Source organism: Chanos chanos, chromosome 10 (assembly GCF_902362185.1).
Source record: "Chanos chanos chromosome 10, fChaCha1.1, whole genome shotgun sequence".
In the NCBI taxonomy this organism is placed as follows: domain Eukaryota; kingdom Metazoa; phylum Chordata; class Actinopteri; order Gonorynchiformes; family Chanidae; genus Chanos; species Chanos chanos.
In genome coordinates this window covers 32,451,206-32,522,188 of record NC_044504.1, presented here as the reverse complement: position 1 = coordinate 32,522,188, position 70,983 = coordinate 32,451,206, and the positions used below count along the sequence as shown (strand labels likewise).

Genomic DNA, 70,983 nt, shown 5'->3' with positions numbered 1-70,983 from the left:
CCTTGGCACCTCGTCTCCAGAGGTCCCAATGGAGAAACAGACCTCTCCCGGGGGCGGGCGGGGTGAACGCGACCTCACGGCCCTCCCGTCTTTACTGGTCGGCTCATTAATTGCCGGCTGGAGTTTCAGTGTACAGACAGATCATTTCAAACAATAACATAATCATGTTTTATTCAATACCAAAATGTCATCCCTTGATCTATGCTCTGAAAAACAAAAGTAAATTTGATATCAAAAAAATAAAAAAGAGGGACACATGAAAATGAAATGAACCCTAAAAAAAAAAAAATACTTTCACCACCAGCATGGCCAAAAATTTCTTTCTTGTTTTTTCTCCTCAGATTCGTTTCATAGATTTGTTATTTTAGTCTTCACGAGAGACCAATTCCTGTGTACATCATGAAGACAGAATGGTTTAACTAAACTGAAAGTGAACATGTACATGGGCCAAAATGTATATTAAACACCCACTGATGGTCGCCTAAGTTCACAAAGTCAGAATCAGCTGTACCGTACCTGATCAACCTGGACATATTCTCCATGCAGTTCACAGCCGATGTCAAACACATACTTCCCTGGACCTAAGGGCTGAGGAAAAAGCAAGCTGCTTTACTGGTAAATGAAAAAATGAAACATATACAATACATAGTGATTGATCACAATTAGGGAGTACTCAAGTGATATACCATAACGTTGCAGTATTCTCTTTGCAAGCACACCGAAATTGCTGACATAATTTAGGGTCATTAAGCACTTCCGTGGGTACAGTACACTCCTAATTCAATCCAAAACATGTTTGTTTTATAGGATGGTACACAACGGAATTCACTTTCATTGTCATGGACACTGTTGTATGCTAAGTGGGGGATAAAATATATATGTATATGGAGAAAAATTTAAAAACACATTTTAACATTTTTACAAAAATGTCCTTGTCAGAGCAAGTGAAAGCTAAAGTGAGAACAACATCTTTATGTATGTAAATGGGCCAATCAGAGATGGAAAAGTAGTTTACAAAAACATTTTAAAACCAATCTCCTCAAATATACCAGTAAATTTTGAAGCATTGAAGCTATGTATCCAGAATGTCTCCATTTTGGAGAAGGGGCTGCAATCTATTGCTGCCTCATATAAAAGCTTTGATAAATTCAACACCTCTACATGTAAAAGCCAGTCATCACTGGCATGCATCTCTGCAAGGGAGGTGTCTTGCTAATGGATAGTCCAAATTTCTCTTTCTGATGGCATACTTGTGTTCATCCAAGCACTCCCTGACATGTCATTTAGAACATCCAGAATAAAAAGAGGCAAGAGCAGGGGCATGTCAATAGAAAAACAACATTAAAAATATTGTGCACACAGCTGAAAGGTCCACCAGTTCACATAAGTGTTGTGCTGTACTTGCTGACATGCACAGAGATGTAATGTAAAAAGACATGTAAAAGATGTTTATGATGTTCATTCAAAAGCAAGTGTCCTTGTAAACAACAATGATTAAAGGATGAGGTGCAGAGAAAGCCTGGGCTCACAAGGTTATTCTTGAAGTTGCCCTGATATCTGTGGTTCTGATAAACGAATTCCCCAGCAGACTCCATCTTGCCCATGGCCCAAGTGCCTTTATATTGGGTTCCTGAGGCATGGTAGGTGTATATGCCTTGACCATGTCTGAAACAGAGGGAAGGAGAAATGAAAGTAAGTAAATGACACGACATTTGGTGGGTTTTATAATCAAAACTAATTTAAAACAATTTTACTCCAATCAGTACAGCACAGTACTGATGCGTTTTCATATTAGGAGTTAATTATTACTGCACCTCTGGTGCTGCTGCCATTCTCCATCATAAGTGTCTCCATTACGATAGGTATAAACACCATGGCCCTGACGCTGGTCATCCACCCAACTCCCTTGTAAACAAGAGAAAGTAAGGGAGCGAGAGAGAGAGCAAGAGAGAGAGAGAGAGAGAGAGAGAGAGAGAGAGAGAGACTCAACCCTCTGACAATGTCATGCACCATCCACAATATATTATTTCTGATGTCTCTCCCCTTTGTACCTTCGTACTTGGATCCATCTGGATACTCGAAAATGCCTTGTCCGTGCTTGAGGTTCATGTAATATTCACCTGTGTATCTGGCCCCATTCTTGAACCTGTATGTGCCCTACCGCAAAGTAGGGTTAGTATAAAAATCGGTATAAGTGAGACAACGGTCGAACCCAGCAATAGACTAAAAATACATCTTGTAAATCAACTTACTTGACCACATCTTTTGCCGTTTTCATACATTCCTTCGTATGTGTCTCCGTTGGGGAGCACAGCTCTCCCCAAACCATGTCTCTGCCTGTCTTCATTCCGCCCGCCCTCATACTCCTGTGTGATTTAAATATTTATTTTGATGTTTACTTCAAACTCAGAGAGAATGTTAAGATATTAAAAACTCACAGCAACATATCCTCCAAAATCCTCTGATCCTTCATCTGACATGGTAAAAGTCCGCGAAGAAACCGTTGACAAAGGGGGTGCTTGTTTACTGTTTCCATAACAACATGTGAACTTGGTCATTGCACATGCGCAGCAGCATTTGTCTGTTCGATGACAAGACCTACCTGAGTTTTTATTTTCACACCTGGGGAGGGATGTTTATGTACCAGCAGTATGAAAGGTTTCACGTTAAAACGTGATAACTTATATTGTTATAACAAGAAAAGTTTCTTATTATGATTTGATGAGTTTGTATGTCGTAATAACGTGAAAATATCTTGTTAAAACGTGAAAACATCTTGTTTCAACATCTTGGTATATATCTTATATATATCTTATATATGTTATATATATCACAATAAACCTGTCACGTTATTGCGTGATTATGATCCGTTGTTCTTTTTCTGGCGTGGTAGCAATACGCTGCCGTATTTATGTGTACGCGTGTAGGACTTTTTTTATTGTTTTATTGTTGTTGTTTGTTTGTTTGTTTGTTTGTTCTCAATAATTATATTTGCACCTCTTACAAACGAAATGAAAACTGTAAGTGGTTCTTTAATTTAGCTTTAAGCATAATTTCCATACCAAATTAATTATTCATCCGTGCGTGGACCTCATTTTCAAATTTTTAGACGACTGATTAGTAAAGCCCAGAAATTAAAAGGCATGAAGATACGTGAGAGGTTGAACATTTCACCATAAATTTGACTTTTTCCCGACTAGTTGTTTATTAACCATTTACAGGAATTCAGGGACAGACATGCATCCCATATGCACACTCCCTTCATTGTAAACCATTTGAATATGGAATTTTAAAACGCCAAATAAATGATAGTTATGCACTTAAATCTGTCGAGTGATAGCAAATTTATCTTGCACCCCCTTGACAGGTGCTCGCGCCCTCGGGGCCCGCACGTTGAAAATCCCTGATTTAGAGGGTCAGCTTCGAATTGGATTGCACTTTGATTCACTCACTATCTAAACCGTTTATCGTAATCAGGGTCGCGGGATTGCACTTTGACTTGGTGCTCAAATTCTGCATACAGTGTCACTGGTCCTTCTACTGTATTCATGCCTTGGGACTTTTATTTGGAAAGCAATGTTGCCTAGCAAAACGTTGTTACTATCACCGCCTTCACACTGGATTCGACAAGCTGAAATGTTAATTATGAAGACTTCCGCATAAACAGACTGCCCATGAAGTATGAGGGCTGAGATCAATATCGAGCCCAGATGTTGATCTGTAAGGTAAGACTGAGTTTGCTTGATCGCTAATATTTAACCCGGTGTTTTACACAGATAGTCGTAAAAGCAGCAAGCTAAACGCGACCTCGTAAGTAGCAGAAACCTTTACGGACAGCGTCAGCTAAGGTACGTATGACAGTGGCTTAACTGGTTTAACATTTACGCTGTTCCTAAATTCTCTCCTGTTTTTCCGTGTTTGATCTACGTTGGTTATACAGCTAACCACTTGCTTTTTCACGTCTCAAGTAGTGTGAAGTTAATTTAGATATGTATCGCTTGCAACTTATGGTGATACTCAGTTGAGACAGCCGCGTTGAAGTTAGACTCAGTGGAACGCAGTTTGCTATGGCTGTCTTGGGAGATAATCAAATAAATATATCAGTGAGACACATGGGGGATCGGGGAATTTAGTCAGCATTACTTAAATGTTCTTGCTAATGTAGAGGCGTGAATGAAAAAACGAACTATCAGTTTGACATTTCGTTAATGAAGAGGTCAAGTTGCTAGTTAAATAAATTGTATTCCATTAGGATATTGATATAACCCACTCTGTTTGTTTCTTTTTTTTATTATTATTATTCTCCCTCAATGAGAGAGTAACTGCAGTAAGCAATGTCTTTGCGCTTTGTTCTGTAGGTATTTTGATGGCTGAGGTTGAAAACCGCCTAGAGGGACAGGTAACTGTTTACTCAGTTCCAGGCTGTCCGCATTGTCAGCATGCAAAGAACACTTTGAAGAAGTTGGGATTACCTGTATGTGATGTGAATGTGAATCAGCACCCTGATATCCGAGGCCGAATCAAGGAACTGACCGGCCGCAGTACCGTGCCACAGATATTTTTCAACGGCGTTCATGTGGGGGGTAATGACGACCTCCAAAACCTGGTGAGAACCATGACTGCTGATAAGCAAACTAAACAACTGACTGTGTAGTGGAGGCATTCCAAGTTATAGGGTGATATACCCTGTGTGCACTTGGAGACAGCACTGTAGCGTGTTGTGATTCCTTTTGGCCTGTGAATAGGCAACACTAATGAGAAAACTGCATTTGTCATCCTCAGGCTCCTGATGAACTTGAACGCCTGATTCATATGGTACAATCACAGCCTCTGCCCTCAGATGCACTGCCTCTGCCTAAAGAAGATGACACAGACATAACCGCGAAGGAGGAAGGAGGTTAGAGCAACATTTTTTCCTATTGCTTAAGTGATTTGCCCTTACATTTCTTTCCTGGTTCCTCATACTTCACAGCTGAATAAGGCAGCAAGTTAATTATCAAAGAGAGCAGATGACAGAAGCCTTGAGAAATTGAGGACAATTAGTAGTAGTAGTGGTAGTGGTAGTACAGAAATGTCTTTACCCATATAGCAGTTCTACTGTAATATGTTGTTTGCTGTATGGAACAGTTGACCATCATCATAAGCACTGATTATTTTGAGGAACTTGGTAAGAATTAATCCCTGGAATGTTTACGACGGGTGCATGTTAAACTGTCTTTCTCTACATCACCAGTTGTTTCTCCAAGTATGCTCTGTCCTTCCTTTCCACTAGGCTGATTAAGCGAGTAAGGGAAACAGTGAAATGTAATATTGAGTGCAGCACCTGTAACGCCTGACCAGATCTCCTTGGTGCCCTTTCCACCCCAACCCAGTGTTTATCCCTCACATTACTGGCCTGCATGAAATTCATAGCTGGACAAATTGAATTTGTTTAGTTTTACACATCATGACCTATTTCTCAGAAATACAGCTTGGGTGTCGCTCCCTGGAAGAAAAGAAAACTGTTGTCGTGTTTTGTCAAGTCTTGTGTTCTGAACTGGAGACTCGTGAGGTGGTTAAGATATATATAAGTTGGGTTTGACTCCCTAAATTTCTCTTTGGATGAAGGCAGATCAACAGCATTCAGAGGAAAGTCGCGTATGCTGACTCTGTGTTGTTTTAATCCTGATAGCACTTTGTAAAAGTTAAAAAGAAAAAGTTTAAAAAAAAAAAAAATCTCAAGTAAATGTCTACATGGGCATAGTCTTCCACTACCTGTGAAAGCATGGCTTTCTCTGCCTCTTTCACAGAGTTTAAGTGTGAGAGGGATGCTTTTGCGGACATAGTTGAGGAGTTCAAGAGCAGCGGGCAGATTGGCACCCACTGGAGGGGATTGAAAGTATACAGAAACAGCTTCACAGGAGAGCAGCTGCTGAATTGGCTTGTCAAAGAGAAGGGTGTGGGTAAGTTTTTGCCTCTCTCTTCAATCAGCCATTGGAGAGAAACATAATCAACTAAAACATCTCCTAAAACAAAGCAGTTGAGTTTAGAAGCCTGTCATGGCCTGATTATTTGAGGTTACGAAAACATTGCGGTTTCCCCCTGTCTCCATGATCTAGTGTAGTAAGCATTATAATGACACAACTAAGTGGTAATGTTTTCATCACTCACAGGAACATCCTTTTAGACTGTTTATGGATTAGAGCAAATTTGTGTGTAATGGCCTAGTTTGATTCAGCAGTATTTTATACAGTCTTCTGGTCCATTTGTGATGCGTCTTAACTCATGACCAGGGCTCAGACCATAGTCTTCCTCAGTCTTTTGTCTTGATGTGTTTGGCGGTTGCATTGACCCACAGAACAGGCTAACTCCTCTCCCGTGCACTTTATAGACACAGAGAAAGCTGGTGAGATTGCTCAGGGCTTAAAGGACAGGAAGCATTTTAACTGTATAGTGGGTAAAGGGCTGGAGAGTAGCACCTTGCTCAGGCTGCTGGAACACGAGCCTTGCGCAGCACTCAACACGGGACAAATGGCAGCATGCAGCCCAATTAAGGGTACGTATGGTCAAAAGACTGACACTTGCCGTTAGCTTTGCTAGGAGAAACGAGCTAACACCCTTTCTTTAGAGTTTCTAATAAATGCTGTGGGTCTCGATGGTCGTTGTTCCTTTTCTGCAAAGCTTTTGCTTTATGCCATTCTCCATATAGTGTTTTCCTACCATGTGGTCCCTTCCCTCAACCCCCTCCCTCCTCCCCAAGTTTTTGCTACACCTTCTACCTTTAAACCTGCTTGGCTCTGCATGTAACCACCTAGGTTGTGTCTCCTCTCACCCTTGGGACTTCTTGGTACAACCAAGCCTGTGACCTCTCAATGAAGCACTCAGTATTTTTCTTCACAGCTTGAAATGTAAATAAGCTGTTTGCGATATTGCAGCTTATCTTTAAGCGCTGTTCTTAAAATATATACTTCAATTATGTGTGTTTACTTTTTTTTTTTTTTTTTTTTTTAACAGCCTCTGAACTATCAGAGCTCCTGCGGAACCTAATACTGAAACTCTACTCAGACCACCTTTCTGCTGATGGCAAGGTAATGTAGAACTGAATCATTTTCAGTATTTCATGTCTATCACATGTGAAGCCGTACTGAAATTCATTCAGCACCATTTAGTGCTCTTTGCATTGACAAATGCACACCAGTGGAATGGGCTTGAAAAATAGTAGGCAGAGTTTGAAATGTGAGGGGGTTGCACGTTCAGACTCAAAGGGGCGTGTCTGGTGTCTGATGAGTTTCTGTTTCCGGCAGACGGTGGATTACAAAGCCATGTCTCGGAGTCCGAGTTTTGAGCATTACTGCGAGTTGGCTGTTCAGCTGCAAAGAGTGGAGCTGCTGTCTCTTAGCCGTGAGGAAAAACTGGCCTTCTTCATTAACATCTACAATGCTCTGGTCATCCACGGAAACCTGCGCATTGGCTTCCCCAAGAACGTGTGGCAGAGGTACAGGGTAAGAGCATGTGACAGTCACTGAACTGTATATGTATGATTCTGCTTAGGAGGAGTTTCATATTACTTCTAGATTTCCAGTTTATACAATAATCATACTAGGCTAGAGACCCCACTCTGAGAAGTAGGCTTTCAAGGTTGCATTAGTCAGTTACAAATGTTGCATTACAATCATCTAAAAAAAACGCTGCATTTCTTTTTTTCTTTCTATTTTTTCTTTTCTTTTCTTTTTTTTTTTGTTGTCCACAGACAGAAAGGTCATGTTTTTCCATAAGTCTGTAATGTAGTAGACCCAAGGTACATATTTTCTGTTATTTCTGTACATTCATGTGGACCTTGAGGGCAGTATTAGTCATTTGCATGCTTATGGTTTGTATGTCTTTGTTGCAGTTTTTCAACTATGTGAGCTACATGATTGGAGGGGAGGTGTTCACACTACAAGATATCGAGAACGGAGTGTTGCGAGGAAACAGAAAGGGCGTAGCACAACTGTTGAGGCCCTTCTCAAAGAGTGATCCTCGATTGCAGGTATTTGTCAGTCTCTCAGTGTTGTCCCCTCCTTCTCAAACCTGTGAAAAGCTGCTGTGGACATCTGAGTGCAAGTCTGTGTTTTGTTTCACCGTCCACCAGGTGGCACTACCTGACGCCGAACCTCTTATCCATTTTGCTTTGAACTGCGGTGCAAAGAGCTGCCCACCGATCAAAACCTACACGCCGGAGGTACGGTTTACTCTTCTTCAAGAAAAGCATTCACAGATAGTTTATTGTTATACAAGCAGAATGTCTTTTGTGGTGCGCTGTGCCGATTGAAATTGAATGATTTGAAACTATGGGGCCTGTAATAGGGGATAGACGGCCAGCTGCGCACTGCTGCCGAGGCCTTTTTGGAGAATGATGATGGCTGCATGGTGGACACTGAGAAAGGAGAGGTGAAGCTAAGTCAGATCTTCAAGTGGTACAAAGCTGACTTTGGTGGCACGGATGAAACGGTTTGTGAAGAATGAAAATCCCATAACACAACTATTTTAAAAACCTCACCTTAAAATGACTTAAAACACACACACACACATACACACACCTTTATGGACTCAAATAGGCAGAAGTAATAAGTCATTTGGATTTTTTTGTTGTTGTTGTTGTTCTTGCAGCTACTGAACTGGGTTTTAAACCACATGGGCGAGTCACCAAAGAAATCAAGTCTTCAGAGGATCCTGTCTGCAGGGAATGTGAAAGTCGGCTACATACCCTATGACTGGACCAACAACGGCACAGAATAAGGCCGCATTTCAACACTTCTCTCTGCTGTTGCACTACTTCAGGGTTGCCATCTGTCACGCTTCATAGATTCTGCGGTAGAGGAAGTTTCCCATTGACCAAGTGTGGCAGGAAACTGTGAAATCCTCTGCTTCTCTACTAAGATCACAAGCAGCTTCTCAGTCCCGGAATTAAATAGAAACTTAAAATGACAAGGTCTCCCGCTCCTCTTGAAGGAGATGGCTATGCATTCACCGCTCACCCCGGCTCCCTCACATCCCAAAGAGCGACTCGATCTAGAACTTTCTCATGCTCAACGTGTTTACCGTATTTTTCGTTGCGCTTGTTTATGAAATTGTAATGCATTATCATTTCAGGCGAGTGTAATTGTCAGAGTTTGCTGTGTGTCACTAACTTAAGTCATTTATTTATTTATTTATTTAACTGATTATGTCCTAATGATTGCAGAGCTCGTACTGTTTTATCAATGGGAAAATAATTTGTTGATCGTTTGTTCGTCGCTACGGAGACGCAAATGAAATTTCTCAATGTTTTTCGTGAGAACGGTCTGCGAAGTTTCTCTGATCATGACTTTTATCTTATCTGTGTGTGAAACTACGTCAGGCACCCACCGCTCTTTTGCTCTGTCTTTGTTTTTTTGTTAACCCTTCTGTGAAAGCCATATTGTAAAAGACAGAAAGACTTTGTTGCACAAAACCGTCTGCAATTAGAAGCCTGTCTTTCTCTTCTAGTCACAGAACACTGCTTTGAGAAAAAAAAAAAAAGTCATAGATATGTTCACTTGTTAATTTTTTTTTTTTTTTTCAGAGTTTCAGACATGAATGATTCTGTGTTAGTGCAACACTAAGAATTTTTTTGGTTTGTAGTGCCACTTCATCCACTCGAAATTAGAATAAGCTTTTTATTCAAGGTCATTTTGATATGAAATATGTAAGTTAAGGGTGTTTTGTTGTAGTGATTCTAAGGCCTAGACTGTGTCACTACGCTTTGATACTTGACGGTTTGTTGATTGCATGCATCTACTTTGTCTGTAATACAGAAAGTTCTTGAAGCCTCATATCCTGCCTTTGAGGTTGACAGTCAGACTGTACACCCTTATGATGAATTTCTCAAGCTTATTCTGTGGCCAGACAGATACAGATCGATAGTAGGATATCATGTTTGTCTTAATCTCCATTCTAATCGTGCATGTTTTTAAGAGTAGTTTCTGCATGTAATCTGGTCAAGCTTGATTTTTGTTTTTCTAGCCAGTGCCTTCAAACCTAGCATGGAAGTCTGAATCTCAGTGACCCCACCCCCCCAACCTTGTTTAATATGGAAAACCCCAAACTCTTCTCATTTTACTAACCCTTTTTAATTAGGTAGGTAATTTTTAAACTTAATAAAACACTGAGTTCCTGGTTTATCATGGCCGACCGGTTATCGTTGCTGCAATAGGCATGTGAACGTACAATGATTTGAAATTTAAAAGGTCTGACACTTTCCTATAAAACTCAAACTTACCTCGTGTATTTGTACCTATCAGGAAAAAAGTGACGCAAATATTAGTCATTACTGTGCTCATGCTCTTGCATGGACTGAATTTGTATATATCTCCTAAGCAATACATGATGGATGGAAGATGAATATGCAATATTTTAAATAAAGTATATCAATGAAATCAAGGTGTTTTTTCCCCATGTGTGATCGCCTCATTAAACAGTTACTTTTGGTATATATGATGAACACGACAATCTTTCTCTGTTTTCTAAATCTTTGCTTCGCATTACTAGATGTTGAATTAGTTCAAGTCAAGTCTTGGATCTTAATAATTTTTCTCCAACACTTCTCCTTTCTCTTCCCATGCTTTAAGTTCTTTTGAAAGCAAAATGGTTTTAGGTGTCATTTATGACCATCTGCAAAAAGCTGTAGAATGCGCATTAAACTCTAAATATCATTTGTAACAATTATAAACCAGCAAATTATACCAATGACAGTAGCACTCATACTGTAACACATTTTCTAATGGTGGTTATTATTATTTTCTGTCAAATACTTGACATCAGCTATAGGCATCATTTTGGTAGAGAAAACCCCCTTTGTCCATATGTCACAGCCTGCACCTTGGTTTGGACTTTTGTTTTGAAATGTCTCGTGCTCCTGTTCTGTGTCTGTCTCTGCCCCTCACCTGATCCTGTTTTGTTGTATTTATTAAGCTCGTTTCAACCTTGTTAATTTCCACCAATTAGGTTTCTCCAGTTTAGTTCTCCTCTTGTATTTAAGCCCTTGTGTTTGACCTGTCCCCTGTCTATTGTTTTCATTTGAAGACACTGTTTGGCTGCACTGGTTTTGTTCATGTTTGCACCTGTTTGTTTATCTGCGTTTTGTAAGTAAAGTCCTCCCTTTTTGTTACCACCATCACTGTGTCTTGTGTTTGGGTCCAGCTCCACTGCACGCCTGACACCATACTATGAATACATGGCTCACAAAAAGTGAGATTTAAGTGAGCAAAAGACCAAGATCAAACTGCACATCTGTAAATCGAAAATGATTAAGGCAGTGCCTTCCAAATCTAAGAGAGTGAATAAAAGGTGACTGAATAACTCCAAAAAGAAAGGTGTAAAGAGAGAAGAAGGTAGAAGTTAAAACCAAGACAGCTGAATATGGATCTTGTAATCCACTGATGAGAATGAATGTGGTTGTACCATGACTTCTGAAAGTTAGCAAGATTTTAATCTGGTTCTTATCTGTCTAGTCTTCAAAAAACAACCTCTACTGTGCCATTTGTTATGCGACCTACTGCTTTGATCAGAACTGCACCACCTCATATCGTCTTAAACATCTGAACCATTTTCAAGTACTGGTATATGACATCATTTGCAGATGTATCTTTCTTGTAATACATACATCTAGGATAAAATACAAAATGTACTGCTAAAATACACTCCATGTTCAGCCAGCTGGATGACTCCCTGCCTTGACACCTTTTCGCAGTGAAGTAAAACTGCCTTTGTTCCTGCTCTGTTGTTTTATTGTTCAACTGCCAAATGTAAAATGACATTAACTTTTTCGCCAACATTCAAATGGTTTCTTTTCAGCACATTCTAAGGTCTATTAGAACGAACATAGGAAACAGTCTACCGTGTTTCCCTTTGGAGGACCACCAGAATCTGGAGCAGGGTAGTTCCTGTATGTTTTAATGAGTTTTGAATGTCTTTTGTTTGTTTATTTATCTGTTTTTGTTTGCTTGATTTTGGAACATTTGGATTTTCATTCATTTTTAGGCTTTCAAATATTTATCTTGTGTATTTATGTTCAAGCACCTTTTATATGTCCATACTATACATTAATTCCAATGGTTGTCCCCCCCTCCCATTTTTCAATGGTCTGTGAAATATGTAGTAGGGTAAGATACTGTTGTGATTCCAACTATTGAAACCGTTTATTAATTTACTGAACTCTTGGGGCAAATGGATGTTTATTTAAGAACTCAGTGAACAACTGAGAAAAACTGTAAAAGGTTGCCACTGAATAACACAACCAACTAAAATGTTCTGAGCATGTTAAGTGGCCATTCGTTATAACAAGTGACAGAGGACTATTCAGGGACTTTTTCCCTGCTTTTGTTGTTGGGTTCAAGTGAATTTGCTTATCAAATGAGTTAAAGAGAACCTGTTTTTGAATCTACTGATAAACCTACTTAGAAGTGTGCCCACATTTGCTTAGGAGTGGTGACTAATATTACATCAAAGAGCATTTCACAGTTCACCAGCATGTACTAAACCAATAGTACTCATTTACAATGATGTATCTCATCACCGTTAATATTTCAACTAAAACTCTGTTCCTGTTATGTTGTTACTGTAAGAGTACTGTGTTATAGAGACAACTACTTCTATACACCAAATGGGGCTTCTAAAGAATATTTTGGCACAAAGTGGACACATTGACTTTTTATTCCATACACTCATGAATAATAAGAACTCTTTTTTGCAGAAAATACAATATCATATTTGATGTAAATTGTGATCTGTTCAGTTTTGGAAGGTAAATTCAAAGTAATGTAAAGCAAATTATAAGAGTAAGCTTGCTATACAGACATAAAAGCACGCAGCAAAGATGAGTTCTTGTCCTAGACTTGCAAGAATCTACTACTGGCAGATAAACATCTATAGCACTGATCTCACATGTAAAATACTGGCAAGACATGATCTACAAGGAAAAACTTTGAAAAAAGTATCCCTTGGGTGTCCTTGAACCACCTACCTCTGAAAAACTTTTAGTTCAATTACATTACATTCTCTTGGAAGATTTTTTTTAGTCTCAGAGCATCATGTCAATAGTTTCGACACAAGGTAATTCCGTTCTTTCGGTCAGTGTCTGCACTTAACCAGCTTTTGAAAGGCTTTTTTGAAATCCTCATTGAATATGGTGTATATGAGTGGATTGACCAGTGAGTTGAAGTACCCCAACCAGGTCAGAAAGTTTCCCAATTTCCTGGAGGGTGTACATGAGGAACAGGTGTTGGTAATCACCTCCTGAATGAAGAAGGGCAGCCAGCAGATGACAAAACCTCCCAGAATAAGACCTAAGGTGGTAGCTGCCTTCCTCTCCCGTCTTTCCCGTGTCCCCGAAATACGATGTCTGTGAAGGGACTTGTCCCGGCGCCAGTCGAACGGAGAACTCTTGGCAGTGATACGCACATTGTCCCCCTCAGTAGATGGCTCAGACCCGGACCTCTCAGGAGGGCTGAGTGTATCAGGGCTCTGGAGCTCCTGGTCTGAGGACTTTGGAAGCATGTGTCCATTCATTTCTGGATTTCTGAGACAGCTGGCACGTCTCTTGTGGTAGAGGGATTTAGCTGCCTGGTAGATCCTATAGTAAAGAATAAGAATGAGTATGAGGGGGATGTAGAACGCTCCAAAGGTGGAGTAGACCATGAAGCCAATGTGGTCGTGCTTGATGAGACACTGGGTCTCATTGGTGGCTTTGTGGTGTCTGTAAACTAGAGGTGGTATGGAGATGAGGACAGAGAGGAGCCAAACTACAGTGATCATGAAGGCAGCTCGTCGAGAAGTCCTTTTCTGGGAATACTCCACTGCATGAGTAATGGCGCGGTAGCGGTCCACAGCAATTGCAGCAAGATGCAGGATAGAGCAGGTACAGCAGATAAAGTCCACGCTCAGCCAGATGCTGCACATGACCTGACCCATCACCCAGGTGTCCGTCACTATGTAAATGATGCTGAAGGGCATAACCAGGATGGCCACCAGTAGGTCAGTCACAGCCAATGAGCAGATGAGATAGTTAGCAGGGTGATGGAGCTTGCGGGTGACGATAATAGCGGAGATGACCATTGAATTCATGGTTGCCGTCAGCATGGCCACCACGGAAAGTGTGAGGGAAAGTAGGACCATCTCAAAGGACGTTTCCCCAAACCCCACCCGAGAATTGTTCACATTTGTGCAGTTTGGAGCCATGCTTTTGGACCAGATATTCACATGGAAAGAGACAGGGAGAAAACAAAAGAAAAAGAAAAACATACGATTGATGATTCACTGTATTAAATGATCGCTTGACTTTGTTCACAATTTGCTCAAATGACACAGTGTAAAAACATTTCATTTCATTTTAATCTGCCATGCATCAATTTGAGCCTTTGATGAACGTAACACGATATTATGAAGAATAGCAGAGCTTCATCATAACCTCTTCAATGCCAGTCAGCTCTCTGTAGAGAATAAGAATTCAAAGTGCCATTGTTTGAGCCGCTGACAGGATCCAGCATTGCATGATTTGGACACTTGACTCTTCCTACCTGGAGAAGTGCTGTTCATCCATTTGACTGTTTCTGTCCTTTTGCGTCAGAGGAACTGTTATGTCATCGAGCCATTATGTCCTCACAGGTCGACCAAAGAGGTGAAGATGGTGCATATGTCATCAACCACCAACAGGTCAACGTCTAAGGGTCATAAATTAAGAAGTGAGAGTTTGTGTTAGTGTGTCAAAGGGACCTTTCCCTCTGACGTATCATCTTTTGCAGGAACAGGGCCAGGAAATTGATGCCGAGCGGCATGATTATTTATCAAAGAGAGGGGCTGTCATTTTTTTCCTTCTAAAGCAGACCATGGCTGCTGTCTTTGAAAAGGAAATTGGGATGAGTGAGGCCACGGAGCTCAGACAAAAGAGCTCACAGGGACACTCTGATTTGAAACATTTCCCACTTGCTACAGCAGTTGGTCAGGGCACACGGCTAATTTTCATTATGGATAGAATGTGTTTAAGTGCATCCGTTGCATGCTCTGCTTCCCGACTTGTGCCATTACCAGGGCACTAAATGGAGCTTGGCTGATTATACTATCAAAGGGAGAACTAACAGAGGGAAAAATGAATTAAGCCGTGAAAGGATATAGAGCCAGCATATATAAAACATTCACAGTTCAGCATGATTTAACCAGAATTTTTAGATACACAAGAATGCCACATCCATATCATTTTCAGCACCTAATTTTCAACCAGAAATTGTAAAGAACATTTAAAGTGAGCATTGTAGACAGTGCAACAGTCACCCATTTATTTTACTCATCCATAGGCCATTCACTTATTACATACTGAAGATATTGTACTGGTAGCGGGGTGTTTCGCATGATGCCTGATATATGATTTCTCATACCAATATCATGAATGTTACAATATTATCTCCTTATTAGCATGTGTGGGCACATTCTGCTATGATTTGTGTTACAGAGGAGTAAAAGTCAGAAAAGAAATGAACTCTAACAGCCCTGATTCCCAATCAGATATGTTACAGTATCTGTTACTTCAGATTAAGAAATTTCTGAAAATTGTTTCTAGGACAGGTCTACTTGAAGTCTAACTTGCAGCTATCTGTAATTTTCCCAGTTTTCCCATGATTTTCTCTTATTCTGTAGGGATAAATGTGTTCAACTGTTTAACTTTTATATAATGGAAGATGTTGACTGCTGTTTCATTATTTTGTAGACACTCAGTGAATTGTAAATTGGGCTAATTCCTTGTGGAAACGCTGAAGGACTGACCATAAGAGATAAAATCAGTGGTTTGAAACGTACTCATTGTAAAGCCCAGGCTTCCTCTTCTCATCATTTTCCAAAGGGATGACTGGGTATGGTTGTCATAGAGACAGGTTTTTTTTTGGAGGGGGGGGGGGGCTTGCTCCAAGGGAAAAAAAAAACATGTAACCCACAATTTACCTCAGACATATTCCACCACTCAACCTACAAGTTGTTTTAGCGCTAATAATCTCAGCCAACAGCAAGATAATACTGATGCAAAACATTTACTGAATGGATTTCTTTGCAAAGATGAGGCTCTTTTCATTTAAACATAACTGTACATCAGGGGTCAGGCCATCACTTAATATTTTTTATTGTACAGTTGACAAAACCAAAATAATGAAATATTCAAGGCTGTCCAGTGTGAATATTTCAATAACCATCTCCTGAATTGTAAAAAAACTCACATACCAACATAAATTCTGAGATCAAATTTATCGAGATCAAATATTCAGCTTGAAAGAAAAAAGCAATGTACAAAGGAACACTGAGTATGCCAGCCTCTACTGAGGGTATTGAAAATAATGTAGAAATAGTAGTCACCAGGATATTAGTATTGGACAACTACCTTCATTAGCATCAGGCATCCTTGAACCGTGTATTCTTTCAACACAGAATGTCATTCTTTTAAGATAAATCAGCTGGATTCTGAGCCAAAGACACTCTTCAGAGATGAGGCAGTTAATGGAGTGGATGAACACAATGCACACTTGACGAGATGTTGAATTGCTTATATTGATTAGGCAGTCCTTTTCAATGAGAGGAGAAGAAAGTTAATGATTGGTCAAGTTTATGATGTCAATACAGATCTTTAAAATATACAGAAAAAAGTTGTCCTCAGTACTTTCCATGGCTGCTTTTTTGTACAGTGGTAGGAGTTTGAGAACTAGGAATTTGGGCAATTTACCTCAGCTGACAATCTTGGAGAATCTTAATTCTCTTTGCTCTCTCTCTCTTCTCCCTTACTTGTCAACTAATGCCTGGAGCCTGAGAGCAGGATGGGTTCCCTCTTAAGAGCAGTGTGTCTTTGGTGTTTTTACCTCTGGGAGGGCTTTCTAGCCTCCATTTCTGTCACCTTTGTCAATCTTAAGCTTGAAAAAGGAGAAGAAGGAAAAAAATGGCCTGCCATCATTTTGACAGAAAGAACAAAAAAGTCTGTGAAACCCTTCAGGAGTCAGGCAGAAGGGAAACTTGTTTTTTACAATTTAATCAAACTGAAATTATGTAAAGAAGTTACATGATTTCATTTTTTTTTCAATATCTAAGATTATTAAGGAGCAATATGGTTTGTTCACAATTCTGGATCATACACTCAGACTACCTGTTTAAAGTCAGGTACGAAGATGTAAGGGAACTATACTAATGTTATTTAGACGTCCCTCTACTCCATAATGCTTTATGGAGATACAGGCTGACTTCCACCTTAACCATGATTTGGTTTCAACACGGCTGCCATGAGAGCCAAATGACTATATATATATTTATGTAACTAATGTATTTATCAGCAGTGTACCCAGTGGCTTTAAGACCACATGTGACCCCACTGTCATAATCACAGAAATGATGTTGTCCAATCCTAAAATGCATCAGCCTCTCGCTAATCCATTTTTCACTCAGACAAATTTTGTTTAAAGTTACCATAGGTAAGACCATGGGTATAATCCTTTTACATGGGCAATACTGTCCTGGGGGTCATTTTATATGACTGGGAATTTAATCTGGACTACTTGAGATGTTATACACTCATCTCTAATGCTATAAATGAGTCAGCTATATTTCTCTCTCTCTCTCTCTCTCTCTCTCTCTCTCTCCCTCTCTTCTTCACTTTTTCTCTCTCCGTTTCTGTGTGTATTGTTATTTATGGTGTATATTTGTGAACGAATGGATGTGGAAGGTTGAAAGAGCTTCTCTAATTACACTGTAAGCAAGGCATGCTTGTTCGAGGATGAATTCAAATTAACCAGCTCAGTGTGCCCACTGCATACTAAATGTGTCTAATGCATACTTCCTTTGAACTTCCAGGATGACGCCAGCACTAATCTATAAAGCCACCGCTGAAAACAATGACCAGATAATATTAATTACTCTTACAGGAAATATGCCATAAGAGACACAAATGTTGATGGTTTACGAAAAATGGATGAGTCAGAAACGAATACTAGTCTAAGCACGTTTATCCTGTGCCACATTTTTCCCTTTTTTTCCTCCACATTGCAATGTTCTCAAACAGAATAGGCTGAATAAAATCTATTTATGTCTGCAAAAAAAAAAAAAAGGCGGGGGGGGGGGGGGGGGGGGGGCTAGAATAATACATCCATTAGCAGTGAAGGGACATTTGATTCATAACATGCACAACAGTTATTGCCTAATGCTGACAATTCAACATGTTGGTAATTGCGGTAAAATCTAAATTACAGCCACAAATGACTCGTGTAGCAACAGAGGCTCCATGCTCTGCTGCTACATTCAGGGAAGTTTGACATTTCTAGGGCTGCACAGAAGCCGAAGGGGATATTGATCATATAGAAAAAAAAAACAAGTTCATTTTTTATGAGAGCACTTAATGATTGCTGTTTCCATTAATGAGCAATTGACATCAGTTTCAACTATAAGGGCCAAGCACTAAAGTAACTGAATGAGCACCTGATAAAGAAGCTAACACTTGCCTGAAGAGAAATAGAGGATCACACAATTACTACACTAAAATAGATGCCTTTGAGTTTTCCAGTTAGAGGACCTCCAGTGAAATCTGTATTCCAACGTTGCAGTTATTGACACGGTCTGCCACCTTGAACAGAATCACTTTTAGGTGCAAACAAGCTAAAGAGAAAAAACATCTGTAAGAAATTTCAGTTGACTACATTTCTTCTTCTGTTCTATAAGGTCTGCTTACCTCTTTCAATTACAACTGTTGAATACAATGACGATCATCTGTGATACTGGAGGGACAGAGATGTATGATACATTTGGGTAGCAGACAGTTAAAGTGAGCATACAGCAGACATGTGGTTTTTTTGGATGAAAGCAATGCAAAACAGGTTCAGAGGTATAGGGTTTCATCCCCTGCTCATATCAAAATCTATTTTAGGACATGATCGTGCTAATCTCTATCACTGCCCCACATCAGGTGACAGTATTTGAAATGCTTTTGTTGGTGAATACAAAATGGCTTCTGTCTACTGAATCGATTGCGTTGTGAGCTTCAGGAATCGTTGGTTTTTGGTTGTCCGAGGAGCTCACAACAGTGATGAAAGACTGTTGGATTAAGTCACATTTGTATCAGAGTTTTACAGTGACTATTCCCAATCAGACTTCTTGATGTCTCATGTTGTAAGAATTAGACATGAAAGAAAAGGCTGATTTCTTTCTTCACTTCTACTTCATTTCTTTGATTCCAGCATTAGCAAAGTATCGAGGCTTTAATAGACAGGGGCTTTGAGTAAATCCGTCTTTTCTGTGACGCCCTCCCAAAAAAATAGGATTCAAAACCATTTTCAGACGATTCTGATCTCCAAAAAATGAAAAGAGTTTTCAAAAAGCATAGCTGAAGTTGAATGCCATATTCCAAAAAACGGGTTGATATCTTCAATATTTAAATAACAGATGACTGCTACATTATCTGTATATATATATATATATATATATATATATATATATATGTGTGTGTGTGTGTGTGTGTGTGTGTGTGTGTATATATATATATATATGTGTGTGTGTATATATATATATATATATATATATATATATATATATATGCACACACACACCTTTCTATCTATCTGTATAGAGATATATACATAGATTTTATCAGGCTCCATCTAAATGTTCACCAGAGTACTCTGTTGCAGGAAAGCTACAGGAAATGTTGGAAATGATAAGATCAGATCAGTTTGCCATGCAACTGCATTCAGTTCTGCCCTGGTATGAATTCAGACCGGTGTCTAATGAAATGACTTTCGGTGATAATGACTCCTCTTCACACACTGACAAACTGAACCTATTTCTCTGCTCTACGAGGTTTTCAGCGCTGGCAGATGTTTCTGTGCAGTAAATTAGTGCATGACATAAACAGAATTTGTGAGTATTGACAAGTACATAAGGCTAAATACACAGGCATGCAAAGTGATGCAGATTTTTTTTACAGATTAAATGAACTTGTTTGCATGATCTCAGAAAAATACACTATACATATTTTGAATAGGAAACACCTTATCTGGTGGTACTCTTAACAAAGGAGCCATTTATAAACGTAATGTGGGTATATGAATAAATATTCATTCATTCATGTGTTCATGAAGCATAGATCAATTACAATTTGGCAATTTTAGTTGTAAACGAAAGTCACATGTTGTAGTTGGGGTAAGAGGTTGAGCTAAGGTCCAGTTATGATGTCATTACCGAAGCTGACTCAAGTTTTCCATTAACCCAATAAGTTCAGGACTCAACAGAACGTATCCATTTTTATATACTAACTGATAAATGATACCGGGAGATCCATTGGTTACCACATGCTGTGCAAGCATTAGCTCATTATTTTCATATGGTGTGCATGAAAATGTTGTTCACTATTCAGTGTTAATCAAATGCTAATTAGTCGATAGTGATATCGTGTCTCATTATGATTATTTTAATATCGTTGTTGTTTTTCCTTATTATCCCCTGGTTCATAACTTTTAAGAATCAAAACCATAATATAATAGAATCGACAAATATGTTGCTGTATAGACGACTGTACTTTCAGGCGAAAAATGTCAAATCTATAGGCTATAAAGATATCTGCGTGCGATTGTGAGTGTGAGGGACAGTATTTTGTACTGAATTCTCAAGGCATCAAGAGGTGTCATTTTGAGTATTATCCTAACTGATAAAGCTCGATGCTGGTATTATCGGGGTAGCTCGCTGGGTATATTCCCAGATTGAATATCTGATAATATTTCGATCGACAGAGGAGTCGGGATTCTCTTGCAGAATCAATTTTACACAGACACTGACGTTTCCAGTTAGGGCACAGAGCGTAAGGCTAACTTAAACTATTCTAGTGGATCCTTCTTGCATTAATCTTTTGGTGCACGTCTCTGTATGCCAGACGTCTGTCATCAAGTTTCTGTGTAGCCTCTGTATTAACTGTAAACACGAATCCATAAAATGTTCACAAGAACACCTCAGTCTGTATTACGTTCAAATTACATAAAGAAGTAGAAACGTGCGGACCCTAACTTCAAATACAGTCGCAAAACTTAACATTTTGTTGTGCCTTACAAAATGATGTTTCATTTCGTAACCTTTTTGGAGCACTGTAATGCCTTGCATGCCACCACACGATGTAAACTGTAAGCGAGTGGTGGATCAAAATAGCATGCTTTAATAACGGAAATACATTTTTGATAGCTTATCTGAAGGACATTAAATCAAGAAATACTTACACAGATGTGATATTAATTATTCCGGATCGAATTGTTTTCCCTTTCTTGCGTCCTGCCTTTGTATACACACATGGGGTTTTCTGTAAGCGAGACTCCTACGCGTCTGAGTGAGATGCACTAATCTGCCACCTCCAAAAAAGTATCCTGCTTTAGCTGACCAGTTGCGCGCGATGGCACTTGCCGCGCAATCGCAGACGCGGATGGATAACCAAGAACGCACGTGTAACCCTGTATACTGTTGGCAAAAATTCTTTTAATTACAAATAAATATTGTCTGTCACACAGCAAATATGAAAATATAAACTATGGATCCTATATATTTCAGAATTGCTAAAACGATAGTACTTATGACAGTATTTATGATATCTTATTCATTGACTAGGAGTTATTCTGTGCTACAGGCTAATATTCCTTTATTTATGTCCCGTCATGTCCCAAATTTGCATAACCGTGCTCTAATTAATTTACACTCCCTCCGCTGCACTGCTCTATTTTTGACAGCACTTTTTTGAATGTTCATATTCTCTATATGAATAGTATGCTATACATATGTGGTCTGTGTTGTATATGTTACATGTTTTTGCGTATATGTTGTATGTTGTTGCGCATATGTTCTTGTGCCGATTGCCAAGTCAAATTCCTGTGTACCTTGCACATTCGGTAACTAAAGTCATTCTGATTCGGTTTCTGACCGTGAAATACAGACATATCTTCCTCCCAGTTACCACATCCCTGTTCTCAACTTCATGCTTGCACCCAGATGCCTTCGCACGCACACGCACGCACGCACACACACACACACAAGGTGATGTTGTTCCTCAGAAAAAAAAGAGCATTGGCACTGTATGTCCCATGTGGCCCATGTGTAGATTCTTGGATTTTTACACTGAGGATTGGGACATGGTTTGATACATTCCTCATAGATTAGATGGGAGTCCCTAACCTCTCTTTTCCCAGTGACTGTTTGGGAGTATAGAGGCACTGCACCAGTGCAGTAAAGTGACTCTACCACCTGCTAACAACCTCATGTGTTCAAATGTCTTTCCCATTATCAGTTGTGACAGCATTAGATTGTTTTCTTGTTGCATAAACCTCAATGAATCATCTCAATATAAGTGTTATACTTCATTTGCTTAGACTCATGTATTCAACGGCATTGTCTGGATCCAGAATGAATGAATGAATGAAACAACCTAGTGAACAGCGTAGTGAATGGTAAAGCAAACAGTTGCAGATTGGAGAGTCGTCAGGCTAAGATGATCAAATAAAGTTATCCTAATCTAATACTGAAACCACAATTATCTTTCCCAAACATTGCCACTGCTTTCTTGTTTAATTCAGTGTTTTCAGCTGTATCAAATGAGGTTTTGAAATCAATCTGTCAAATGTCACACTTCTTGATAGAGGAAAAAAGGGGGTTATTTTTCAGTGTTTTTTCGGTGTTTTGGGACATGTGGATATGGAAAAGAACAGTTTGTTATTGTAGAAGAATGTTTGAAGGGAGAAGTTTATATTTGTGTGTGTGTGTGTGTGTGCGTGTGTGTGTGTGTGTGTGTGTGTGTGTGTGTGTGTGTGCGTGTGTGTGTTTGTTTGTTTGTTTGTTTGTTTGTTTTCTTCTGCTTTAACATTGAGGTGAAATGAGGACTCCCTGACACTGACTTTTGTAACTGAGCCAAAAGAGAAAGTTCCACTGCAGTAAGCAACCTTCCTCTGGTTCTCTTCTTTTATAAAGAATTGTGACTAACTCCTTCACACTGGGGACAGTTTTGCCACTGGAATGAATGGAGTATTTGAAATCAGTGGGTGTCATCTTTGTAATAACTTTGCTGATGTTATGGTGACAAACATTACAACACCATGTTCATAAAAGGTCTGAGTCATGCCGAGTGGGATGTTTTGAAGAGTGTAAAGGCATTGAACAATTTTATAGTTTGGAACAGACATATTTCTCAAACACAGCTGTAACAATAATACAACTGATTTATTAATCTGTGAGGAGAAGCAACGCTAATGATTTTTACAAAAAGTTGTAAATGCAGATGTGTCACAGTTACAAGCTATACAATATCATATTTACATGTTTTAGACAAGAATAATTCTGCTGTCTCTTATGAACATTTTGGATATCGTTGTGTAATATTCCTCGTTACTTATTATGAATGATGATCATGGTCTAGCCCTGCGATGGACTGGCGACCTGTCCGGGGTGTTTGCCCGCCTTTCGCCCAATGAACGCAGGGATAGGCTCCAGCACTCCCCAGGACCCTAATTAGGGGGTGCTGCTTTGAAAGTGAGTGAGTGAGTGAGTGAGTCAGTGAGTGAGAGATCATGTTCTATGACTGACCCTGTTTGTTCCAGAGAATTTTTATAAAACCTGAAGTGGTAAACAAGAAGTGATAATGCATATTAATCTAACTGTACGGCCTTTTCTGCAACAAAGATAAAAGAAGTAAAAGAGGAAGCAGAAATATTCTCAGCTAGTCTGGTCATTCACGTGAAAAAGGTTAAACTGTCACCGTTAATGACCTTTGATTTTTTTTTCTGTGCATGAGCTGATAAGGTCTTTTCTACCTGGTGATCTGGTTCTATTGTCTACTCCGTATGGTCATTGTGCCTCTTGTAATGTTTTTGGATGCTTTCAATGAATGAAGGACAATGACTCCCAAAGGCAACCAGTGTATGACTGTGTCATCAGGGCTAACCTTTTTCCACTCATCCTTGCTGCCTGCCGTCGGTTTGCCCCGTGATGAGGCCAGCAATGAGAAAAACTGGTCAATATTCAGACTTATTCATTGCCAGCATTGGTCACGCCACCGAGGTATTTTTTAAAAAAACAACAATTACAATGAATCGCTGTAAAATTCAGAGGCCTGATTGATGGCATCTTTGATGCTTGGCCGGAAGAGCTGGACTAAATCCAAGCAATAAAATAGTGAACTTCAGATTAGACATCGGGGTCTCTTGGTGATGCCGCCCTCTGAACATAGCTGTTAGCATGTACTGGCCATGAGGGTTAGATGAACCTGAGCATCAAGGCAGTGGATCTTTGCTTTGCTCGGACCTCTGGCTGCGTCCTCAGCCTCTCAGATGTCAGTCACTGTAACAATCTTTCGAGCTCTGTGACCAGCATCAGTTCTGTTTTGATCAGCCTCTTTCCTTTTTACACTCTTTGTCAGGTATTTGGGTGTGGGGTGAAAATGCGTTTTGCATTTGAAATCCGTCATTCGGGGGAATACTTTCCGCTCTGATTCCGCTGCTTTTATCTTTTGCTCGCACCACAATTTGTGACCAGACAGAAAGAATTAGAGAGCCGTCGAGACAATGTGCTCTTCAGTGGGCAGCTTTTGCATAATAGTGTCATTTTTTATTACCATTATAATTGTTATTATTGTCAGGATGGCACTTAACATATATTTCAAAGAGCTCATCATCACCTCACTGCCAGTGTGACTAAAACTATATGCAAATAGACTAAAAATCCAGATATTGTATTATGTTATAAAGATTGCTGTACCCCACTACGTTTATGACCTATTTATTTATGACTTATAACTGTCTTTGTAGCATTGTGGTAATGATCTTTCTCATTGATGCCTCTGCATAACTTTTAGACTGAATCCTCTATTAGCAGATATAACCTCAATTTATCATCTCTAAGAAATATTTGCTTCGAGAAACAATGTATGGGAACTATATGGCAGTAGACTTACTGCACATAGCCCTGCCCAGAATAAAATTCACAAGCTATTATAACTGCAATGGAAACATTTGAGGGTTGTTTACTCAAATCATAACTTTCAACAACTCAAGGTTATTCACAACAAGAAGTCTTTCCTATCTTTACATGTACATATGCTGCAATTACCACGCCTACATTAAATTAGCTTCTGAAAATGCAGAACATTCTCAAACTGGAGCAGCAGGCTATCATGACACACAAGCCCAAGTTTGATTTCCGTGAAGCTCAACGTGACCATATGTAAACAGCCAGATGATAAGGTAAAAATAGACAGCAGCGTTTAATGCTGTCATTACCTCTGTGGGGTGCTGCACAAACAGACTAATGGAGCTTGGCATCTCTTAAAAAAGACATGCTGAAGGTGGAAATGCAAAGTACTTTGTATGACTGTAAAGAGAAATCGAATTTAAGTGCATAACTCCAAAATGACTGCATTTTTAAAACGTGTCACTTAAAGAAACAACTGAAGGAGACGTCTGATTGTCTCTCCTAAGACGACCTGTTTTAGTTTGCCAGGCTCAGTAAACACAGTCTGTTTACTAATGAGGAGTTACGACTGCTAATTATAGCACTTTCAATTAGACATGCAAGACCTGTCATGACATTCACAACCATTTATTAAGGTTGATTTGATGATTAAGGATGGCAAAGAGAAGACTGCGAATGCAGTCAAAGCTTCGGTTTGATCTCCTCTTGGTGAGTCAGTCTGTCTCAGGGGCAGTGCATCCAAACATCACTCCTACCTGTTCCAGCTTTAATTCTTTATGAAATTAATGCTATAAATAAAAGGGTTTTTTTTTCTTCCTTGCTAACGACTTAGGATGTGTCAGTTATCGACAAAAAGAAGATGAAGCAGATTGATCTTTGGATGTGATTTCAAAGATTCAACCTTTATTACTGAGCTTAAGAATACATCAGCTGCAATGAAATTGGAAGTTTCCAAAGAGTTTTTGTCTCTTATCATCCTTTTACATTGCTGCTAGGAATGCAGAAAAAAACAAAAATAAAATCATGACGCACAATCCACCTGTTTGGGTTCGCAAGGATTGCAACTCTCGTTTCCTCCGAAGCTGAAATGCGGACAGAAAGAGGCATGAACCAGGTTTTCCCATCATCCTTGACAAAGAGTTGTTACTCAGCTACTACTAGGGCGGGTACATAGACTGCATATCCCCAAGATGAGAAAAAATCAACAACAATGACATCTGTGCTTGTTGTACATGAATGACACCTGGTTTGTTATATGAGCATAGATCTCGTTTTAGGTTGTCAGATCTCATTCCTATGAGACTGTATTAACAGAGTTACTACTGTAAGAGAATGCTACAAACTGAAATATGAAACGTTCCTTTTCACTGAAGCCTGCTTGTAGAAAAGCAGGCTCAACTTTACTACAGCAAAAATGTTCATGCAGCATTGGTTTGTAATGTATCTACACAAATGCTCACATGGATGTCGGCGACACTGATCTGTCTGTGGCGCTTCAGTTCAGAATATCCAGTCCCGGACTAGAGGCTTGTCCATTGCTTTAAGTAACACCAAGAGGAGGACTCAAATTTGAGCAACCTTGCACTCAATAATGTATCTAAATTATTAATAACTGCTAAGCAGCGGGTAGGCAGCCGACTGGCACCTCTTTGTAATTTAGCATAATCACAGTATGTTCATTCAGGTGTGATTCCTATCGTCTCAGCTGGGGACCACTCTAAGTACCCAGTTGCCCCTTTGACAATACAATTATAAATAGTCACTTGGTTTCTGAATGAGGATTGGCTGCATTTTCTGCTTCAGTAGGAAATTAGCAAAGTTTATGCAGTAAGCTCATGGGTAACTGGAGCTCACTGAAACACATGGAACACCACATTCTTTCCTCTATCTGCGTTCTAACAATGATCTTAATGCCTCTTCATTTTCACAGCAAAGAGGAATTGCAATGAGGCTCTTCATACCAAAGATGGTTGCTTCTTTGGAAGAATAATACGACTGGAAAATATAACATGCAAAGTTTGAAATTAACATAATGAATCAGATTCATCCTACATCTGAAGCTGAGTCATAGATTAAAACACTGTGGTATCATCTCAAACCTCCAAGGAGAAAACTCTTTTCACACAGTGTGGTTTGTTGAGTGCACAAATTCAATTCAACAAGGGATGTAACAGTCATAAACTACATATTTCTGGGCCAAATAAAATCAAGCAGGCAGATGGAATTAAAAGACTTTAAGGTACATATGGGTTAAATGTGCATCTGTCTTCTGTTATACCAAACTTTACTTAAGAATGTCAAACAAGATATGAGAATATAGACATAGGAGATTTTTGGTTTAATTTTAACATTTAAACGTAATTACAGGTTGAGCATCCCTAATCCGAAAATCTGAAATCCGAAATGCTCCAAAATCCAAAACTTTTTGAGCGCCGACATGATGCCACAAGTGGAAAATTCTACACCTGAACTCATTTGCCCATGTGTGGCCCTGACGATCTCTTGGCACCAGTTTGTTACTTACCGTCATCAACGCCAGAACTAAGTGCATTATTCACTGTGTGTACACTGTGTGTTTTGCTTATTCTCTGCTTTGTGGTACAAAGATGTTGCTGAAAATGTCAAAAAAGAGCCCCAGGTACCCCTACCGGTAACAGTGATAACGTCGCAGCGCGACGCATTACTCACGTGTTTGTGGTGATGCTGCTGTAAACAAACTGACTATGCTGCCAGTCGTATAAAAGTATAGCACATACAGTTATGTTCAGTACGTAATAGGCCTACTTGGTAATGATACTAAACAACTATGTTACTGGTTTATGTATTTGCTATGCAATACTTTTCATCGTTATTTCTACTAATTAAAAAAAAAAACTTTACTGTAAAACAGTAGGCCTATGCCATGTTACGCCGGCAGAAGCCTCATACATCTCATGTTTACTGCGTCTCTCTACAGGTTTGTAACCCAGGAGCAATAGGCTATACCATATAGCCTAGGTGTGTCGTAGGCTATACCATATAGCCTAGGTGTGTAGTAGGCTATACCATCAAGGTTTGTGTAAGTACACTTTATGATGTTCGCACAATGACGAAATTGCCTAACGACGCATTTCTCAGAATGTATCCCTATCGTTAAGCAATGCACGACTGTGTTCCAAAATCCAAAATCCGAAACACTTCTGGTCCCAGGCATTTCAGATAAGGGATACCCAACCTGTATTTGTCGATGTAGGCTATAATGCAACTCAGAGACGCTAAGTGAAGAATCATCTGCAAAAACAAGCATAGACAAAATTTGTTACAAGATATTAAGTGCAAAAAATTCCACAAAGCTGCATGAAGACATTTTTTAAGAAAAACGGGAGGGGGGGGGGGGGGGGGGGGGGGACTCCCTTGCAGTATGACCTGGGAAAACGCTTAACAGTCAGCGTTTGGATGCTGGAATCTTCTTCAGTTCCAACAGAGATCATTCAATATAGGCTGAGGAAAGTTTTTAATTAGCCGTAGAAAAATCTCACTGTGCCACCACTGAGTCATGTTTGCCTCATTAAATATATATCCAAAGAGTGTGAGTACTGTTAACATGTAGCTCCATTCACATTCCCATGGAGTCTCACTAATTGGCTCAATACATAGCTAGTAAGAGCCTTAACCTGCTGCGAAAACTGCAGTATGTTAGCTTGGACTGTGTGCTGCTCATTAGTGGACACTGAGAGCAATATCATGACCCACATATTGTCTCTCTAAGGTGTTTTATTAGCAGAGTTCAAGGCTTAAAACCAGTCGAGTCATGCATGATTCTATAAATTAGAGCATTATCTAGCCTGAGAGCACATGACACAATGAGCGCACAGACGTCAGTAGATCCACGCAATCTAAGTGTTATGACGTGTATATCATTAGAGCTGTAGAAACGTTACACTTGAAAACACATAAAATGGTTTTGCGACCAAATGTACATTTTAATGAGATCTAAACCAAACTGCACATTTTTGCAATCCGTATTTTCTTTTCTTTTCCTTTTTTTAACAGAGACAAAAGCTGTCAGTGAAAGCAGAAATACAAGTGCAGACACTTGCGGTAGGTGGTCTATTTGAGGATGCAGGGCCTGTGGTATAAAAATCTTTAGAAACATATGTGATTGTGAGCTTCTGAAAAGGCAGGATAGGACGATGATCAACAGGAAGGCATGTGACCTCTGGATTTCCTTCATTTAACCAAAAGCCCTCTGTAAATTCAACAATCTCTTTCTCTTACAGACTGCAAACTCACTGTGAGGTCCTGATGGCCACTGTTATAAGAGTGGAAATCTCTTTTTATCCAGTAGAGCCACGACATAGCACAATAGCTTCAGAATACATTAATCGTTACCAGTAGGCGATTTGTTATTTTTTAACAGGGGGGATGGCCCAATGGCCAACAAGGGAGATGGCCCAATGGTCACTGACACTACCCTATAGAGTATACAAGGGGGTAACAGGTAAACAAGGGGGATGCATTTTGGTCATTTTCCTAACAAGGGGTATGGCATCCCCATGCATCCCCCTACAAATCGACTACTGATCATTACCACAAAGACTAACACTGTCAACACATATACCAGTCACATCCCAGTCTAAGCCTATCTCTGCTCCAACCCATCGGGTTTCTGATCACAGATCTAACCAGCATGCGTCCAGCATGCGTCCAGCCTCGCTACGATTTCGTGACAACATCCAATTATGTTTCCTCCATCCAAATCTTTAGTGGTCTCAGACAACAGAGTCTTTGCAACATTGTGAACTAGTTGTACAATGGCGTTTGTGAAGAACTTCTGGAGGTGATGGAATGGATTGGAGCTGTTTAAAAATACAAAATGGGTGTTCAAAGTAAAATTAAGATGGAACCAGAGTTGTAATAAGGACTCAAATATTAACCATAAAGACCTTGTACATGGGTAAAAAAAGGAGAGGATTACAGGAATGTTGAAGTGACACTACCACAGTTTTGAGCCTGGAGCAAAATACAACATTATCAGAAAATCAAAACAGCCATTGAAATTGTTTTCTCCAATGTCAACAAAATTCCTCAGTCTATTACTCCATGTTCTATTTTTTCCTTAAACCTTGAGAAACCCATTCTCTTTGTACGCACTTCTCTTCTCTCTGCCCTGTAGATAAGGTTTGAGTTGTACTTGGGCCAAGACCTCTGTTACAAACTGTTTCCTTTCTTTAACTCTCCACATGCATCTTCACAAACAATTTGTTTATGACTTGGGAGGTTGTTTATGTCAACTTTTTTTTTTTTTTGGTTATTTTTTTAAGGTCACAATTTTGTGCTGGGAACACAATGTATTTCCCAAACTCTTCCCCGAAAATTCTGAGCACATCCATGTGAAAAAAAATATCTGTCACTTGAGTGGGTCTTTTCGAGGCAGTGAATAGCCCAATTCAAGTATAATTACAGGAATCCTGTGGAGGATGATGTCATCAGCCAAGTCATACCCTATATCCATTGCCTCCGATATGAAGGCTTCACTTTTGTTCACTTATCAAATGCCAAGGTCAGGTACTTCTATGGCAACACCCTCTATGACAGAAATTACACTTGAAATGAGAGGCGAGACAGGGCTGAGTCAGTTCCTACCGATACTGTACAACACTCAATTCAAAAAGTGACGATGAGTGAAACAGATGTGTCAGTTTTCATTAAAGGTGACCAAACACCTGTATCAACACATCAAGTCTATATCAAAATAGCACATACCAAAATTTGTTTATTTGTTTGTTTTTTCTTTTCTTTTTTTTTTCTTTTTATTGAGGCATTGTTTCAAACTTTGATATTGCTCTCTTTTGTGACTGTTATACCGATAAACAAGCTTGGCACCTGGGTTGATTGCGGAGAATTAGGTTGCTTCTCCTGTATTTCATCTTGCAGCTCCAGTTAAGCAACTAAGCAACAAACCACTTTCATCAGTGGCCCATGCAGACTTGTGTTTGATCTCAGTCTCCAGGCCGTATTAAAAGACTACAAGGACCAGCAGCAGCCCTGTCATTAGTGCAGGCACTTTCATCTCCAGGGCCAGCTTCAAAGCCTCTGCCAGACCCTACCATTCACAAATGATCATGTTAATGCCAACTTGGTACAGTCAAGGCAGTACAATGCAAGTGTGTTGAGTGTGTTGAAAGTTTACAGAATAATGACTTTATCTGATTCATCTGGTACTCTGTGTAAGAGGATTAGGTTGCCCTGCTGGGCACCATATATCTGGGTGACCTAAATAATTACATAAATAAATAAATAAACTGAATACTGAATATATTACAGTATCTTGAATTTCTGTGAAGTTGTGTGTCATAACTGTGAGTGTCACTTTGGGTGATTCATCCTTCTCACAACAAATTATATAATTATAAAATGCCAGTCTGCCATTTCATATAGAGAGAGTGTGGCGGTTTTTAATTATATAATTCTTTATAACAATTATATAATTTTCTAATTAACACTGCAGCACAGAGAGAGAAGAGCCGTTTGGGAGTCCAAATCAATGACTCTAGTAAGACATAACAACCCTTGGACCATGATGTGGTGTGCCCCCCCTTCCTCCCTGTCATCTCTCTCTTCATCGTCATCCCGATGGCTGCTGCGGCCTCATGGCTTCCTGCACTGCTGTGGCTGTGTCATCCACCCTAACTGAGCCCATCCTGTCTTGTCATCCTTCATACTGCCTACTAGTTGTGTTTTCATGTTCATTATCACTATGTTGTTTTGTAATTTGCCCACTGGGTTGGCACCTATTGCACGCCTGGCTGGCCTAGAAGGGGTCTCCTCTCTCTGTGGTCTTTCTCAAGATTTCTCCTATTTTTCTGTAGCGTCTGGGTTTTTTGAGGAGTTTTTTCTTGCCCGCTTTGAGGATCAAGCTAAAAGGGGTGCCACCCTGCTCTGTTTGTTGTAATCCTGTGAGCATGTAAAGCCCTTTGAGACTGTAAACAGTGATATTGGGCTTTAAATAAACTTAAACTTGAAATTTGAAACTTGAGAAAAAAAGTGCTCACTTTTGACTGGAAGGGAATTATCGCTTTATTATCATTTAAGGTAGGTCCATTTTCCAGATCCAAGTAGTTTAGAAGGTAATTATGGAACATGTGGATTCCTCTGATGGAGGAAAGCATAGAAAAAAAAAATTGCATACTGATATTCAATACAATTATGACTAATTCGGAAGAAGCTGATAAATTTCTGTGGCAGGTGTTATGATTTTTGTGCCAAAGAAAAAAAAATTCCCGTTAGTTTACACAGGAGGGTCTTTATGACACATTGAGAACTGAGGGCTTTGTTGTCCCGAACCCTCCTGGTGGACACATTAGGTAATTTCTCTGTTTGGGTGTATATTTTGAGGAACCTTGAAGAAAACAGAAAAATTCTAGGTTTTCCTCATTTTAACAGATATCAAATAAAAATTGAGCCTCTTCATCCTCAAGCTTGCATTGATACAACTGAATTAACTGTTGAATTAATCCAATATGATTGTTATGTAGATTTGCGTTATGAATTATGCATGGTTCAGCAGATTGAAAAGTGTCCTTGGTTAAAACTGATTTAATGTCACAGCAGAACAATAGAAATTATTCGTATTTCTTTCTAGGGCAGGTTTCATGATTGAAAATATGACAGTCTATAGATAAGGCTTGGAAATGATGAGCAGGGCTCTAAAATTTCAGTTTCGTTTGATGGATTTGTGGCTGTTTAATATACAAGAGAAAAGCCAGTTCACCCAGTCATCACAGCAGCAAATCTGTAACTAACTGACCTCTGTTGCTTAGCTACCATCAATTTCCATATGTTTGCTTCCCCATTCAGGGAAAGCTTTGACTGAATAGAAGTTGAGGTGGGAATGTGAGGAGTAATTGTTGTAAAGTCCACTGGATCCCTGTCTGCAATGCAGGCTGAGAAAAGGATAAGACGCTGCCCCCAAGATGCCCTTAAAACGGTGGTTACCACAGTAACCACAGTTTTCATGAAATGCTTAAGAGCTATGGCCACACAGATGCTGATATCACGTATGAAAATGCATAAATAACAAATATCTCTTAATTATATGTTGCTATTGAAACTGGATTGTGGTAATCAGCCATAATTTTCATATATTCTTCAGATGTCTGTGGGCCGCTAATGAAAATGGAACAGGGATCGATGAGGTGGTTGATGACTGCATAAGCAAGCATTTTCAATGACACCACCTGATGATTACTATTGAAAGCAGTGGAACTCAAATGTAGATGTAGATTCATAGTAAAAAAAAAAAAAAACTCTCTTTAAAGATTCACTCTTTGCGTTCAATAAATGTATTTGGGAAGTGGAATGGTGCATTTGATCCCTGGGACTGGTGGATGACAGCTCACTCTGTGCTGAAAGCCCAACACTCGCATATCTGTGGGTTGAATGGAAGGATTTTTATTTCAGTTGAGAAAATGTTCAGAAGAACAATTATGCAAACAGGATGGCAGATTCCGCTTTACAGGTAGGCAGACATTTGATTCTTGAGGAAATGTCTTTGCGTGATTAGATGGCTGATATATATCATAGTCTTGGCTATAATCTGTGGATTTATCATTGATTCTTTTTTGATAAAAAATTTTTTGGTAAAAAAAAAACATTGACTGAGAGTCAGCCTACAACATGCCATGAGCAAAAAATATATATATTACACAATTATACTCTGGGAATGATGTGATGTGGAAAAAGTCACATAACATGGTTATATCTTCACAACTACATAACATTTTCGTACCTTTTATGACCCCTTACAATGAACCCAATTTTTTTATTGCCTGGCAACTGAGCTCTGGAGGTATAAAACTAATCCCTGTAATCTCTGCAAAGGGAAACACTGAAGATGGTTAAGGTTGTGAAAGCAAACATTTGGTAAAAATATTTCCTACGTTAAACAGCTAAGATTATATCAAACTAGGAGACCTAGAAAGCTTTCTCTCGCCCTCATCCGTGAGCTAACCTTTCAGTATGAGCGCAGTGTGTGAATATGCTGATGAAATTATGGTCATGGCCACTGTGTTGTTCAGTTTATGCATTGCAATCTGTATCTCTGATCCCACAGGGCAGATGTTTTAGGAATTAAATATAAGGTTCTCTAGATATTCATCAGCACGTTAAGCTCTGCCATAGTTCACGTTTGCATAATGAATGAAAGGCACAAACCTGGGAGATGCTGTTTGTTTTCTTCACATGAGATGACCTCTGTTTTGTTTTTTGTTTTTTGTTTTTTTTTAAATGGTATTCACAACACAATCATTTATTTAGACGATCAGTCTTCCAATGGCAAACAATAGCTGATTAATAAAAAGAAATTGTGGTTACTGCATGGTTAATATATTGATGGACACCATGTTATACACTTGTCTTTTTGGGGACTGTAAATTATCTTGGTTGTCTAAAAAGTCAGGAACCAGGGAAAGCTTAGGAACCAGATTTTTCTGTGTCACCTACACCTAGTTTCACACACACACACACAAACATAAACACGTGCACACACTCACTAGACCTAACATGTGTACTGCATTGCCTCTTGGATGCGATACCTGTGAGAAAGCCAGTGATCACGATATTCCCACTGCTCTAAGGGAGAGAGGTCTGACAGGGGCAGCACTGGTCTAGGCCTGAGTGAGGACCAGGTTAGAACAGGTGCAAAGGCAGAACTCACTGCTTCAGCTCATGCTTCCAGGACTAATTAAGTTGAGGGGCTTTGTTTGGCTGGGCTTGGTTACTCTGGCAGACTAAGGGAGCTCAATGTGCAGGGCTTTGCCTCAGAAATGTAATGAACATCATCTTACTCTCTCAAATCAGCCACCCTTTGTCTGCTTCCATGGGAAAGGGTCTTCTTCACTGTTCCCTTAATCCTGCGTGTGAGGCCGGTGCTTTACACAACTCCTTTCCAACACCACCCCCCCGCATCACGCTGTTCTCCATCCTTCTCTTTTTCTCTTTTCTATCCATTTCTCTCTTCTTCTCTCCTTCCTCTTTCTCTCTCTCTCTCTCTCTCTCTCTCTCTCTCTCACCTTCAGCATGTGTGTAAAATCATTCCCCTTCTGAGTCAGAACTTACTATAGGTGTGACTTTTGAAAATGTTCTTCATGCCACAAGAGACATAAAGCACTTGCACTTCTACTGCTCTGAGCTCAAGTCAGATTTGCTTGATCTAAGCTTATGGGACGGCCGCAAAATATCGCTGGTGACATATTCATATTACAATTCATATCAGAGCGTGTTCTATCAGCAAGATCATAGAAGCTGCTTTATTTTATTAACATCATTTTGCACAATGGTGTGTCTTCAGATGCCTCTGATCCACTTTAATAAGAGGTCTGAGTAAATCTGAAAGCACTTGAGAAGGCTTGGTGCTTTGTTATGAAAATTTACAGAATTACACAAGTCAGACGAGAACTTCCTTGCACCCATTCATTAGTGACTGCTTGGCTAGATTTGATTACACTTGAATATCCTGGGGAGGATGTTTTTATCTTGATCCTAAACACTGCAGATTACACCCAAAAGGACATTATTAATAGGTCAGCCAGAGATGACTTAATTTAAAGAAAAGCACCTGAACTTCAGTAAGTAGTGCCGCAACGTCACAAAAATGAAAATGTTTACTGCATGTGAAAATGTGTTTTGTATTTCACACACAAAAAAACACATATCCATATTTATGTTTCAGCATTTTATCTGAGAAATAGACCCTCTTTGGCACAATAATCTTATTTTAATCACACCTATTGTATTATGTCTCAGCTGTGCAGACCACTGCAGATGTTCACCCGCTTAGTCACTGACTGCAGCGATTTTCAGTTTCACAGCTAAAAAAGACTCTGTAGATTAGCACTAATCAGGGATTTTTGAGACTTGTGTTTTTAACAGTAGCACAAATGGACCCATCACAATACCAATCACATAACAGCTAATCCTCTCGTACCAGATGGTTGTCTCTGGCAGTGCACTCCGGCTTGTCCTCACACGTAGCATCTGCAGGGATAGAGCAGGTCAAGTCATGTTCCACAGATACACAGCAATCCTGAATTCGCAACTTTTTTTTTTCTTTTGTATTGAAATAACATTCAATTGAACTGGCATTTGAGTAAGCTTTATATTTTATTTGTAAAGTGGATGATTCTTCTTTTTGTCCTTCAACGTCAGCTTGCCATCGTTTCTTTAGGCACTTGGTGGAAAACATTTGAGCTCTTGAAGACTCACAAAATAAAATTTTGTTCCAGACTCCTCCACAGCAACTCCTCCACATATTCAGTTAGGCATTTTCGCTCTCCCCACGAGTGGGTGTCCGCGTGACGTGTTTCTGTGATTGTTCTTTAACGAGGGAGAGTTTGAGAAACAAAAACAAATGAAAATGTGACAAAGCTCCCTGGACATTTTGTAATTGGCCACTTAGCTGAGTCAAGTTGTAAACAATCAAAGGGGATTTAACTGAGCGGTGGAAGGGCGCTCGGTAAATGGAACGGACGTAGGGGAAAAGAAGGGTGTCGAGTTACCTCTCTCAGTGCTCTAATTACCCAGTGCTTCACTCCTCGCAAAGGCTGGGGCATGCCAAGGTGCTGCAGGTAATAGGCCTGGAAAGGGGTGGGATGGGGTTGGTGGGATGGGGGGGGGGGTGTAGGAGGCATTAACATGGATGAATAGTTCACGGGGGGGTGTGGGCTATAAATGCCGGCACACACCCAGCGTGTACCACAGAGGTGGGCTGATGATGTACCTGGGCACAGCATGGTCATCTTGGCCCAGGTGAGGTAAACAGTCAGCGTGTGTCCGCTCCTTCATTTTCGCCGTAACTCGTGGCGATGAGCTGCCAGGCCTTCGGTGGCGGTGCCGACTCCTTTACCACACTGACCAGCGACTCAGCGGCTTTGCCACTCCTCATGCACCACCACGCTGGAGCCACGGACTGTCTGCCCGTCACCAGTCACACTACCAACATGGTGTCGCCAGGTAACTCCTGCAGGATTTTCATCCCATCTTAATGAAGCAATACTCAGAGCCTCGAACAGCTAAATGAAATGAATATGTTTAGGGTTGAAGTTAAAGACTGCGTACCAAACACCCCCATGCGAGCGGGACTGTCGGTTTAACTTGACGCATCACATCTGACTCAGGTGGAAATTACAGCTTAAGACTGAGTTTATTTTACTATCCATTAACAAAAAAGTGAAACATTGGTTCAGTGTGATGGACCAGTGGTTGTTGTCAGGTCTCTGAAGTTCAAGAACAGGAGCTCCTCTTTCAGTGGCCTGTTTTGTTGTTGTTGTTGTTGTTGTTGTTGTTGTTGTTGTTGTTGCTTTTTTCCATGATGTGGTGCACATAAACAGGAAATAGGAATAAAACTCATTTGCATACTCTACGCACTGAACTACCTTTATGTCATAAGGCAGGCAGATACCAGTGATATATATGCACAGTGGAAATATATATATATATATATATATATATATATATATATATATTGTTGGGAGAGCAGCAGTTATACTGAGAGTAATTTTCCCCAAAGGCCCCCTGACAGCCAGTATGAGATGAAAAGGTGAAATAGAGAGGAATGAATGAAGAAAGAAAGAAAGAGAGAGAGAGAGACGAAGAGAGAGAGCGAGAGAGAGAGAGATGTGTGTGCCATTTGGTTTTGCGTGGGATGTCATTACGGGCCCAATCTCAGTGACCCCCCCCCCCCCCCTGCAGCTTGTCATCTCTGAGATTCTCCCGCATTATCTCCCGGCCACTTCTTCCCCTCAGCCTCCGTCGGCCTCCGCTGCCTCACACACTCACGCTGATCAAATGACCTTTTCAGAACACACAGGCTCCATCTCCAGCTCAGCTGCACCTTTAAACTAGTCAGTGATTGATAACTTGTCTTTTTTTTTTTTTTTAATGTTACTCAGAGTAGCAAGACTTCGCTGGTGAAGTGTATCCATGATTACCCATGATCACGCGCAGCCGCGCTGCATGCTCCTTGTTAATTGGTATAAAATCCACGTCCAAGACTGCGAAGCTTGACTACACAGGTCCACTTTAGGTACTTTTTTCTAAGGAAAATGTCCAAGGTTCTTTTTTTGGGGGGGAGGGGGGCAGGTTGTACTGTTGCATTTGCACAGTAAAGGCCTCAGGCACTTGTGGAAGATTTGGAATGACAAATGGTAATTAATTTAAATAAACCAAAATTATGTAAATGTGTTTAATAAGCTCAATTTGCACAGCTGTCACTTCCACATAGATAATTACAGAAAGAGACATGTTATTATTTTGACGTGTTGATAGCTAAATTAGCTTTCCTTTGTTATTCAGGTTTTATAGGTTTGTATTATAGGTTTTACACTCCACGTGGCTTTGGTGAAATTACTTTCTCTTGGAATTCACAAACTTGAATGATTCCTCACATCTGCGAGTAAGACTTTGAGAAGCTCCACAAAGCAGCACAATCGGTTAATTGTATGATTTCCCTCTAAGGATGGGCTTAACATTTGATGAGTTTTTCATTGTTTTTTTTGTTTTTTGTTTTTTTTTAAGTACGTGCTTTCTCAATAAATTCACTATAATTATAATCTCAAAAGAGGGTTGTAAATCTTACATAATGTCAAAATAAACTCAGTGATGTTTTGGGTTCAGAATTATACCTCTGTCTTCTCAGAAATTTCCAGAGTTGTGGCCTGATGTGGATTTGAGTTAAGGTCCTTATTTGACTCACTGAGGAGGCTGTATAAGTACATTAGTGAGAGGCCTTCTCGGTAATGGATTCACAGAACTGAGTATGACTCACCCTATAGAGTGTGTAAGTATTAAAAACTCTGCTGTCAGTTTTAGTCACGTCAACTGCCTGACTTGAAATGGAACCAATTCAAAGAGAAGAACTGAGAGATAACTGTGTGACATTATATGTCAATCCGTCTTATGTAACCCGTGTGCCAGAGGTTCGGCACGGATCACAAACAACCCGTCTACGTTTTTGGAACGGAAAGGGTCATCTTGAAATATACATTTTTCATCAGCTCTAATAGAATTACTTTGAGCATTAGGTACTGTGGGCGCTGCACTGAATGATTATAACCCAGATAAGATCATGACAGCAAGTGGTGCTGGAGGTCTTCTCTAACCCACAAGGTTGCAAAATTGATGAATGGAGGTATGTTCACCTCTCTGGGGGAATAACCTATGTCAATATACTCCGAGTCTTTTCTCCAGCACTTTTTTTTAACAATGTATGTGATGGTATCATTGATAGTTTGCTCTGCTCTGCTTCTGCCCAGTTCCCCCGGGTTTGTCCCTGGTCCAGTCCTCCAAACGCTCTCACATGCACCTGTCCACCTCTGCCCTTGGCAACGCTTCAGCCAGTCTCCACTATACCGTGCCTCCTTGTCACTATAGCAACCAGCAGACCACGTATGGGATGATGGCAGGTGGGTTGCGTGGATTTACTGCTCCTGTTACTTCAGTGAATGTTTCTCCTGTAGAGCCTATTTACGACTGTTTGTACTTTCAACAAAAGTCAATGGTGGTTCTGTGTGTGTGTGTGTGTGTGTGTGTGTGTGTGTGTGTGTGTGTGTGTGTGTGGCTGTGCGCTTATGTGAGTATGTGAGTGTTTGTATGATGACAATTTAGCCTTTGTTCCCAGCACAGGAAATGCTTTCAGCCAGCATCTCTCAGACCCGTATCCTGCAGACCTGTAGTGTACCACATCCCAACATGGTCAACGGAGCCAATTCACTGCAAGGTACTGCTCACACAATAGCACTCTAATCATGTACTGAGGTCATAAAAGCCACTGTTCCACGCATGGTCTAAAGATCACAGCCTAGATTGGATACTTATTTCAGATTACAGGCACAGCCTTTGTATGACAGAAGCAATATTTGTTGGGAAAAAAAAACATTCTATTCCAAATGCCTACAGTTAAATGTTTGGTTTACAACATTTACTGATATGATTAAATAAATAATGTGTAATATCCATCACAATCATTCTGGGTTTCACCAGCATTAGATGTTTAGAGATTTGTGTTGATAGTCTACCTGAACTAAAAATATTTATTTATGCTATGCCTCCCCCTACAGACTAAAACAGACAATATCAACACAGTCTTTTTAAATCTTTTTTTTTGTGTGTGTGTGTGTGGTTTTATTGTTAAGGTAACAATTACTCCAAGATAATCAATGAACAGGCAAGACACACTCAGTGATTATCAGTAGAGGTCCTTCAGCCTTAGAAGCTCACCTCTGAATAATGCTGTTTGTCTTGCAAATCATCCCACTGGAAACATATGGTTGCCAGGCTTTGGCTAAAGACTTCTCTGAACTTAAAATTGCCACAGCCTGTTCTGTGTATCATTGTCGTTGTCTTCTTCCCCTTCTTCCTCTTCTTCCCCTTCTTCCTCTTCTTCTTCTTCTTCTTCTTCTTCTTCTTATTCCTTTAAACATCTTGAAATGTATAGTTTGGTTTGATTCAGCATGTGTAAGCAAGTGCTCTGTGCCACAGGGAAAATAGTGTTGGAATAGTGTGGGGTACCATACTGTACGCAAGACACATACAGAAACAACTCTTGTTTCACATGTTATTGTACAGTTACCTCTGCAAACCCTGAAATATGGTAGTAATTCAAACTGTCTGTCTGTGGAACTGTGGCAAAAAATCCATGCAGTCTAATCAACCACAAGAGGGAGTTGTGCACTAAGAAACTGCCCTTGTTATGAAAAATATGCACATATAGTATAACACTGTATATTGAGTATGCTATATACACTATAGTTTCAAAGGGGTATTCAGAAAACAAGCTAGTCAAGCCAGGGAATTGTGGTGTAAATTTCATTGTGAGTGAATCATGCTTTCAGGGCACTCTGGTGACCCCCTTTCGCTAATAAATAATGCAGGGTTGGTTTGGGAGTCATCAGCTCTGGAGATGTGTCAAGACTGAAACTAACTAGCTGTCAGCTCTGTGTCAGGATAGTTGCCAACTCCTCTAACGTTACCCTCTGTGTCTACCCTCTTTACCCCAATGGTGGCCTAGCCCCCTGTCTGTACAAGTTTCCAGAGCATGGTCTGAGCGGAGGTTCATGCGCACTAAGCCACAGTTTCCCTCCGCTGCCCCAGGCCCTGCTAACAGACGAGCCTACCCTGGGGGACAGCAAGCAGGAGCTGCGCAGGAAGAGCCGCCCCCCAGAGGAACCCCCCGACATGGACTCACCCCAGATCCGTGAGCTGGAGAAATTTGCCAATGACTTCAAGCTGCGTCGCATCAAGCTGGGTTTGTCCTAGTTTTCACAACTCCATTTGTTCACTGTACCCAGTGTGTGGTATTACAATATATGTATGGAAAGTGCTTGGTGTGTCGAGAGCCTTTACCAAACACGAAGTTAACTCTGCGTTTTGACTGACAGGCTACACGCAGACCAACGTGGGAGAGGCTCTGGCAGCCGTACATGGTTCTGAGTTCAGCCAGACCACTATCTGTCGCTTCGAGAACCTTCAGCTCAGCTTCAAAAACGCCTGCAAGCTCAAATCCATCTTGGCCAAGTGGCTGGAAGAAGCTGAGCAGGCCGGCGGTGAGTGGCCAAAATGTGACTTGAACCCATGGTTCGCGTGAAGACACGCATTGCTTACCGTAAAAGTTAAAGATATGCTTCAGATAAGGGCAACACGGAGCAGCACAGAGATGGAAACTCTAGGGCCAGAAAGAGAGAAAATGTTTTCATTTCAGTTCCGGTGAGGGCACCTGACAGCTCCGAGAATTTGCACATAGTTTATGTGTGAATAATTTGTTCTGTTTTTCTCTCCAGCTCTGTTTAATGAAAAAATGGGCATGCACGAGCGCAAACGGAAAAGGAGGACAACCATAAGGTATGTCTGGAGCGGGAACTTAATACCGACCTTTGGCTTCATCGTCTCTGCCAGCTGATATTTTGACGCAACCCTTTATTTCATTTTTTATCTTCAGCCTGGGAGCTAAGGAGGCCTTGGAGAGGAACTTTATGGAAAAGAGCAAGCCGTCGTCACAAGAGATTGTACGCATGGCAGAGGGACTGCACCTGGAGAAGGAGGTGGTGCGTGTGTGGTTCTGTAACCGCAGGCAGAGGGAAAAACGGGTCAAAACCAGTCTCCACCACAGCTCTTTCCTGACCAAAGAGACCTCAGCCTGTAGATAGACCATTACAGTCATTCTCAACATCTCAACATTACCAGCAACATCTTAACTCAGTTAGGATTATTGCTATGGATCCCACTGTCATGCGGTTCAAAAGGTCACCCACACATGCACACACACACACACACACCCCCACACAGACAAACACACACACATATACACACACACACATACATGTATGAGGGACAGTGTGATATAACTCAAGAGGGCAGTCAATACTGCGAATACACTCAGACCATGAGCATCCATCCACTAACAATACAGCATTTCACCATATGACAGAACTAAAAGAAACGACAGAGAACATAAATAGATAAATGTGATGTAATTAAGCACTGTATTTTTTTTTTTTAGCTGTTTGAGGTGAACACTTCATCTGCCTGTTTCATTTTACCAGAAACTGATTTTCCAGAAAGTTCCACATTTGGGATAACAGAACCCTTTACACTGTCTTTACTTAATAACATTTCAATAAATCAGAGATGTTTCAGTGAACCAAACAATAATTTAACATGTGGTAATACAGCAATATTAAAATTAATATATTCACAGGCCATGTATTTCAAAATATTTACAATATTTTGCAATATTTATTTTAATAGACATAGTAATATATTTCAATGGATTGCCGATGTAAAAAATGACATGATCCAAACATGTATTCAGCCAAAAATGCTACAAAAAATATTTCTGGCAGATTTTTACGTGATCTTTTTTTTTTTCCTAAATCAGTCGTTTTTTACTCCAAAGAATGTTGTAATATGTACAGTTACACTGAAACATACCGCATCTCATCAACATAAATATAAATTATGATATGTCTATATGTTATAGGCATAATCAGTCAGGACTATCACTACTAGACAATGTTTCAAACCAAATCTCTGTATGCACACATACTGGTATGCATCCTCACACACACACACACACACACAGCGAGAAGAAAAAATGGGAATTATACACATCTCCCCAGTGAATGATCTTAATTTACCACCAGAAGAGTATACTACATAATGCAAGATCACCACTGCTCTGTCTTGGATGGGTTTTATTGAGGTAATATTTACTCTGATGTGTGTGTGACAGTACAGCAGTGAGGTAGAGAGGTCTGTTCCCTGCGGTCAAAACCTCTCTCGTATAAAGCTGTGACTTCTTTGTGAAACATGACATATTTGGTATGTATAACTGCAGTTCACTGTCATATAAAATCTCTATGAAATCGACCAGGTGATGTAATAAATACACTGTGATGTAAGATTTCTCTCAGGCATGCATCATGAATTCTGTATTTGGTTAAATGGGGGAAAAATACAAATTTGTTATATAAAACAGAGCCTTGGATTTTCCTTTTCTGTAAAAAAAAAAAAAAAAAAAGTTTCATATTTTCATATGCAATACTGAGCAAAAAGACCATTTTTCTTCTCTCTCAGCTCTGTGCTTGTGTAAGGAACTGCTTGTTAGAATTAATGGATTCTACTGAGATTCATTTATGAGGAGTCTCTAAAAGCTAATTACCACCTCATGTGAAAAAATAATGTTTGCTTTTCATTATGAGTAATGAGATCTAACTTAATGAAATCTGAAAAGACCTGGAAGGGAAGTGGAGCAATTGGAGGTTTTCACATTTTTATTGAAAGCTGCATGAAGCCAATAAAAAGACAGAAATGTCTACTCTCGCACTACTCGCAGAGAAGAAGCGTCAGATACGGTTTTAGAAATTTTGGTGACAGGTTTTTTTTTCAGTGAGAAGAGCTCATGTATTGAATATTTCTTCTGTGGAGGACTCATATATGTCTGTCAAAGTAGACTCGGTTGAGGTCAGTACAATTAACAGCACATTCTGCCAAATAAATATGAAGAGATTTTATTGAGTAGAAAATCAGATATCAACCACGCTGTTTTAGACAGAAACCGAGATTACGATAACAGAACCACCTTCATTTCAGTTAAAACATCCTATTGTGAGAATTACACGGTGATCTAACTAAGAATGAAAACAATACATTGGCACTCCAAAACAGTCATTTCTGATATGTCAAATCAACTTAAAAGATTATTTTTTAAATCCACGACAACCCAAGATTCATCGACAATTTCCAGCTCTAATAATGCATTAGTCAGACAATGAAATGAGTAACTTTCCAGTAACACCGATTTACTTCACAGCTTTACATTTTGGGAGCTTTACGTGCTTCCCCTCATATCAGTCTGTTCACTGACCATCATAAAAGGTACCATCAAACCAAAAATAAACACGAGAGAGGTGATTTGCCAGTGGCATCTCCGTAAGCATGATACACATGAACAAGATAGAAGATGGGATCATGAATAGATTTTCTCATGTTACGAAGCACACGTGCTGATGTACAGTGGTATTCATCTGCTCACTGTTACGGCTGTGGCGTGCATTGAACAGACTTCTCTCACAGCGCAATCTACACGGATAAACCCACGAGAAAAACGGTCGGTCAGTGTTACAGCGTTAAATGGCAGCAGCAAGAACATTTCTACAGGCGTCGTCGGACCGCGGGAGAAAGGCCTTCCGTGACGAAGAACTTACCGAACCCATTAAGTAAGTGCAGCTCGGTGGAATGTTTCAGCTATCGTCGTAAATATAATGTGAATATGTGAACTTTAGTTTTCCATTTACTGTTGAAACACCCATTTTTACCGTTATAGTGACTGACCTACACAAACGGGTTAGTGCTTCAGGTATAATCAAGCAACGATTACTGCTCAATTGTTTGGGCAAAAAAAAAAATTCACCCACTCAAACACTGTTGAGACTGGAACAACAGGTCCAAAATGGATGTTAATTAATGCATATTCTCATGCAAGACATTCTCCTACAAAAAAGGGAAAAAAAAAAAAACGCTTTCCAAACCCTCACTACATATTTACATGTCAGTGTTCAGAGTAGCGTCACTGTTTACTTACATCTGATATTCACTGTATCAAACCTAGAAAGATATAAAAGTTCAAAGAATGTTGAACATGTCATTATTCCTCCTCATTAGTAGACTCTGAACAGTGAAAGTCCTACAATTGATAGAAACCCCATGCAGTAACAGTGCAAATGACAAGAACAAATCCTTCCAAAAGACTATATTATGTACAAAATTACAAGAAGTACTATACTATGCTTCCAGAGCAGTGTGGTAACCTTCAAAATAAAGGCCTACAAGTAACAAAGGCTGGGGGGGGGGGGGGGGGGGGGGGGGGGGGGGGCGTCTTGGTCATTCAATATTCTCTTTTTGTCTGACATTCTCAAAGCTAAGTGACGTTAGTCGTTTGAAAAGCACCATTGATATAAAGAGCCTAACTCGTCCACAGAATCTTTTTGTGTCTAAGTCACTCCTTACCACACTACACTGAAAGCTCTTTGCATTAAAAACAATACGTTCCCTTATGCAGGATTGGGGAAAATCCTAAAATTTGATTCTCTTTATTAGTATGCAACTCTTGCAATAAGCAGCCTTGAAATCCCATTGGTGAACAGTCATGTGGTGGTGGTTGGGGGAGGGGGGGGGGGCGGGGGGGCTGGCAGGTGCAGACAGTGGGGAGAGTTAGTCTACTCCAAGGGCCTTCAGCTGTCTCTCTATCTCCTCATCTGAGATGGTGGCGGTCTTGGTCTTGGATGCACTATGGAGGCTCTTGCCTGCCGACGGAGCACTTACCATCTGCAAGAAGCCATCAGAGACATTCATTAGTGCTATAAGCATTTTCATAACACAAACCTCTTCTTCAGCCAAAAACGCAGCTGCCAGTCTCAGCATCCTGCTACTCAGCTTAAATGTCAAGTCTGAATATAGCAAAACACACACACACACACACACACAAAAAGGTGTTCATCTGACATGCCAAGTGAACTCAATTCACTTCATTCAGTGATCCAATCTGCTCTATGTGACTTAGGGATAGTAGATAAGGTTGGTTGAGAGAGAATGTTTGACCCAAGGGGGCAACACATCTGGCTGAGTTGGACGCACTGATTCTATGGCTCACATCACCCAGAGACAGACAATAAACACAGGATAAACTCCATACGACAACCAGCTGTGGTTGGGTGAAGGACCTGCAGCAAAACATTGTTGTTGAGAGATAACAAATAAAGAGAGGGAGAGAGAGAGAGTGAGAGAGAGAGAGAGAGAAAGAGAGAGAGATGAAACTAGAACAAAAGAGGGAGTTCCTTCTTACCTTTCTTGAAATTTCGATGCTAATCTCATCCAGAACCTGGTTCACAATGTCCTGACATTCCTCCTCATCGCCTGATTCATCAAAGATCTCATCCAGCGTGTCGTTGACTGAAACAAGAGTGAGAATCAGTAAATGAGAATGCCACCAGTGATTGATGAACAAAAAACTACTCTTTTTAGAAAAGACCAAGTGCTTATTGAAAAACGTACTCATATTTTCAGTATGTCCCATCTTCAAGTTCTCCTTCTGGAAGTCCTGCATTGTCTGCAGAGTTTTCTTTGGGTCCATTTTCTTATTGACAGCTTGCATGGTCTTAAGGCCAAAAAGAGAAAAGCCATCTGTCAAATTCAGATTCAGTTGGCTTACAGTGGGAAAACTAGGCTAGACAGACAGGGTCGAGAATCAAGAAGCATACACCGTACAAAAAAAAAAAAAAAAAAAATCCGTTTTGAATGCAGTTCAACATAAATCTAGACGTCTGTGCGCTGGGGGGAGGGGTACAAAGTAAGCAGCATTGTGTAAAAAAAAACATGCAGAACTGAGAGGTGTCTCTTTTACTGCTCCACAGGGTTTCCAACTGTACCTGATTATAAAGAATTATTTACACACACATGCTCTCTGTCACAGCCTCATTACACCCCATTTCTTATTTACTACACAGAGCTCCTCCGTGATTGACTACAACTCCCATGACACATCAAGGCAGAAATATTAATAGTTTCCTGCAGGATACATTTCAGATCTCATACATACAATACCAGCGATGACAAGTGTGGCCTGGTTTAGTTCTAGCCAGTATAAAGCATAGGTTAAAAAAAGGGGGGGGGGGGAACACCACAAATGAACACCCAAAGACTTTTGAATTAGCCATTATTAACATATTTTAAAAATCTGCAGAGACTGCTATTCATCTATGAGCCCAGTACCAGCTTTCAGAATGTAAAATTCTTACTTAATTCAGCAGAACAAAGAACGCTGCGTCTGAATTTTACAAAGCCAGAAATTAAGTATAAAGCAGAGAAACAGGAAGTCACTACTCCGTAGCGTAAACTGGGTCACATCTAACAGATCTAAGATATTCCTTAATGACAAAAAAAAAAAAAATCAATAATTCATAAAATATGCAGCAGGGAAATTCAGGTCACACTTTTTATTTCTTGCGTCTTTAAAAAGTAGCTCATTCAAAGCTACATTAATAGAGCATTACAACTGAAAACATGGGGAGAAAATTGTGTTCAGAGCTACATATAGTCCCTTAATCACCACTCTGCTCCCAATGGGTAATAAAACACCAAATGCTCTGATACAAAGCCACTGCAGTAAGGAGGCTATGCCATAACAGCACTAATTAGTCCTCTTGATGCATTCTTTTGAAGTCTAATGCTGTGTGAGGGCTTGTGCTTTTTCTGTGATCCTGACGTTAGCCCATCTACACAGAAGGAAGCACTGACATGGTAAATATTAATGCAAGCAACAACTAAATTTTTTTTTTTTTTACCTTGGCCGTAGTGGACATAGCTCCTGCCATCTTCATCTGAGAGTTCATGACTTTGGTCTGCGTGGACATGGAGGTGACCTTGGAGCTAACGGCATAGGTTCTGTTCTTCTGCTTCCTCAGCTGCACCAGTTGTTTGGCCAGGATTTTACATGCTTCTCTGTTTCCAGTCTTAGCCATTTTCTTAATTTCCATTTCCTGTCGACAATGCACATGTAAGTTTGCATCATCTACCGTACAACAGAAAAACAGGATCTACGGTACATGATAACGTCACAGCTTAGATCGGTTTCACTCGTAAAGGTTACAGGATGGATGTTTCAGACTAGTCTTAGAACTTTCTGGATGGAGATTAAGAATGGTGGTCAGCTGTGGTCTTGGCTAAATCCTTGTCTGAGAAACTGACTTAAAATAAACAACACAGTGAATATCACAAAATACCCTCTGTATCTCTGTATATATATATATGGAGTCACATTTACAAGTTCAAACCCAGACGTCTGCCTTTCTTTACTTAGCTAAACAAACAAAAACATACGCCCCTACCTCAAGGGACCCAATGCAAACACAATATTTGTCTGAAGCTCAGTGTTGGGAAAGCGTGTGTCTACGTAAAGTTCTCCCCTGGGACACCACACAACACAGTCTGAAAGCCAGGCAAGCCCATCAGCACTGTAACACTTCAAGAACATTACTACCAGTTACACTTAAAGGGCCCTCATACCAGCTACCTCTCCCTGCTCAGTCACATTTGCAGAGAGTCCTGTGCATAGGTCTAAGTGTGGTTGTTCTAGCAGAAATTATGAAATTTTCATAACTGTCATGTTTATCCAAAGGCCACATAAACATGCCAGAGCTCTATTACACTTAAAATTATTTAGTCCATGCATTAGCTAGCTGGGATATATACTGGTTAAATACTGTGGCGATTTTCTATCGGAAAATTCTGCGCTGGCATTGGGTAATAAAATACAATTATCAGTTTCTTTAGGAACAGAAGCAGAATGAAGAGAGAGAGAATGTCTCTACACAGTGGCTTTAAATGACAATATCAGAAGTGCTAATGGGGTGCCAACGCCAAAACAGCTTACATTTCACAACTCACGCTGTCACAGAACGCTTTCAGAACGCTCAGTGATTCCCCTGATGCGGAGTCAAAATAAGCTTGCAGCACAGCGCGACTTAAAACCGTCGTTAATGAAGACAATAACCCAAAGCGCTGGGTGATAACTATCAACGCTATAGCATCCCCATTTCTTCGCCCGAGCTCTCCTAATATCAACCTCTCAGGTAGAACCCCCGCTGAGAAAACTTCTTATGGGGAATTGGGAACGCATCAAAATGCCACGCATAAACACATATCGAGATGGCGCATAAACACTTTGGCTCTGCCCGTTAAGCAGAAAATGAACTAAATTAGCTACGCACAGACCAATCTACTGATGTCCTACTTCAGCACACATGTGCGCCTCACGATGACAAATGACAGTTCGCTGTGTTTGTGACTCTTTGCCTGTCACGTACCAAAAAGTCATGAGATATTGCGTTTTATGTCATGATGTGAAAGCTAGCAGATATCAGGGTCATAGATACGGTTATGTTGTCTGCTGAGTAAAATAGGAGCATCTGAACGTGGCTTCTTATTAGGGATGTTTTATTGCTTTGTCAACAACCAGGCTGAGCTTAATGCAGTAGAACTAGAATAAAAATGACAGAATAATGCATCAAAGTGTGGCTCCTTGTGACTGGAGATGAGATGATGGAGTGGAAACCGGTCATTAAGGACAAGAAAACACATCGAACTCCACAGGCTGAATATCACCGTACTGAGTCTGAAAAAATAATTCATCAGTAATGAGGTTACAACAGCTATATGGTTATATCTGGATATTAAAATATTGTAATAGAATATATTGATATGGTCAATAGAAGGAAAATAGTACACATAAACCATAAACATACAATGTATGGCACACAATATATTGCAGGTAGAATCTGATAATATCATCTGAGTATAGCACATAGATGTCTGAGGAGTATAGGAGCATTTGGATGATTGGGTTGCCCCACTACTTTTGATTAAAATTGAAATATAATACCAAATTATTGGGGTTTTTGTATATGGTTCAAGAGCAGCTGAGACAGACCCAGAGAATAACTAAAATTAAATTAATGAGTTGCACTGAAAGAATTGTGAAGATTGAGGGGGAAAAGTAACATGAAAATGCACTTTAAATTTACTTACAATTTAAAAATAGGTCATTGCCAACAATGAGACTTTGTGAGAATAACAAAAGAGCTGAAAACTACATTAATTAGAATACCGGTTATTAACATGAAAAAAAGATTCCCTTGGGAGGCAATTATATGAATTCTTGTTTATTTAAGAACAAGAGAGCCACAAGTTTCCGCTTTGAATTATTAAAAATGGGGAAAACATGAGGAAATGCCCTATTATTTTGTACAAAAATATGGCCTTAGAGTAGAATCATTTCATGTGAGGGTTGTCCCTCTGCATACTCTCAGGTTTACAATCATACATGTCCTTCCTCCAAAACCCAATTATCTTACTCACCTACATCACAGATAAAACAGGCTACAATCCCTTAAAAAATGGCATTTTTTGAGTTTGCTGCAATGTTCTGTAACTGGAGGCAACAAGGTAGCAACAGTGGGGAATAGGGAATAATAAGGCTCAATTTGAGGAGTGTTTTGGGGTTGAAGGCAAAAAGCAGGTTTTAAAGGCACTTTTCTCCTTTGCCCACAGACACCCAACAAGACGTTGGTGTTTTCTGCTCCACTTACCATTTGCTTCTCCTGTTTCTCTAGAGCTGCTCGGTCTCTGGTGATTTGTCTCTGGGTTCCTCTCAGCTCTTTGGTTTGTTCTTTAATGATATCTGTGACAGGACAGGGTGAGGAGAATGAAATAAAACTCTTTCTCAAATCCAGGTTCGGTTCACTGATCCAGAACTCAGAGGCTTTTATAAGTATAAAAAGGGTGAAAAACATAACTTACATAACTTAACCTACTTTGAACAAAGCACCAAATTCATACAGACATTGACTACAACTTTTAGTATGGAAATAGATGAATAAGACAGCTACTGAAGTTGACATTTTCTTTATTTGCAATAACATTTTGCTGACAGTTTGCAGTCTACAGTAGCATTAGAGGATCACTCTTCTCTTAGATTGAAGAAAAGTGTGTAGCATTAGGGATCTCTGTATTAAAGCTGTGATTTTTCAGCCTGCCATTCAAGAATGTGAAAAATTTCCAACCTCACCGTAAAGACAGCTTAACTGTTAGTCATTAGCCTGTATTTGTTCATTATGCAAGCATTTGCATAGCCCTAAGAACCACATCTAATATGCTCAATGCAGTCCAGTGGAGAATGCTCTTCAAGCGTGATGTTGAGGTTTAGATTTCCACACACATAAAAATGCTGTAAAACCCACATATTGGGAGTGTTTTGTGTCTTCTACTCATATGTCTTTTCCTGATTTGATAATCTAACGTCGTCGTTAATAATCTATCTTTAACTTTATCTTTGGCTCTCTTGAGCAGTTTGGTGCTTTGAAAAACATGAAAGTGACTTTAATTTGAGTATTAATATGCCTAGGTCCATGGAAGGACAAAGGAGTGAACTCACTTCAATTGAATCTCATTTTTTGGATCAAATCACTTGTAAGCTATTAAAGATTCATTGAAAAACAGTGACTGCTGTGTCTGAATATTGCCTTGAGTGAAACACTCAAGTGGTTTTTATGAGATAGGGAGAAAACAACTAACGGAACGGTGGATTTGTCTGGAGGCAAGGCCAGGAAGCACAGGTCATGCACATTTTCATGCATACAAGAGGCTCTAGGTCACATGACCACAATCCCTCATACACACACATGCACGCACACACACACGCACACACACACACACACACACACACACACACACACACACACACACACACACACACATACCCATACGGGCCTTCCATTTCACAATCCCCTTGTCAATAGCCTTCCACACTAGTGATACCAAGTTCACAAAACACTGCAGAGATAATAGACCTACTAGATGTTTTAATTATGCAAAGTGCTATACATTTACAATTCAGTTGTGGGTTTCTTTGGTGCGTTGTCCCTCCAAGCCATTATCAGCCACTGATTGCAAAAAATTAAAAGAATGAAAATATTTCCTAAAAGACATAGGCTAGATATTCCCAAATATTCAAGAAACATTGAAGTTTGAGTTTGATGTTGCATGAAGACTCAGGTTTTCCACCTATAGGATGAGTTTACTTTATTCATCATTCACAATAAGATTTAAAAAAAAATCTAAAGAAATGCTATATACAAAAAGTTATATTATTGTAGTTAATTTAAGTAAGTAAGACAGAAAGAAAGAAACACATTCTTAAGCATAAAACTATAAATTGCCAATTTTAAACTTAAAATTTGATCAAGAACTGACTAATAACCTAAGTCTGTAGTTCAGAAAAAAAAGTTAAAAGATACACAAACTAAACTATAACTCAACTTCATAAAATTAAAAGTATTCCCCTGAAACACATACTTCCCTTAAAAAAACTGAGAGAATTCTCTCAACCACTTGTCGGTGCAACATGAACCTACGTAAAGGTGACGTGTTCGAGAACGTATCAGCGAGGGAGGGTTACGGTCTACAAAAGTCTGTGAGCTAACCCAACTCTACCATCACAGAGAAATCGTGAGGATACTTTGGCATACCAACTCTTCGCGGACCCTGGCACCTTACGCTGTCGAGGACAGAGGAGCTCCAGGGAAGGATTCGTGAACATGGGATCAACTACATGGTGCACAAACATGGACAGTGTGTGAGTACTGGCTAATTATGACAAGACTGTGTTGTGTAATAGAAAATAATGAGAATATGGTGTTTGGTCATAACGACAGATGATCAGGAACATTCTTGTTCGATTTCAGTGCATCCTTCTTTTCTTACCAGTTACATACTGGCATCGTATGTGATGTGTGGCAAAAAAAACCTCATTCAAATAATCAGTATGACCAGACTCTAAAGATCTAAACCCATATAGTACAATTTACATCAGATGGAATACTATGGAACAGTACTGTAACCTGGGAATTAAGCCTCATGCCTGGACTAAATCAGATAACAATATGCATCAATGGACTGCTATTCACCAAATTTATACTCAACATTTAATGTACAGATTATGCTGTGAAGCCAATCATTTGGTCTACAGAAAGGATGTGACTGCCTTACAATGAAGCAGATGCTGGAAATGGATTTATCTTGGGGAGGGGGAGGGGGGCCAGCACATCATCTCCTTATTTTGGAATTATTTGCTATTTGGAATATTGCACTCAATATATATATATATATATATATATATATATACATATAAAACTATAATTTAATAATATGTAAACATATTAGAAGTAGTATGTCCTCGAGTTCAAGGTTCTTGAACAAGAAACATCATTGTACATTTGAACTGAAAAAATCGAATTACAACAATTACAACATTGCGACTGAAAAACTGAAATATTGCACTGGTGTTGTAAAAGAGGCGACAGCAAATCACTTTCTGGCATCGTTTCAATGGTTTGACAGGAACAATCACTGCGCACTATAAACCACCACTTCATTCATAAAGCTCTGCATAGTTTTACATTTGCACTCAAACTTGTTTTTGGCACAGGTACAAACCGTTACTGACTAGATGTTGCAACGTACAAATTTCACTGAAGGTCAGGCTTTTGTTTGTGAGGTCAGTTTCAAATTTTTGGCAAGCTGATCACTCGGGGAACGGAGTCGCTTTCTCCAGTCCCGATTCATACGGCTTAATTGGCTTAATGGTTATCAGCATCACCCTTATTCAGCTGCTTGCTCTTCGTAAACTGGAAATCCGTACCTAAATTCCAGCAGTGAGTATAATTTCGCTTTATGAGTCGATTTATGATAATTAGATATTTAGGTGGTAATCAACATCACCTCATCACTGAAAGTCTGATTCTTCACTAACTTTTCTCCATTGAGCGCACATGATGTTGCCCCGAATAACGGAGAAAACACGTAAAACTGACTTGAAAACCCTTCGGAAGGTGCCCAGCCTTAGTTGAATTTAGACAAATGAACGGATTTATACATAGAATATCAGCAAAAAGTTTATCAACTTACCGTCGACAGTCTTCGTCTTAAATAGAGAAGCCATGTTAATTTGAGCTGACGGCTTCTAAAACAGTTGGTATGAGTAACTACTTTTAAATTCCTTGTTCTACCTGACTCCTTCACAACTACCTGCTCGCCTGTCTAATAGCCAAAGCCTCGATTTCCTGGTTTGTCACCAAGCAGAAACTGACTTTGTCCCGCACATAACTGCTTTGACTCTGTTTGAATTTGACGTCACCGTGGTCCTGTAACATTATATCTCCAGCTTCCTCTAGAGGGCATTGAAGTGCTAAATTTATGACGGATACCGAACTTGTGCACTGTTGGTCATATTTCAATATTTTTAACTGCCGAGAAACGAATATATTGCCCTCAATGTGGACTTAAGTATATCATAATTTAATCTCAGTTATGTAGCCTCTATAAAAACTAAAATAATATTCTTATTCACCTCTCTCTCTCTCTCTCTCTCTCTCTCTCTCTCTCTCTTTGTGTGGGTGTGTTTGTGTGTATATGTAATGTTTACCACAAAACTGTTTCATGAAAAACTGTATGCATTTATTCTTTTTCCATTTTACAGGGAAACCCTTTTGTTATAACATCTGGCATCCCATTTTCTATGGTTTCTTCCACAAAGAGGTTGGTGACCCCATTTCATTTTGTCATATAATTCGATGCAATGACTTCTTTAATGGTAATCTTATGATGGACGTTACGGTCCAGTCCACTTGAACCATACGCGAGCTCAGTCCTATATGATCGTTGACTTCCACTTTGTGATTTAACGGCACAGGAAAACACAGATAGCGAGGGCAGAAGATTACTGCCCTGCAGTGAAAGAACGGAGTCGAGGAGACAGGAGGAGTTACACAGGGTGACTTTGGGAGGGACAGCGGCTGTGTCGCCCCCAAGCTTTCTGTTGCCTTTCTCTAAGGAGGACATTGGGCGTCCTGGGGCATCATTCCTGTTAAGGTTATTAGGGAGATGTTTTCGTATAATCAGCAAGCCTTGGCAACAGGGACCAACACTAAATGTTCTAATAATGATAATAACCCCACCGGTGATAAATCTTGCCCCAAGCACACGGGCCGTTTCCACGACACCAGTAATGAGACAAAACTACAATTTCATTTGCCGCTGAGGGTGTCCTCAAAGTATATTAAAAATTTTCATCTCATATTGCAGAAAATCTGTTCTGTGCATTTGGAGAATTCCCACCGTGGTCTTTTTTTGAAACATTTATCTCTCTTCTTCTGTTCACGGCATTGCCCAAGGCAAGCAGGCGTTTAATGTTAATGCGCTAACTACGCGGCCAAACAGTCAAATAAGACATTTCAACTGGGAAATTAGATCTCTGGACTGCTTGTCACAGTTGTAGAATGCGTTTTATAGTGGCAACAGTATTTGAGATACAAAATCATAACTAGCCTGTTTTCCCCACAAACAATTATTGCAATGCCTCTGTTTCTGAGAGACATTATCATACTTACTGACACGAGGTAAATATTTGCTCTCAATTTGTCCAAAAATCTTTGACCTAAATATGTGTATTCTGCATGATCTCATGATATTTACCTTTCGAACGACCGCAAGATTTGCTCATTGTTGAACAGCACCATTAATTTGGGTAATTATAACAGTATTGTTTGGGTAATTTGGATAATTATAACAGTAATTTAGTTAATTATAAGAGAAGAAATTATGTTGTCCATAATTTACGTTCTGATTTCACTGATACATCTGAGAATCCATAACGTAATATACCGCAAACATATGATGTCGTCAGCTGGTGCTGAATAAAGATGACAGAATGTGAGACATGGGCGGTAACAAGGGGAAGTTATGGCATCATGTACACAGGAGCAGGGCAGTCTGAGGCCTCTCACACTGATTTAGAAGACCCATCTTTGAAGTGATGAATGCGTCTTGCATGGATGCTCTGGACCGGGGCGGGAAGCTAATATATCGAGTGAATGACTCCGTTCCATCTGCCCCTGGGAAGAATCCCGCTCAGGAAAAGCTCCGTGCCACACAGCACAGGGGCTCCCAGGGACCACGGGTAATGAGAGATTATCACCCCTGTTGAGTTCTCCAGATGACAGAAACCCCCCTCCCTCTCTCCTTCACACACACACACATACACACACACACACACACACACACACACACATACATGCACACAAGCACATGTTATTCTTGTCACCTCACTAATGGCCTTGATCAAATACAGCAGTCACAATGACAATATTACAATTTAATTAAATGAACTAAGTGTTAGCATTAACATTTATAATCAATGATAATTTGACATTCAACTGCTACTTTAATCTGTGGTTGGCAGTATGATCTATATTAAGATGGCACAAATTCACCCGGACACGTTTGACTATCAGGTACTCTCCCTTAACTCTGTAACTACAGCCCCAGGGTTAGACTGAAACCAGTATTATTCAAGTGTGGCAAATGAACAGAATTTGCATTGGGAATTACAACCATTAAAGTAAGAAGGACACAGGGAGGACGAGTCCTTCAGAAAGTCCAGAGGTGTTCAGAGTTGGCCAATGACCAGCACGTACTGAGAGCACTGGCCATTTGATTACAGTCTGACACGTAATGCACGAGATGTATGGGTAAGTTAACAGCGGTTTCCCTTAATTACTTAAGGTGCTGGCACAGCAGAAATAAAAAAGCAGCATCTTTGTGTCTTCACCGCTTTCTTTCTCCGGAAATTTCCGATAATGAGACATGCAAGCTCAGCTCGTATTTGTACCGAGGCAAGCCCAGGAATTACAGCATGAACAAAAGAGGTACGATTTCCATCCAGACTCACTCTTATTCAGAATACTCTCTGCAACACTGCATGAGATAGCTAGGTAAGGCTGGAATCTTAAATTAGAGCAGATAATATACCAAAACAAAGAAAGTATGCACCTTACCAACTGGAAACAAAAGATCGGGAACGTGCTGAAGATTACAACAGAGCTGTCTGGGTCCTTATCAGAGAATTCGCAATTAATATCTCTCCCCAACCGAGAGTTCTCTACTTGACCTTAAACTCACATTTTTGTTGTGCAAACCAAGAGATGGGTAAGATTGTCTCTCCGTCAGCAGAGTCTTTGAATCTCTTTAACCGCATTAATCGGAGGAATATTCACTGTTTCAGTTTTCCATATTGTAATCAAATTTGCAAACTGACGTATTTTTTTTTTTCTTTTTTACAGAAGAAATAACTAATTATCTTATATTCATGGTCCTTTGCTAATCATTCTGTGAAGATAAATCTGATAGAACGGTCAGTTCATTAAAATGGACAGTCATAGAAGTGACCAATTAAGTTGAAAAGCAGTGGTGTCTGAACCTACACCATGGTGGTCCCACAAACTGAAATGAGGTTCCTTTGGAGGGCAACACATGCAATTAAAACTCAGATTTGGAATTCAGGGTTAGTGTAACGGTGTGATTGCTGAAACATTGGGGATAATTAAAAATGTGTTTGAACTGGACCTTTATGTGAAAGAATATGCTTGTCTTAATAAGTGCATGGTGACATGTGTTTTTCCCATTTGCCATGGAAATTGGATTTCAAATTTAACCGAGAAATTATTTTCTTTAATACGGCACTTGACATACACTACACCCTGATTAAACCTCAAGGTTTCCAGATGCTACAGTGATAATTTAAATTGCTATGAAAGATCCCCTATGTCTGTACAAGAGATTACTCATCCCATTATTAAGACATCTACATTTGTCTTGTAAAAATAAAAGAACTATGGACAGCTAATATTATATATATATATAAACATTTTCAGGCTAACAAAGAGTAGAACACAACAACATTAGTGGACTCTGTTCATTTTAGTGAAAGCAATAGATTCATTTGCAACAAATAATAACCACTAAATAATGAAGCTGTAAAGTCTGTGGGATCCACTCATCAGAATACATCTCTGGCACTATTCAGTTCTCAGCATTTTCTCCTGTCAGGTTGTCATGGTGCACTTCCATAGAAACCACCCTGCCTATTCTGATCAGGAACACTTATTCTGCTTGAAGGGTCATACATGTAGAAAAGTACATAATAAATTAGCACAGAAGCATATATATACAAATACTATACATACATATACGTATATATGTGTGTGTGTGTATGTGTGTATAAATATATATATATATACACATTTTTTTCACTTCATAACATAACTCAGGAGTTCTCTCTAATTGCCTCTAACTGAAACAACCATTGTCTGAAACAACCAGATGTTTTTTTGCTCTTGCCAACACTGGAGGTAAATATCATTTTGCCCTACAGTGGGCACTGGTGCACTTGGGCAGGTGTTGAAAAAAATGAAAGCAACAAACAATAATCACTCTCGTTACTCTCCCTCACACAGGCTCCTAGGAGATTCGCCATCTAAAGATACCGTAAGTCCAAGGAGGTGTTGAAGAGGAGTCAAGGCCAAGATGGCTGTGTTAAGGAGACAAGCGTAACACTGTAGCTGATACCTGAAGACTCTTGAGTCTTCTATAATTATGTGGTTTCAGGGATAAAACACACATTCTGAAATTGTCCTGAAGGTTTTTTTTTCCCCAGGTAAGACAATAACATCTGTAAAAAAATTGTCCCAATCATTCACTCATAAAAATATAATGAGAACTTTAGGCTCCTTTAAAATTAGTTCACAAATATTTAACACAGTGTCCATCAGGGCTAATTGCAAGACATTAATAAAAACGTATACTCAGCAGATTGCCTGCAGAGCTTGAAATGTTTGTAACATCTTTAAAGTGACCTGGGGGGGGGGGGGGGGGTTGTATCTCTGAGATTATTTTTCACAGATTCTACCAAATTTTAATCTCTGTGAAGGGAAAATGTAAGAAGAGTGATCATGACACAAGGTACAATATGCACAAAGTCAGCTGTATTAAATGAACACTAATAAAGGTAAGAGCCCTAATTCATATTTAATTGGGGGTTAATGTCACTACCACTCTTAATGCAATCCTGTTCCTCAGGCACATTCTGATATATATAAAGGTCTATGCCAATGTGATGGTATTTAGATGGCCTAATACATCAACCTGTCCATTCAACAACACACTTGTGGTGTGTCTGCATGTGTGGAACTGAAGAATGCTTAGAAATGCGGTAATAGCGCTTTCAGCGATCATGGCAAAGCCGTGTGCTGCTGTAAGTATCTTGACACAGACCAACATTTGATCTGAAATAAAGAGTTTTCAAATGCGCACCTGCTCCGAAATGAGTTTATCGACGTATACATGTGGGATTATGCATGGAAGAAATCTGCTGATCAGATAGAAAAAAAATATGACCACAGAAAGAGTGACAACAAGTGAATAATTAGATAAAACTCATTAGTTAAATCATTTTTTCCAGGTGTATCAAAATAATGAATCTCTCGCTGAATCTGAATGAGTATTTTATGCATTTTACTGCTCCCTTCATATCTGCACTCAGAACACACAGATCAGGACCAATATTGTTTTACAACTGAGGATTCATGTTCTCACAGAACAAAAACAGATGTGGATTTATAAAGGAACAGGGAAAAAATGTTGGCTTCTTTTAGTGTTTATCATTCTGATAAATATTTTTCAGGCTTTGAAATACCTATCGGTAAGAGGTGCAGAGAGAACACAAATATCTGAGCCATTGACATTCTGACCTTCTTACAAATGTGTGTGTGTGTATGTGTGTGTGTGTGTGTGTGTGTGTGTGTGTATGTGTGTGTGTGTGTGTGTGTTGTGATAATGCCATGGAAGTCCTCATAACAAAAGCTTCTTTCAACAAAAACACGGCATCATGGCATGGGTAAATTATTCACATCTCCATCCTAAAGCACAACTAGTCATCAAAGTGAATAAGGCATTTGTAATCAACATCATGGCATCTTGTTTCTCAGAGAATAGAGCAGACATGACAGGAACGGAGAATGAAGCCACACAAGGGAAATCAATATTATAATTTACCATATTGTCTTTTCTAAGCGGTGTCTCATCACAAAGGACTGGTCCAGTCAGAGCAGATACATCATATGAATATTTGGTAACTAAGATTTGTGAATACACAGTAATTTACTGATCTGTCTGACAAAGTGATACTTCTGACAAATGGGGAAGAAAAAAAAACATTTGGGAGAGATGATTGGAGGAAAAAAACAACAACAACAACAAACAGCCTTGTATTAGTGTGGTAGAGCACATATACTGGATGTCACAAAACCATACGATACAAATGACATGTCGATTTTTATTGTTTTAACTTTAAGCCAGTGAGATGTAAAACATACCCAAGCACACATGCTACGGGTGTTTATTTCATCAAACATGTTTGTCACCTTTGTCTGGATATAGGGCAGAGAGTGGGGCATCCGCTTGCATATCCAGTTTGAGAGGCATCAAAGGATGTTGAGATTTCTGTATGTTGATTGTTCACTTAGAGGTCCCACTACAATCTCATTACCCTACTCTTAGTGGAGAACTGCTCTTATAGAGAGAGAGCCTACGTAGAGAGCAGACCTGCACCTGTGCCGCCCACAACTCATCAGACCCACTCAGTCTCTTCAACTACAAGCACAGCTCTGTTCATCTCAACAGGTAATTCTACATTAATGAAATTCAAAGATGAAAAACACACACACACAAAAAGACCAAGACTACTCTTGCAAACAAAATCAGATTTTTTTCAAATAAAGAAGGGGGGAAAAAAAATCTATTTGGGAATTTGATGCAGCAGTAATCGTTTTCAGAATGGACCTTAAGGGTTATCGAGGACGGTGAGGTACAAACACAGTGTAAGGGGGAAAAAACATTTGCAGTTGATAAGAACTGAATGTTGTTCAGATCAGTGTGTCTAGACACGGTGACATTTGGGAAAACAGTGCATTCAACACATGATCCACTAAAATGCATTTTATATTATTTGGTAAGCAGCTTAAAAAAGCCATGCCAAGTGTCAAAATGCTATGCAAGCCAAAACTCTTTGTCCTTCCAAAAATGTGGCCACACAACTGTCATTTGCCTCCTAATTGCCTTTAACCTTTGATCTATAGAAAGCCTACAGCAGGTGGCAGCAAATCCTTCCTCCAAACTCAAAGTCATTTTAACAGTCATGAGAACAGCTTTTTTCTTTCCTCAAATCTCTGTTTTAGAGTGTATTTCTACGTTCTACGTTTTTCTTAACTGTTGGCTTTCTTACCACATAAGTGTGAAGATAAATAACGTTCTAGAATAGCTATGAGTCTTGTGCAATGTCCCTTGGAAATGTACTTCAGCAGCAGACGATGGACACACACACACACACACACATATATATATATATATATATATATATATATATATATATATATATATATATAGGTCAGCTGAAAATAACATACAATTGAAATTAACACACTAAATGTAACAAATGATAAGGAGGAGGTGTTATGAGAATAAAGAGTACAAATCACTGGGATTATTTCCATGGAGGATTGAGTGACTTTAAAAATTTTGCTTACGGGTTGTGAATGTATGCTTATATAGATAGCCCTATATAAATTTAAAGCATATTATTTACAAGTCAACTTATATATAAGTGTAACGTTTGAACATGTACATGTAGAGTAAAAGGGCAAGTTTGATTTACATCTAGGACCATTTAGCCCTTGTCTTAAAGTGTGCGCGGATCTGACTGTACTGGCGGCTACTTGAAACTTTCACTCCTCCAATCGCCATAGTACAGTTAGAAACTTTTATCCAATCAGAGGTGCCCTGAAAACTTTGGTAATTGTAGTTGAAGAAATCACTTGCCTGCGATCCTTTATTTTGGTCCGTGGACTGTAGGTGGTGGAGCGTCAACGGGGACACTTTTGTTTTTATGCTAATCACTCCTTCCATAATCATTCCTGCGGTGCTTTTGTCAACGCTCAGGTTTATATAGGGCGTAGTGATGACAAAAGTATTTATCTCTCTTTGAGGAGTTCGTCACCGCCTTTTTTGAAGACCACTCGAGATCTTAACCCTCTGCCATGAGTTGCCTGGATGTTATGTATCATCAGAGTTATGGAGCTCATCATTACTTGCCGGCGACATCTGCGGCGGCAGCAGCAGCCTACAAAGCGGCATATTATCATCATCAGCAACAGCAGCAGGTAGGTCGCCCAATTGACCACGCAGTTATAACGCACAGCGCACTGGGTGACAGCGAGAATTTTCTTCTCTTTCGCTGCCTCTCCATAACCGCTCTGATACTGCTCAGGTTCTTGTAATCGCCTACGTATTATCGGCAGCGTATTCACGCACGGAGCCAGTGCCTGACGAGAAAAGATTTTGAAAAGATTTTGAAATTTTAGAAATATTTTTAATGAATTCTGGGCAAGCCTCGGTGAATCATACAAAACGCTGAACTATTGTCATCTTGAAGATAGTTCGGAGTCTCATAGAAATGTGATTTCGACGCTTGTTTTGTTCCTAATATTCTTGTGAAAAGCTCACTTACGTCTTCGTAAAACATCTTGAGTGCTAGGAGGTGGTCAAATCATCTTAAATGATTTCTTTTTTTAATTAATACTGAGTCCTCACAGCATCTGTCAGAAATACAGGCAATGATAGAATATTCCTAATAGAATGAACTATGTCATCAGGATGTAACTATGTCTGAACTATTTACATAGTTTTGACTACTTACACTCAAAATTGACTTGACCATGATTTTATCCAACATGGCATTAACTCAAGAATCTAAACAGTGCGGTTGATTACAAAAGGCTGAATTCCATGTCCTGAATGAAGACTGGGTGTTCATACCAGTCCCCTACGCTGAATACCTTAACCATTGTATCAGTGCTCAAGGCCGGCACTTAGCGAATCTGCTGTAGAGAACTATTGTGCCAAGTGTGGGCTTCACGCCAGTGGTTTCAGAGACAATCCACAACTATGCACTGATCTATTTTTGGATCAAGGGATGAATGTGCACAGCACCTCCTAGCCTCCGGCTAATCATGGTTCCTACTAACGCCGTATTCTCTGGTTTTGGTTCTCTCTGTGCAGAAGAGGTTCAGTATCTACAGCAGAATACAGGACAATATGGAGCTCCCTATTCATAGTAACCAGAACAAACAGGCTCAAAAGCACCGCTCGCTCCCCGAACTTCGGAGAGAGGAGGGACAGGGAGGTGGGGAGGAGGTGCGTGGGAAGGAGGTGCAGCCTGCCGAAGCAGAGTACCTGAGCTCCAGGTGTGTCCTCTTCACTTACTTCCAGGGGGACATCGAAGACGTGGTGGATGAACACTTTTCCCGTGCCCTCAGTCAGCCCAGCGCGTTCACTAATGAGACTAAGAGCAACAGACTGTCATCCAGTACACCGTGGAAAGGTAAGAGTTCATAATGATGCCTGTCACTCTGGGACTGATCAGTGCTAATAGCATTACAAATAGTGACATGTAGTTCAACTGCTCAATTAATCCTGATTTATACAATATTCTAATTTTAATACTTAGTTAACCGACGTAAAAGTAGTCACTGCAGACGTAAATTGTGGATTGCAGTTATCAGTAGCTCTCTGCGTGTGTGTGTGTTTTTCAGATGGAAGCTCTCTTTCTGATGGTCAGTGTGCATCTTTATCCTCCACTTTCTGGGGCAGCAGTTACCCATCTCAGAGCTCCGTTCACCCTGACTTCCCCGCTACTGCTGCCTTTCACCCAGCAGACTCTGGTATTTGGACTGGGCACAGTCTCCCCCAATCCAGCTTGCCCCCTCCAGCCGCCCTCGCTGACTCCTGGCATTACGGCCTGAGTGCCCAGAGTGGCGCTGGCTATCCCCACGTGCATGAGATGTACCCCCACATGCACCCACGAAATAGCCACCCCCATACCCACCATGTGCTCCATCATGCCCACAACCCAGCCCTGGACCCCCGTTTCAGCCCCCTGCTGCTGCCCAGCGTGAGAGCGTCCTGCAGCCCTGCCCCCCATTCTGAGGGAGTAAAGAGTGAGCTAGAGCCCAGCAACACCTCAGCATCTAACTGGACAGCCTCTTTCCATGGGTCTGTGGATATTTATGATACAGGTAAGAAAAGGGTCTAAGCATTTCTGTTCGTCTTAACACAGGGCTAATGATGTTTCGGTATCAGCTTCAACAATAATGTTTGATTTTAAACTTCAGCTCACTTTGGCTAACTAAAATGTAGACCTTCATGGTTCCACTTTACTCTTATGCGATATCTCTGTCGACAGCACGCTGAAATAATGTTCATTGTCTCTTTCAGTGCTGGAGCAAGAAAAAGCCAAGGCATCCATCTGGTTCTGATAACGTGGATACCCACAAATGACACTTGACCTTGGAGCTGACAAGTTCCGATATGGGAATGACCCATGGCCACTTATGTGGAATCTTCTCCTAGAAAGCCTTTCAGTTTCCTTTCAAGCCGTTCAGGACGGGGAAACTTTCTTTCTGTTCGTGAGGCAAGCACAAAAATGGCTTTTGGAGAAAAAAAGAAGCAGCATTTCCGTGAAGGCAAAAAAAAAAAAAAAGGCAATCTGAATTTGCGCACCTGGTCTGTGCATATGGAGGCGGAAGCAGTAGTGAATTCGGACAGAGTGCACTCCCAGGACTTTCAAAGAGCTTACTCTAGAAGAAGATTGTAATGAAAGAGCCCATTTTCCTTTAAAAGAGTCTAAGAGGTATATTTTTCTTATTTTTGTACAAAATGTTCCAATCATTTGATGGCATTGTTCACAGACTGCGTACACTCTGTGGTTCAGTGGTTCTGTTGAAAGAACTGCTTTTACTGGCATACTAAAAAAGAGATTTGTGTTTATGTGTATATGAGTGTGTGAGTGTAGCTGTGGCTTTGTCCAAATAAAAGCTTTTATTTTCTGTAATATATTTTGTCTTAAAGGGTCTCATGTGATTTGTGATTTCCCCCATGTAACTGATTTTTCCACAAATTGTTATTTCTTTGGAACGTCATTATTCTGCCTGTTGTAAGAAAAATTTGTCACTGTCAACACTAAAATAAATTGCTAAGTTTTATTGGCAACACATTTTCAGTCAAGAAAGCTTCGTTAATGACATAGTAAAATGGGTGTATTTGCACTTTATATAACTGTGATTATTTTGAATTAGAAATGCCTTATGATACACATGCACACAGATACTACATGCAACCACTGTAAAACAGTTTAAAGAATTTCATCAGTGACTTGCTGACATCTTGTGTGACAGGTCCTTGTCTTTGAATCGCATTTACTTAAGCCTAATCCCTGATAAAAATACGCAGCAATTTAAAGACCAGACGACCAATTTTCATCTCAGAGAGCAAATTCTTGCAAGATCCTGCAGAAATAAGCTGTTCAATCAACTGTGGTAAATCCAAACAAATGGTAAAGTATATGCCCTTAAAAGTCAAATGTGGAATGTATTTCCTGCCTAATGAAGAAGTTAAACAATCCAAGCAGCAGTAAAATGGCAGTTCCTCTTGGAAAAAGCCCCTGCTGACATGTCCTAATGCAGACTTAGACAAACCAGAAGAATGTGAAGCGCTTCTTTTTCAATGGAATGAACCGAAATCCACTCCAAAGAATGCTAAGAGCGCAGGATATGCACCCTGGTGTGAAATCGAACATTATTTTGGAGAAGTGCAGCTTTAATTTTTTTTTGGGGTGAAAGACTGGTGCCAGCAACTAACCCCCCCCCCCCACACACACACACACACACCCCTCCTCGTAGCTGACAGCTGTGCACTCAGACTGAGTTGTGTTTTTGAGGGGGTTCTAGATGTAACCAAATGGTGTTGAGAATGAGATCTCTGACCAGGTGGTGGGACTGAGCCCTGTTACATTCCTGTGGTATCCCACAGGAATTAACTGCCTGCCCCATTTACAGACACTGGTGGAAATAGTGCCATATTTTATCACTCTCCGTTAATGAGGACTGATGACTTGTGGGGAAAAAAAGTAGATACTGAGAAATATTACTTTTACTTTCTTGAGTTGAGTTTTTTTTTCTTTTTTCTTGTTCAAAACTAAAATGTGATTTGTTCAAAACTAAAATGTAATTTAAAGTAACAGGATTGTCTTGGAGGAAATAACGGTTATGTTTTTCTGTTTCATTATATGCTAATTCAACATATGTTCTTGGCTTTTTCGTCCACTTTCAATTACATATGAAGTCGCTTATATCTTATGAATTCATTGTTGTTGTTCAGCCTCCATCATGTCTTGGAGAATTAAAGATGCTACCCTGTTGCTCATTGAAATAAAATTACTGCCCTTGTAAAAAGGTTGTTTTCATTCTCAAGTGGCTGAACATAACCACTCAAAGGAGAATTATGTGCAGCCTTGGTGCTTTGCTAATTGCAAGTGCTGCGTTGATCACTGCACTCCTTAAATGCTTAGGCTCTGTTATCTAAAACCAGAGAAAAGCTCAAGTGGCCATACCAGAGAGAGAGCATCCCAACGGGCAGCACTCAGAACCTTTCAGCGGAGAACACAGAGGCCTGCCGTTTGAGAATAACAGCCTCTTTAGTTCTAAAAATCCCTGCATCCAACACAACCTCACTTTTCCTGGTACATGAACCCTGGCAATGACTAATCAATAATTTGAGCATTCTTGTATTGTATTGTAATAGCGCTATAGAGCTCTTTATGGGCAAAATAACTGATATGTTTTGTGTGTCCGGTGTCCAAATTGATTCTGGCATGTTAAACACATCCCTGACACATTACAAATACTAACCTCAAATAGTTTTTCTGAGAAACCAACATTTTTTTTTTTTTTTTGCATTGTATCTCAGCTTCTGTTATTTTTTTTTATTTTTTTTTTTACTCCTGCATCCATACTCTTGGGCACTGGGTTTTCCTTTTTAAGAATACCTCTCCAAGAAAAAGTAAGAGGAAGGCATGCACCGCCCTCCTTTGTGCCCTGTGCTGTCTCAGCAGTGTACAAGGTGACTGGATGCTGGGGAGGGGCTCTCCTCCTCCTCCTCCTCCTCCTGGCTGACTCCCCAGGCTACACTCCTCCTTCAGGAAACCAACCATTGGTAAGACGGGGCTCCTGCCTAGAGTGTGGGAATCAAAGACATGAGCTTGTAGCTTCTCCATTTGCATGTAATGCACTTATATGTTAATTACTCAAGAGCTCCCGCTGGTCACACCACAGGCACTTCCATGTAAACCAAATGATACCACAAAGACATGGTTTGGGCTGACTACAGTCATTCCTACATGTATAGAAATCAGAAAATGTAGATTAAGTAGATGGGATTCTGATAGATGATGCATTGTTGTTGTGGTTGAAATAGAACTTCATTAAAATGGGAGCATCCAAAAGTAGTCTGTCAAACTGATCTATTATTTCAACTGTCCAATGGGACTACTGACTTCTTCCCAGGTTCTGCCGCGTGTAGAGTGTCAGGAAAAGTTGTTGAAGATCGTTCAGTACAAGAGTTCATCTTATATTTGGGGAAAATATTTTTTAAACAAAGAATATATGTTTCAGGCAGCAATAATTGGGAGTTCACAGATATTTCTCAAAAGGGAAAAGAACAATGGGTGTGAACACCTTGACAGTATATAATAATGCAGTTTAACATACGGTGATATCATTTACAAGACTGCATGAGTCCACTCTCAGTTAACTAGATCTTTCTAACCACTCAGAGATGCAGTTTGCTGCCAATGAGCAATGCATCAAGCAGATCTCATCTTTAAACTGGCCCTCTCTTTGCATTTGGGAGCAAAGGCACCGGTTCTTTTATGAGGTATTTTACAAGTTTATTACTAAGAAAGTAAGGATGTCTAGCCAAATTATATGGTTATCTAGCCAAACCATTACGTTTTGCCTCTGGAAATATCATTTTGAGGTTTGGGAAAATGCACTACTGATTACGCATGAGATGTTGACTTTTTCTTGCGGCTATGACACCTTTCAGTTGTCTATCATATATATAACTGGAATTACCAATCTCAAGCTGTGTAAATGAGTGCAAAGTTAAAAATCATCAAACATGCTCACTGATCACTGGACGCAATGGTGAATATATTGTGATCAGAGATGTTTTTTCTGCCCTTGTGTCATATTTCCAAATACATCTTTATTCCAAGAATCTTTGATGACCAGCTTGGACTTCAAACAAGTTTTCAATTCATGTTTTCATGCTGTGATCACTTAGAAGCCCATATTTTAATGAATTCATATATAGAGAGAGGATACAGGGAGACCAACAAAGGCTAAATTGTGTGTTCATGATCAGTCATGATGCGTGAGACAAATGAGATTCTATCAATAGCGCTGTCCGGACAGAGGTAGATGATGTCATGGCCAAACACAGAAAAAAAGCACTTGATTTTTCTTTCATCCACACATCTGAAAAGTATCAACTGGGTATGCAGTTAAGCTGATAACATTGTCAACAGACTCGTTCAGTCAGTTCATTGCCTGTAAGAGCTTCTAATAGACACTGTCAAGTGTCTCTGACACATATGTGTGTAAGAAGAGTACAAGTATTGACCTCTTAGGTATTGGAACCATGTTGAACCTAAGTTAGCCACTTGTTTTATTTTGTATTGTGGAAAATGCCTCTCCATTGGTAATCAGGGTGGTTCTACGCAATAATTATCCACTGGTTGCGATTCAGAGGTCACCAAGGTGATCCTAACAAGTGACATAGATTTTTATATATATTTACATATATATAAAATTTTCCTCATGTACAGTTTTATATATGAGGAAAATGCGTATGGTCTTGGCAGCGGTATTGAGGTCCGATCTTGGCGCAGGTAATAATAAAGGAAAGCAAAATTTTTGGTATGATTACGTTGACGTTGAGTAGCTGCAAAATTATTTGATAAATGAGCACGTTCCTGACCAATTAGGCCCTACACTGGAATATAACTTGTCAGTCAAGAGCTGCAGAGTGGGCCAGCCTGCAGAAGCCTGGGGCTCTGAGGAGCTTGACATGTTGCCCTGGGAGAGAGCTGAAGTGCTGAGCTGTCAAAACAGAGCTCTCCCCCTCATCTCTCAGTCACATTCCTGCGTAATTGAGCGGATGATTAGTCCAACAATCACCAACACAACGCCAGCTGCCTTGGATGTGAAACTGCATAAATATAGCCATCCCTTTTTTTTTTTCTTTCTTTCTTTCTTTCTTTTTCTGTGAGGTATCAAAGCATATGGCAATCATAAAAATCCCACTCCATCCTAGTCTAATCTGGCCCTTCACATCCACATGCCAATTTCTCTTCCAATTTTCTGGAATAATTTGGCCTAATTTGCTTTCCTCATGCAACCGGCTTTAGATGAAACGCTGCTTCTTGGTTCTGTTTGGATATTAAGGGCAGGGTTCATTTTCTCTAGCCAATACATGTCAACACCCATGTAAGCTGTGTTAAATGGAGCATGATGGTTTTATTAAAGCGCACATGTCCTTTGATTGGACTTCTCTCATGTTTTCAATGGCACCTGAGTGCTCATTACTTAGTGGAACAAAAAAAGAGAAAGCAATAGCATGGGACAAATGACAAAAAGAACACCTGCTAATTGGTACAGCCCCTTTAACGAACATTTAAAAAAAATTCACGATAAACTTCCAATACCTCTTGAAAAGACAAAGGACATTAAGATTCATTTTTAGAGCTTGCTCACTGAACTCTTGTACACAATGAGTTGGCATTTGGAATTTAATAGTTTAATTGGTCGTGCAGAGAAATATGCAAATATACTGTCAATGATTGAATTTTAATTATAACACCAATTAAAATATCATTCACAACAGAGAACACCTGTTGATTATAAACAATGACTTTGCATCAGAGTCTTGCTTTAATCACATCGGTTAAAACGTTGGCTAATATCTTTTTTTTTTTTTGTTACGAGACTATCACTTTTTAAGGGACTATCAAAAACAGCATTGCAATGAAGTATAACCGTCTCTGCTTCAAACAGTACACCTCATATAAAAGCTGAATGAATATTTACTCCAAATTCGATTACTTCAATATGGCTTAAGCGATTTAATTACATACAGCCCAAATGCCAGTCTTCTACTATTCTACATGATAAGTGTTTACATCTACCATGGCATGTGTGTAGGCAAAATGCATGTTTGCACAGCACTATTTAATTAGCACTATGAGCATGTGGTCTCTGCAGAAAATCCAGCGGCTGACATGGCTGTAAATCAAAGTGAAATACGCATTTGAAACGCGGGCCTAAGTTAACGCTGATGAGTGTTTACAATCCGCGGTAAGAAAATCCCAGCAGTGATTTTTTTGTTCAGTACACCTGCAAAGCACTTGCCCACCCATTGGGTAATGAGCATGCATTCCTTGCTCTTACAGACAGCTTAGTTTCCCTCTATTTCATCCAGTGCAATAAAACTCTAATGATGCTATCAAATATTTAATACTGGATAGAGTTTTCTCTTAATACGTTTATTAGGTAGAGATGATACCGCTGCTGATGGTAGCAAAGCGACTATAAAACAGTTTAAAATCATATCCGCCATTTACATAAATGTACTGCCATTAGTAGGTCATAGAGTAAACACTGTGCTAATGTTCAGAATCCTACTTATTTAATTCATGTATATTGTTATATGGGTGTGACTGGGGCCATGCTAGCCAAAGAAACTGAATCACCAGTCTGTTTTTGATTTTTTGTTTTTTTGCCACGGCTCCAGGTGTTTAAAAAATTTAAGCATGTCCTTAATTGCCCATCAGTCTCCTGGCCATTCACAGAGGGGAAACTATATCCTCACAGCATTTTGAATTATGCTCAGCTCATTCCCTTTCTGCATCCTCCTCATTCACTCAGTATGTTTATACTTATTTTGGAATTCCATGGTTTAGGCTAATGTATTTGTGCCTATATGATAACTTCTTATCTTCAATGGTTACGTGTTAAGCGTACTAATAGGAAAGAACTATAAGAACTAAGTTCAGCCTATAGGTAGAGACCCATT

At 39.8% G+C, this 70,983-nt stretch overlaps 6 protein-coding genes across 8 annotated transcripts in view; 3 read left to right on the top strand and 3 right to left on the bottom strand.

The window, feature by feature from the left end:
* The window catches only part of rsph1 (radial spoke head component 1), a 3,284-nt gene extending 804 nt beyond the window's left edge, over positions 1–2,480 (bottom strand). The window contains exons 1-6 of the mRNA XM_030787585.1: positions 2,439–2,480; positions 2,253–2,366; positions 2,052–2,157; positions 1,815–1,905; positions 1,530–1,665; positions 517–588 (exon numbers count right to left, since the gene is read on the bottom strand). Of these exons, the coding sequence (XP_030643445.1) occupies positions 517–588; positions 1,530–1,665; positions 1,815–1,905; positions 2,052–2,157; positions 2,253–2,366; positions 2,439–2,480 (561 nt within the window). The remainder of the gene's footprint in view (positions 1–516; positions 589–1,529; positions 1,666–1,814; positions 1,906–2,051; positions 2,158–2,252; positions 2,367–2,438) is intronic.
* Positions 2,481–3,561: 1,081 nt separating this feature from the next.
* On the top strand, positions 3,562–10,390 carry zgc:152951 (uncharacterized). 2 transcript variants are annotated; one of them, XM_030786198.1, is made up of 11 exons: positions 3,562–3,725; positions 4,359–4,606; positions 4,783–4,897; positions 5,790–5,942; positions 6,371–6,535; positions 6,994–7,067; positions 7,284–7,481; positions 7,871–8,008; positions 8,111–8,200; positions 8,326–8,469; positions 8,629–10,390. In XM_030786198.1, exons 2-11 carry the CDS (start codon positions 4,367–4,369, stop codon positions 8,755–8,757), a joined length of 1,446 nt encoding a protein of 481 aa, XP_030642058.1. In that variant the 5' UTR covers positions 3,562–3,725; positions 4,359–4,366; the 3' UTR covers positions 8,758–10,390. The 2 variants fall into 2 exon arrangements, with proteins under 2 accessions (XP_030642058.1, XP_030642057.1); XM_030786197.1 differs by lacking the exon at positions 3,562–3,725 and adding an exon at positions 3,800–3,848.
* Positions 10,391–13,107: 2,717 nt separating this feature from the next.
* Positions 13,108–14,214, bottom strand: htr1fa (5-hydroxytryptamine (serotonin) receptor 1Fa). The gene has a single exon (XM_030786783.1). It carries the CDS (start codon positions 14,212–14,214, stop codon positions 13,108–13,110), a length of 1,107 nt encoding a protein of 368 aa, XP_030642643.1.
* Positions 14,215–36,821: 22,607 nt separating this feature from the next.
* Positions 36,822–42,158, top strand: pou1f1 (POU class 1 homeobox 1). 2 transcript variants are annotated; one of them, XM_030787007.1, is made up of 7 exons: positions 36,822–36,959; positions 39,080–39,092; positions 39,351–39,428; positions 41,024–41,260; positions 41,394–41,558; positions 41,793–41,853; positions 41,951–42,158. In XM_030787007.1, exons 1-7 carry the CDS (start codon positions 36,822–36,824, stop codon positions 42,156–42,158), a joined length of 900 nt encoding a protein of 299 aa, XP_030642867.1. The 2 variants fall into 2 exon arrangements, with proteins under 2 accessions (XP_030642867.1, XP_030642866.1); XM_030787006.1 differs by lacking the exon at positions 39,080–39,092 and having other exon boundaries at positions 36,822–36,969; positions 39,270–39,428.
* Positions 42,159–45,642: 3,484 nt separating this feature from the next.
* On the bottom strand, positions 45,643–54,206 carry chmp2ba (charged multivesicular body protein 2Ba). Its single transcript, XM_030786954.1, has 6 exons — positions 54,031–54,206; positions 50,655–50,746; positions 47,853–48,047; positions 46,564–46,666; positions 46,355–46,461; positions 45,643–45,837 (listed from the first exon to the last, which is right to left on the bottom strand). Exons 1-6 carry the CDS (start codon positions 54,062–54,064, stop codon positions 45,724–45,726), a joined length of 645 nt encoding a protein of 214 aa, XP_030642814.1. The 5' UTR covers positions 54,065–54,206; the 3' UTR covers positions 45,643–45,723.
* A 7,845-nt stretch (positions 54,207–62,051) lies between these two features.
* Positions 62,052–64,328, top strand: vgll3 (vestigial-like family member 3). The gene is made up of 4 exons (XM_030787299.1): positions 62,052–62,174; positions 63,073–63,394; positions 63,606–64,088; positions 64,288–64,328. The coding sequence occupies exons 1-4, from the start codon at positions 62,052–62,054 to the stop codon at positions 64,326–64,328; spliced, it is 969 nt and encodes a 322-aa protein (XP_030643159.1).
* The last annotated feature ends 6,655 nt before the right edge of the window (positions 64,329–70,983 follow it).

Excerpts from the sequence above, each read along its gene's own strand:
- vgll3 (XM_030787299.1), top strand. The coding sequence starts at position 62,052 with ATGAGTTGCCTGGATGTTATGTATCATCAGAGTTATGGAGCTCATCAT. Across the intron at positions 62,175-63,072 it reads ATCATCAGCAACAGCAGCAG|AAGAGGTTCAGTATCTACAG; the intron begins GTAGGTCGCCCA and ends CTCTCTGTGCAG. Across the intron at positions 64,089-64,287 it reads TGTGGATATTTATGATACAG|TGCTGGAGCAAGAAAAAGCC; the intron begins GTAAGAAAAGGG and ends TGTCTCTTTCAG.
- pou1f1 (XM_030787006.1), top strand. The coding sequence starts at position 36,822 with ATGAGCTGCCAGGCCTTCGGTGGCGGTGCCGACTCCTTTACCACACTG. Across the intron at positions 36,970-39,269 it reads TACCAACATGGTGTCGCCAG|TTCCCCCGGGTTTGTCCCTG; the intron begins GTAACTCCTGCA and ends GCTTCTGCCCAG. Across the intron at positions 41,559-41,792 it reads AGAAGCTGAGCAGGCCGGCG|CTCTGTTTAATGAAAAAATG; the intron begins GTGAGTGGCCAA and ends TTTTCTCTCCAG.
- zgc:152951 (XM_030786198.1), top strand. The coding sequence starts at position 4,367 with ATGGCTGAGGTTGAAAACCGCCTAGAGGGACAGGTAACTGTTTACTCA. Across the intron at positions 6,536-6,993 it reads AGCATGCAGCCCAATTAAGG|CCTCTGAACTATCAGAGCTC; the intron begins GTACGTATGGTC and ends TTTTTTTAACAG. Across the intron at positions 7,482-7,870 it reads ACGTGTGGCAGAGGTACAGG|TTTTTCAACTATGTGAGCTA; the intron begins GTAAGAGCATGT and ends TCTTTGTTGCAG.
- chmp2ba (XM_030786954.1), bottom strand. The coding sequence starts at position 54,064 with ATGGCTTCTCTATTTAAGACGAAGACTGTCGACG. Across the intron at positions 50,747-54,030 it reads TAAGACGAAGACTGTCGACG|ATATCATTAAAGAACAAACC; the intron begins GTAAGTTGATAA and ends GTCCTGTCACAG. Across the intron at positions 48,048-50,654 it reads AGAAACAGGAGAAGCAAATG|GAAATGGAAATTAAGAAAAT; the intron begins GTAAGTGGAGCA and ends CATTGTCGACAG.
- htr1fa (XM_030786783.1), bottom strand. The coding sequence starts at position 14,214 with ATGGCTCCAAACTGCACAAATGTGAACAATTCTCGGGTGGGGTTTGGG.